This window comes from Phocoena phocoena, chromosome 4 (assembly GCF_963924675.1).
Source record: "Phocoena phocoena chromosome 4, mPhoPho1.1, whole genome shotgun sequence".
Classification (NCBI taxonomy): Eukaryota; Metazoa; Chordata; class Mammalia; order Artiodactyla; family Phocoenidae; genus Phocoena; species Phocoena phocoena.
Window position 1 is genome coordinate 137,150,086 of NC_089222.1, and position 72,089 is coordinate 137,222,174.

A 72,089-nucleotide genomic window follows, 5' to 3' on the forward strand; every position below is an offset into this window, starting at 1 on the left:
GGGAACGAAATGCACCCTTCTGTCTTGGACACCAGACCTGGGATGCTGACAAGAACGGGGCTTGCCTTGGGGGACTTTTAGGAACCTTCCTGCACCAGTCCTGCACCTTCTCTTGCTGGAGCTCTCCCCTCTGCTGGGGAGTAGCTAGCCATGCAGAGCAGCATCCAGGCCCTCTTGGGAGCCCTGCTCCCATGGACCAGGCAAGGAGCCCTGGTCAAACATGACGCTGCCTTTAGGACACAAGGAAGACTTGAATATCTCCCTGAACTTCTCTTGCCTGGTTTGTAGCCATGTTGGATCAGACCAGAAACTGTGACCTCCTGATACACAGTGTCTAGACAGTATGACATCCAAACCACATCAGCAGACCTCATCTCATCATAAAAAATGTCAACATTCTGGAATTGCACCATCCAGAATTGTAGCCACTAGCCACATAAAGCCATTTAACGTTAACTTTAAATTTATTAAAATTAAATAAAACTTAAAATACAGCTCCTCTTTTGCACAAGCCATAGTTCAAGTTGAGCCAGAGGTGTCTGGTGGCTGCCACCTCGGACAACACAGGTCTAGACAATTCCCACCATCACAGAAAGGCCCACGGGGCAGCACTGTTCCAGAACATACTGGTTCTAGCAGGGAGTCAACGGGCCCACTTCCCCCATTTCTAAGACAGTAAAACTTTGACGATCTGACTCGAAAAAAAAAAAAAAAACAGGGAAGAAGCTCAAATGTTGTTACCATTTAATTGATTAATTAAAATTTGCCTTCAGCCCCATCCATATAAAATAAACTCCTGGGCTTCCCTGGTGGCGCACTGGTTGAGAGTCTGCCTGCCGATGCAGGGGACACGGGTTCCTGCCCCGGTCCGGGAGGATCCCACATGCCGCGGAGCGGCTGGGCCCGTGAGCCACGGCCGCTGAGCCTGCGCGTCCGGAGCCTGTGCTCCGCAACGGGAGAGGCCCGCGTACCGCAAAAATAAAAAATAAGAAAAATAAATAAACTCCTGACTGTGGCCAGCGGTTACATGCAGACTTTGTCATTTTGCTTACTGACTACACATTTTCATTGATCAATTCTAAATTGGATTATTGTTAGTTTTAAAAGCGCCTGAGCAGCAGAAAGTGGCCACGTGGCGGGCAAAGGGGAGATTGATAGCAGAATAAACAGGGAAAGTGACAAGATTCGAGGCTGAATTGATCACTGTCAGCAGGTCCGTGGTCAGCTGTCTGCCCTTTAGCGCCCAAAGTAAACATCAGAATAATGTTTAGACAAACACATTTGATTTTTGAGGTAATGGGTATGTCAACTAAATGACAAACCTTAGAAAGGTCAAAGGGATAGCCATTTTTCAGACTCTTTCAACCATTAATCGTTGATTTTGGTAACAGAGCTCTGGTAGGCAGAGCGGGGAGAGAACGTCGGCTTGTGTGCGCCGTGTGATGCTCCAGACAGACCTCCCCAGGATTCACCTGGTCGTCAAAATAAAATGCTGTTGTAAGCGAAGAGTTCCTCCTTTAAAAATGGCACTCAGCATCTCAGTCGTCTAAAGACAATCCGAAAGGCAACAATCTTATTAATCCTTGGAAGGGACTCAGTCCATTAGTACCCACTAAAATCATATTTCTGTGGCCTGTTATCTACAATAAAACAAAGCACAGCAAATCCTTTCCTAATCATCCGTTAGCCTCTGAGAAATTTATAACATTGTTCCAAACACAGGAAATCACTGGTGAATCACAAGTACCCGAAATTATAGTTTGGTACAATTCACCACTTGCTGGGTCATTTTTAATGTGATTTTTTCCCCTTTGAAATATCATACGTTAACGACGACTTACAAGGCCAATCAGCACTGACGGTGACTATTGCGAGCGTCCCAGATTCACCTGGTTTATCCGATCACACAAAGCATCTTTTTTCTTCTGCCTAGAGGGGTGTGACCGATGAGACTGGATGGGAATGGAATGTAGGTAGAGATGTTCCTGCCTCCAGAAGGCGCTGAGCATGACCCTGCTTCTCACGGAAGAATGTCATGGTGTTCCTGTGTGCTGACAGTTGCTGCAAGCAAATCATAATTTATCCATCTGTTGAAATCATGTCACTTGCCAAAATGTTAGGACTCTCTAAACTCATCAAGCACATCCACGTACATAGGAAGTCAGAGAAACGTGAAGTGTGTATTTGAGTCCTACCTGTAAACACACGTGCCATGGCATGGAGTGCACATCCCTCAGATAAAATAGTGTAACGAGTAGGAAGCATAAACCATATAGAGGTCTACCGTTTTGCTGTGCAAAACTCCAGCAAACTCACTGTACAGCTTGGGTACTTAGGAAATAAGTCTTTGAATATATCTGCAGTGTGGGAGTGTCTTAGTCAGCTTCAGTGCCATAACAAAATACCTAGAGTGAGTGGCTTGAACAATAACACTTTATTTTCTCACAGCTCTCGAGTCTAGAAGTCCAAGGTCAAGGAGCCAGCATGGTCAGTTTCTGGTGGGAGCTCTCTTCCTGGATTGTAGACAGCTGCCTTCCTGCTGTGTCCTCACAGGGCAGGGAGAGAGAGAGGGAGAGAAGGAGAAAGGGAGAAAGCAAGCTCTTTAGAGTCTCTTTTAATAAGGTCACTAATCCTACCATAAAAGCCCCATCCTCATGACCTCATCTAAACCTAATGACCTCCCAAAGGCCCCACCTCTGAATACCATCACGTTGGAGGTTAGGGCTTCAACATATGATCAGTCCATAGCAGGAGGCATGAGGTTATCAGCTATGGAGGTGGATGTTACTGATGTTCACCAATTTCTAGCTCTTGTCTATTTCTAGTGACGTCTTCATTACACTTCTCCATACCCTTGGAATTGTTTGGCCATGTCATTAGTCATGGCTAATGAAATATGAGGCATGTCACTTCCAGGCTAAAACATGTCACTGCTGTTGCTCAGCTCTCCTGTCATCTCTTACACTATCAAGGTAAGTCCTGAGCCCCTTGTGATGGTGTCATAGGTGGTATTCTACTTACCATGCTGCAGAAGAGCTGAGCAGCTTATAAAAAGCATTGACTTACATTCATGGATGCTGTGGGTCAAGAATTCGAACAGGGTAAAAAGAGGATGACTTGTCAATGCTCCATTATATCTGAGGCTGGGAAGTCAATGGCTAATGTCTAGAATCATCTGAAGGCTTGTTCATTCACATATCTGGTGCTGGGGAAGATGATTCAAAGGCTAAGACTGCCACCCTGAGTGCCCACTGTAGACTCTCTAAGTGGTGGGGACTTGCTCACAAACGGCAACATCAAGGCAGTCAGATTTCATACATGGTGGCCCAGGGCTCCAGCAAAGAAGGCAGAAACTACATGGTCTTTTGAAGCCAGCTTGGAAGGCACACATATTACATCAGGTATACGCTATTAGCTGAAGTATCAATAAGCTGGCCCAGGTTCAAGGAGAGGGGACACAGATACCATCTCTCCACCAGAGGAGTGTCAAAGAACGTGTGTGCATTGCTGGAGTCGGTGGGGAGGGGACTTTTTAAGATCACTACTGAGGGTGTGGAATGCCTGTTTGGAGCAGAGCCCCACTGCCCTTCCACAAAGCCATGTGGAATAATAATAAACTCTTACTGTGTTAAGCCACTGAGGTTTTGGTGGCATCTGTCCATGCCCAACCCAAATAGAATATCTCCTTAAGTCCTCAAAGAGTTAATGAGCTTCCTCCATAAACATCAAATTAACCAAAACAGGAAAGGCTTCTACTTTAGAGGAGTATAGCTCCAGTACTAAACTCATGCTCCAAAAGCAATCAGGTTGGAGTGTATAACTGAGTTACTTTGTTGTACAACAGAGATTGGCACAGAACTGTAAATCAATTGTACTTCAATAAAAAAAAATTTATAAAAAGAAAAAAGCAGGGCTTCCCTGGTGGCGCAGTGGTTGAGAGTCCGCCTGCCGATGCAGGGGACACCGGTTCGTGCCCCAGTCCGGGAAGATCCCACGTGCTGCGGAGCGGCTGGGCCCGTGAGCCATGGCCGCTGAGCCTGCACGTCCAGAGCCTGTGCTCCGCAACAGGAGAGGCCACAGCGGTGAGAAGCCCGCATACAGCAAAAATAAATAAATAAATAAATAAAAATTAAAAAAAAAGAAAAAAGCAATCAGGTTACGTGACTTTAAACCAACATCCCCCAAACTGTGTTTGGAGGAACACAATATATATGTCCAATTTTTTTAGGAAGAAAACAGAGGTTCCCAATAAAGCCACAATAGCATGTACCTGCCCCAGGTATCTGCCCCCAACTGCCTGCTAAGTGGCCGTGTCAAACATCGCAGATCATCCTCAATACTAACCATCAAACAATCTTCTCCTGAGTCCCAAAAACTACTTTCTCTAAGATTCATTCTAGTATAGCTCCTCTCCAAACCCACATTATGTTTGTATCTTTGTGTATTTAAATTCCTGTCTTTGGTCTACTTTGGTACAGAGGAGAGAGTATGGGTTTGAATTCTACTATTTGACCAGTTATTTCCAATAAGTATGTCAAAGTATAATTCTATGTCTAAACTTGAACTAAAAGCTGGATTGGAGGGGGGAGAGTGAGGGATCTACTGAAGACTTGTTAGTGAAGGCTAAGATCTGAAGTAGCATTTCGTCTCCCTGGGGAGGCAAGATGGGCACACAAAACCATATTAGTCATCTGATCGTGTATGATAAGGACATTATCAGAGTCATGAGAAAGGAGATGAGAATTGGTTAAAGTAGAAGGAGACAGCTTTACAGAGGGAACTGGATTCAGCTTGTCTTTGCAAGGAAGACAGATTGGACTGTAAGGGGAGGAGAAAGAATGCCCAGAATGTGTAGAGGGAAGAATGCTCAGGGGAGGACCTAGTGCAAGGAAGAAACCAGACAGCTGGACTCTGTACAGTGTCCTCATAAAGCATCAAGTTATCAAAGTTATTGATAGTTCCAAAGTCATTGTGATCCACTGGAGAACCTGACTCAGCCCACTTCCCAAGGGCTTCAGACCAGATGGAAAACTAGGTTCCTCTTATTTTATTCTATGACCTGGAGCAGCTTGAAAAAAGCAAGAAAAGTCAAGAGCCTGGGAGGAGGTGGGCTGTGAAACAGAAGGTCCTGGGCACAAATCCAACTGTGCTTCTCAATCGCAGATGAGGACTTAACTCATCCACACCTCAGCTTCCCCTTTTGCCACATGAGTATGAAATTCTCATTAACATGACTTCTCTGTGGATTAGTTTGACACTGTGTGTAAAGTTCCCAGCACTGTGATGGTTACATGGTAGATGCTCAAAAGAAGGTGTGTATCCTCATCACCATCATCATCATTATCATCACCATCACCTCATTAACAAAATGAAAGATCCCAAGGATAAATTCCAAGCTATGCTTTGGAAAGAAATAGACTAGAAAGATAGAGGTTTGTAGAGAACACAGGGCTCATGAGTCCTGAGTCAGCAATAAAATGTGCTTCAACTAAAAAGTTAATTTAAGAATATTTTCCATCCGCGGTTTGTTGAATCTGCAGGTGCGGAACCCGCGGGTATGGAGGCCGTGTCAAACACCGTAGTAATGAAACTGTAGTAATGAAACAAGGAAAGAGCAGCATTATAAAATCCCAATGCCAGTTAGTGTTGACTTCTCAGGAGGAGGGGGGAGGACAGATGTCAATGAACATTATTGGCAGTATTCTAGTTCTTGGATTGTGTGGAGGATTGATGCCTGTAACGTATCATTAATAAACGAATAAGTAAAATGGGAGAGGGCCATGCACGAACCGATGATGATAGCTCAAATATCAAGTAAAATCAAATACTGCCCAGTGCTGTACTTGGTCATGTGAATGATGAGAAAATGTCCTCACGTAGGAGTCTTCCATCCTCTGAACACTGAAGCAATATAATTATACTCATTAAAGAAAAAAAAGTTAATTTAAGAATATCATTTTAGGGCTTCCCTGGTGGCGCAGTGGTTGAGAGTCCGCCTGCCGATGCAGGGGACGCGGGTTCGTGCCCCGGTCCGGGAAGATCCCACATGCCGCGGAGCGGCTGGGCCCGTGAGCCATGGCCGCTGAGCCTGCGCGTCCGGAGCCTGTTGCTCCGCAACGGGACAGGCCGCAACAGTGAGAGGCCCGCGTACCGCAAAAAAATAAAATAAAATAAAATAAAAAGAATATCATTTTAAAAAAAGGAAGTACTAATGTCTGCTGCAACGTGGATGAACACTGGAAACACTATGCTAAGTCAAAGAAACCAGATGCAAAGGCCATATTGTAAACTAGAGGTGATCATACTAAAGTAAGTCATAGAGAGAGAGACAAATAGCATATGACATCATTTACATGTGGACTCTAAGATATGACACAAATGAACTTACCTATGAAACAGACTCACAGACACAGAGAACAGACTTGTAGTTGCCAAGGGGGAGGGGTGTGGAGGGAGGGATGGAGTGGGAGTCCAGGGTTGGTAGATGCAAACTATCAATGTTATATATAGAATGGATAAACAACAAGTCCCTACTGCGTAGCACAGGGAACTATATTCAATATCCTGGGATAAACCGTAAGGGAAAAGAATGGGAAAAAGAATGTATATATGTGTATAACTGAGTGACCTTGCTGTATGGCAGAATTTAGCACAACATTGTAAATCAACTATACTTCAATTAAAAAAAATTAGAAAAAGACCATATTGTATGAGTCCATTGATATGAAATGTCCAGAACAGACAAATCCATAAAGACAGAGAACAGATTAGGGTTTTCCAGGGGTTCTGGAGAAGAGGCAATGGGAGTAACTGCTTAAGGGGTTCGAGTTTTCCATTCGGGGTGATGAAAAGTTCTGTAACGAGACAGTAATGATGGTTGCAAAACATCATGAACGTACCTAATGCCATTGAACTGTACACTTTACAGTGGTTAAAATGGTAAATTTTAAATTATGTGTATTTTAACACAATAAAAAAGTGGCATCCAAATATATTAGCAGAAAAGTAACATTAAAAGTCAGGGAACTAGAGGGAAGCAGCCACATAGCACAGGGAGATCAGCTTGGTGCTTTGTGACCACCTGGAGGGGTGGGATAGGGAGGGTGGGAGGGAGACACAAGAAGGAGGAGATATGGGGATATATGTATACGTATAGCTGACTCACTTTGTTATAAAGCAGAAACTAACACACCATTGTAAAGCAATTATACTCCAATAAAGATGTTTAAAAAAAAAAAGAAAAAAGCAGGGAACTAACTCTCTCCTAACACTCAGAATTTAAGATCCTAGTGAGATGACAGTACAGCATGGAGGCATGACGTTAAAAATGACTGACAGAGAAACTGAAGAGCAATAAAAATAATAAAAAGCATAGAAAAGAGTGTACCAAAAAGCGGTCAGAGATGGAATGACTAAAACAGAGGACACAGCAATAACGTGTAGAAATAGGAGAGGTTATCTGAGATTATCTGAGTGTCCATGTGCGCTCTATTAAAATAACAAGATTGTCCTTGCATAATTCCCCACTCTAATTCATTTCAACAAAAGTCCCACCCCAGAACCACTGGGGCACTGAATGCCAACTATAAATAAACTGTGTACAGCGAAACAATACTGTTTTGTAATCATTTTTCATATTTTCCCAAATCTCAATGCATAGAGAAACTCGAATCTTGGTGTAATATTTTCCCCACGAATAGGGAAAGCTGATACTTTCACCCTTTGGAAGATAGAGAGAGAAGGATGCTTTCTGGAGAAGGAGATAAAAGATGTTAAACTGAGTAGAAGCTGGACCATTGTCCACAACTCTCCCCTCACTACAGCTGGTCATCTGCTGGAACCAGCGAGCAGAGTGGCACTTGCAGTCTGAGAGGGAAGTGGCTGAAATAGGGAAGCCCTTTATTTGGAGGAAAGCTTTGTTAGCAAGGACAGCTAAGGGGCTGCGGTCAGAATGCCCAGCTGAGGCTACCCCAGGAGTTCTGTAAGACAAAGGCCTGAGCTCGTGCTGTCAGGCTCAGCTCTGAGTCAGCAAACAAACATACAGTTTTTGAGTTAAAGTTTCATGTAGTGCTGTAATAATTAATCTTGCTTCGATGTTTATAAGGTCATCATTTTGGAATCTGTAGACTAACAGACAGTAATAATTCCACGGATCAGCCTGCCTGAATCCAATTACAAATATCTCATCTATAGTGGCAGCAACTTGGAGTGAGGTGAAACTTGGAAGAAAGGCTGGAAGGGTTCCATCAGGACCGCTAGCCTGAAAAAATTCTGATAAACATGAAACTTATCAACAATTCTGACATTTCTTTCCCAGATAGAAACATTTCATGCTATGAGCTTTTTGAGGACTCTTTTTCAGAGAAGCCTTACTGCACACCATGGGTTCAGAATGCAAATCACCACCTACAGTGGAAGAAAGAGATAAATTTAAAAAGCAGATTTTCAGAGAAAGACCCAAAGGAAGAGAGACAAATGGACAAATGGGGTGGGGGAGGTGAGATAAAGGGATGGAGTGAGATGAGGAGGGACAGAAATGAAAATAAGAAAGATTCCAAAATGGAGACTCACTTCATCTCTTCAAATTTCCTGGTGTCCTGATGGAGTAATGGGAGATTCCAACATAGATGGGAGGATCTAAGTAAAGGATCAGGGGACATCAGCTGGCTTTCTATTTGTTCCCAGACCCGAGGGTTGTCCACCTCTCAGCTGACACCTCTCTCACCCACGGGTGGCCCCTGATCTGCTCCAGCTAAGTTTGTTTCCTTGTTGACCAACACGCCAACACATCACAACAAGAAGTTGGCACGGAAAATGACTTAAAACATGCATCATGCCCATAGGAAGAGAGTCAGTCTTCTTATCTGCCCCTGCAAAATATAAATTGGACAAAAGGACACTTTGTCATCATGAAAGAACGGTGGGCAGCCATGCTGACCCGTATACCTAGGGCTTGGAGAACAAGGAGGCCAGTCAAGGCTCTATCTCCCCTGACACCAGGGTGCAGGGTCACACTCCCGTCTACTCACTTAGTGAATGCCAGAAGTTCTGCAATCCTCTCTAGACTTTAGAACCATGAGGATTACAGTGTCCCATCTCAAGAAGAAAGGAAGTGCCTTTTGGGGGGATTAGGTTTGGTTTGTTGTTTGTTTTGCTCTGTTTCCACTGGCTCTCAGGTCAGCTACCCACTCTTCAGAACGGAGCCAGACTTCCTCTGCACCATGAACAGGACCCTGGCTTTTTCCCAGGCCTCCTGCAGAACTTCTAGCACCTTCCTCACACAGATTGCAGGTAGGAGATTAGAAGCACAGAGCTCTGGAATTGTAAGGATGGAAAAGAAGATGTCAATAAAGGTCCACCTTTCAATCTCCTGGGCCTCCAGTTCAAATTTAAGTGCTCAAAACAGTGACTCTCTCCTAGAGAAAGGGAGCTGTTGCACCACAGTGCAACAGGCTGTTTCCCGGCTGGTTGCAGCCCATCTCTGGGCTGAAGCCAGAGTGCCCACTGCATGAGCTGTGAGCACACATGGTCCAGCAGAAACCCCTTCGTTTTCCACATCTGTCCCTTTAAAACGTCAGTACGGTCCACTTTCTCCCTGCACTGCATCTGTTTCCCTGGCATCCCACGTTTCTGTTACAGAGAGCTAAATCCTCGATTTATTGCTTTCTCTTTTTCAAAGTAAGAAAATGTAGATTCAAGACATTTAGCAAAGGTCTCCAGCTAAGCCCCAAATTTAAAGATGAGGAAGGATTTGGAATTCCCTATACTATGCTCCTGTGACCAGGTTGTATGTTGTTTGTTTCCGGGGCATGTTGTGATACGAGGCTCTTTGACTACATATTAAGATGTCTTAATTGGTCTCAGTGATTTCCAGCTTGCAAGACATCACCTAGAGCTAGACTGGTGCACAGTTTTTAAATTTTTAATTAGCATTTTAAAAATAAACCTTAGAGTTAGACCAGTCCATATTCAAATGCTCTGGGCATCAGTCCCAGCTACTCACCAGCTGGTGACTTGAGACCAGTTACCTAACTTCCCCATGCCTCAGTTTCCCGCATCTACAAAACTCTGATGAGAATTCCTGCCCTACCTACTTGGCAATACTAAAATGGGAAAATGCCATGAATTATAAAGCATTCAAAGGTGCTGTCTTATGACTGAGAATACCAACTTGTTCATAATAATTACTGGGGGACTTGCAGGTTATGCTCAAGTCATTGGAGAGTAAGACACAAGTAACTTCCTACGAAACTACTGAACTACAGGGCTTCTTCCAGAACCCATCCATGTGAGTGCTAGTAGCTACCTTTCCATCTATGGTACGGAACACCTGTTTTTACAGAATGATCATCTGAGTGCAGCTGTTTCCAAATCTAAAAATAAATCAAGGTATAAGCAATCTTTTAATGTTTAAATTATATGGTAAAGTCAACCTTTTCCCCGTTGGTGTACAGGTCTACCAATTTTCATACGTACAGCCTGGCCTAACCACCACCCCAATCCGCGTACTGTCCAGTTCTATCACCTAAAACATTCCCTTAATGGACACATTCTTTCTCCCTCTCCCCACCTCACAGCACCTGCAAGCGTGGACCTGTTCTCCAGGTCTATTCTGACCTTCTTGGAAAACGTCCCCTCAATTTTCACTCAGCCTAGCATCTTTGAGAATCATCATCAAAGTTATTGTCTGTTTCTTTTCATTACTAAATAGTATTCCCCGGTACTGATGTACCACAGTTGGTTTAACCATTCACCTGGTAAAGGACATCTGGTTTATTTCCGCATCTTAGCAATTATGAATAGAGCGGCATAAACATTCACGTGTAAGTTGTTGCGTGAATCTAAGTTTTCATCTCTCTAGGGTAAACACCTAGGAGTGGGATTGCTGGGTCATCCAAGTCATTCTTTTATAGTGACAGGTAAATTTCAACATCACATTAAATCTCCAGATTTTTTTTTCAAGTCAACCTCTTAAAGTAAGAGACTAAAAACACTATTAAACAACACTATAAAAACTCATGTACTCTACCCTCTCTCAGATTTTGAGGTTTTGATATTTTTGTGCTATTTTTGAGTGTTTTCCATAGATATTTAAAATGTCATTTTAGCACATTGTAAATAATTTTCAGTGATTCTATCAAGAGTTATTTTTATCAGCTAAGAAACATCCATTTGACTTTCTGAAATAAAGACAAAATAAAGCTAAGTAGAAAGGGGGTTCAACATCAGAGTTTGAGTTAACACAGACCGGATCTAGCATAATTTTGAAGCCACTAAGGCTGAACATTATGAAGAAGACTCCTTCAACACTACTTATCAAGTAACCCTTGGGGTGTTGGAAGATACTTTTTAGGAGCGCCCCCAAAGGCCTGGATTTAGCATTTGTTAAGTAGTCCTGGAGGAAGCCACAGTCACTGGAGTTTTGTGAGCCAGTCTCTACGTGGTATCTCTTGCCCTGAGCCTCATGGGTCCCATGGGCCCCAGAACAATCTTCATTCCCATGGTTGAAGATGACAGCATAATGTCAGTGTACTTAAAATTCAATTTCATTCTTCCTAATCTATGCTCCATTATGCAGGCCTTTGAAACAGTCTCCAAAGAAGGTAAGCCTTCTATTGATTCCCATTCTCCTACATAGCAACTGGTGTGTAGCAACCCATCGTATATTATGAGGGGGAGAAAATATTGATTCTAGGAAACTTAATATTATTAAAAGACAGTTGTATTAAATCTCTTTCCTGGACTTAGCTGAGCGCTTTTTTTTTTTCTTTCCCATTTTCAGAAAATCAATGAAGCTAATACCCTTGTTAGTTTTAGAGTTTCTACGAAAGCAGTTTCATGTCATCATAGAACCATCGGAAGGTTTGTAGGCTCAGCGCTCAAAGCTTGCAGCCCTTGACTGACTGATGATAATAACATTCCTCTCTTTCGTTTTTTCTCTTTAGTTATTCCGCCACTCAGAGGGGGCAAGTTGTATTCGAATTACATTTTCCATGTTATCCGTTTTCTCCGGTGTGTAAAAGTCTCAAGATAATGATAAAGTTCACTTCACAAATGCAATTTGCAGTTTGAGAGAAGTTTAAAGAAATAAAACCAACGGGAATCAACACGGCGGGGGTGTGGGTGTTGCTTGATGGAGAACACCTGCCAACTGAAAACCCCAGAATCTGCTATTTAAGACTGTAAGTCACATTGGTTTTTCTGTGGACCATCCAAACATGAGCTTTCCTTTTTATAAGAAGCAGCTGCTTCTGATTTGCGACAAGATTAAAGCATGTTGGAATCTCTTGCCAGCATCCAAGTTCTGATAGAATGTCTGCTATGTCATTATCAAATATAACAAGACTGTAATATGGCTCCAGAGTCAATGAACCAAAGACTGGAGTCTTCTTCTAATTATATAATATGAAACTTCTTGTAATTCTGATGCCATGAATTTGGAATTTGTGATTAATATGAGTTAGACTGCTAAGCAAGCATTTTCATCATAGATACTGCAAACAGTATTTTAAAAATAAGATGGCAAGAATAATGCTGAAACTATGTGAAAAACAAACTGTCTTCAAACCCCCTCAAAGACTTTAGAAGCCACAATTAGCATGCAAATATTTGTGGTGCTTTTTATAGTTATTTTATATCCCTTTCCTCTGGCTTCCCTTGAGAGTGGTATTCTCAGCTTCCAACTGACCAAGTCCACCTGGACATTTCAGACACCATGAATTGATTTGCCCCAAACTGTATTGGATATTTGTCTTTCTTGCTCACTGTCTCTCTTCCTGTTTTCCCACTTTCCATGAAAGGGCTCATCTCTACCGTCACCTAAAAGAGAAATCTGAAAAGGAACCAAGGACCGTTGATTGACGTTGACACTGTTTAACTTGTCTAACTTGACTCCTCTCCCTTAGAATTCATCCTGTTGCTGCTTCTTCCCCACTCACCAGACCCCTGAAAGGCCTCTTACCTACCAGCATGTCTGGTCCCAGAGATGAAAAAAGCAAAGCATCAGATCATATTGAAAACTGCCCTTGGCTTCATATCGCCCATCAGATAACATGCCGAGTCACCAGCCCCCTGTGCTGGGAAGGCTCTGGACTCAAAGATGACGCACAAGAGCTTGAGCAGATACCAGAGCAGAAATGCCTGTGTCCTCTTTGGGTGAAGGTAGGAGACCCAAATGGCTCAAACAGGAGTTTTTGTTAGTGATATTTATACAAAATGGGTCATAGAGGTGAAGGGGGTCCAGACCAGTGGAGACTTGAAAATCAGCCTGAGACTTTTTGACTGTATCCCTCTATCCATGGGGAATCATGGTATGTCATGAGCAGGAGAGGCAGAGAGAAGCAATGTCCAACTGGAAGCACCAATCCCCCTCCCCTACTGCCACACAAACAACTAAATGACGTCATTAGGCTACTAGCTATTTTTGCTAGTGACTACTTCATTTGTCTTTCATGGGAAACAAGGAGAGAGAGAGAGATTTATTGACAAGTAACTCTTTAGGAGCTTCCCTTTAATACACTTCGAATTTTTAAGTAATACTTGGTACTGGCTCTACAGACATAAATGCTGTTTCAGAGATTTACAATGTATTAGTAGTAGTATATAGCTTAACTGTGATGGTCCTTTCTCCAGAGGATAAAAAAATAGAAATATAGTACATCATCAGATAAGGTACTAACATATTAATGAGGGGACTTCATTTCTTTGAACCAAAGAAAACAAAAAAAATATGATGAAGAATGCATTAATGAGGGTTTCAGACTTAAGTGCCTGGTCCTTTTAGTCCAAAGCCATTTTATCAGATAATCTCATTCAAAGTAAGACACAGTGGTCCTATGTGTTATAGCCTCCCTTTGAGAAGATCATTTAAAAATCATTTAAAAGGGAGTTGGTATGTGTACACCACCATTTGTTTATCCAGCCATCCACTGATGAACATTTGGGTTCAGTCATTTAAAAAAACGAAGTACTGACACATGCTATAACATGGATGGACCTTGAAGCATTATGCTAAGTGAAAAAAGCCAGACACAAAAGACATGTTGTATGATTTCATTTATAGGAAATGCCCAGAACAGGCTAATCCATAGACACAGAAAGCAGACTTGTGGTTGCCAGGGGCTGGAGGGAGAATGAGGAATGACTGCTTAGTGGGTACAGGATTTCCTTTTGGGGTGATGAAGTTGTTTTGGAACTAGATAGAGGTGGTGGTTATACAGTGCTGTGGGTCTACTTAATGCCACTGAATTCTTCACTTTAAAATGGTTAATTTGGGGCTTCCCTGCTGGCGCAGTGGTTGAGAGTCCGCCAGCCGATGCAGGGGACACGGGTTCGTGCCCCGGTCCGGGAGGATCCCACATGCTGCGGAGCGGCTGGGCCCGTGACCCATGGCCGCTGAGCCTGCGCGTCCTGAGCCTGTGCTCCGCAACGGGAGAGGCCACAACAGTGAGAGGCCCGCATACCGCAAAAAAAAAAAAAGGTTAATTTTGTGTTATGTGAATTTCACCACAATTTTAAAAGGGGGGAGGCGGTCTGTAGATGGCCATCCAGGAGGCTGTTACAGTGAAATTTCAGACATTGTGGCAATAGGGTAGAGGTTTCCTAGTAAGGAGCTTTCTCAGGGTCCCTAAATCACAGGAATGAGTTTGCCTTTGTCCAGGACTGAACTTGCCTCGGATAAAAAGTCCTCACTGTGGCTTGTCTGGGAAGCCAAGGTTAGCTCGCAAAAAAGGAAGGAGAGTTGGCCTCAGCCTTCCACTGGCATGGATCCATCCTCTGTGCAAAAAAAGAAATAATAAGTAACTAATGCTGACTGGAATTAATTTTATTATTATCCTTATGCTATGCTGACCTTTTCTTTTCTGTGGCCTAAAATTAGATCTTGTGTTGTTTATCCAAATTTTGCCTGGGATTCTTTTTTAAGTTGTATTGATTCCCTACTGCTGTGGCAGCAGAACGAAGCCAAGGCGAGACCTGGTGGTTACACACAGTTTACTTTATGGCTTCACCCTCGGACACAGGCCGAGGCAGCGACATTTGTTTTCTGGTTACTGATGACACATGCGTTTCATCTTTCTTTCTCATGCCCCAGGCTAACCTGGGAAGCCTACCCAGGGCCTTATGCAAGGGAGCCCCTGGTTGCTGAGGCTGCGGACTATAGCGTCTAGAAGTCTGAGACTTGAAGAACCACCCACCCGATTCCCATTGGGTAAGAATGCCAGCCTTTCTCAGGGCAGGAAATCAACATGATAAGGGCAGAGGACAAAGAAGAGACTAGATGGAAGTGAGCTTTGAGTAGGCTGTCCTGCTTTTTGATGTGAGTGGATGTACATTCAACTTTGCCTTTCTATGAAAAAATTCACCAGGAGGAGGGCACAGCTGTCAGGGTTCATTCAAAGGACAGAAATCACTCTAGCTATTTTAACAAGGAAGATGTAATGCAAAGAAATGTTAACTATAAAAGATGCCTAACTATTTTATTTTTAAAAAGGGAACCTAGGGCTTCCCTGGTGGCGCAGTGGTTGAGAGTCCGCCTGCCGATGCAGGGGACACGGGTTCGTGCCTCGGTCCGGGAGGATCCCACGTGCTGTGGAGCGGCTGGGCCCGTGATCCATGGCCGCTGAGCCTGCGCGTCCGGAGCCTGTGCTCCGCAACGGGAGAGGCCGCGACAGTGAGAGCTCCGCGTACCGCAAAAAAAAAAAGGGACACTAAAGAAGTAGCATTACCTTTAGGATGAGGAAGAGAGATAAAAGGACAAAGAATTAGGAGAGAAGCCCCCTCTTGCCATCCACAAGGTTGAGACTCAGAGCTCATCAGAGGGGACTTAGCTACCACAAGAACTTACAACCTGCTTGTGGTCAAGAGACATCCTGGAAGGCAAAGGCCAGAGATGGTCTGGAGAAGCAGCCTGTCATTGTAGTGGTGTGTGTGGGAAGAGCTCCTGGGAAGTGGCCAACAGCAGAGAGAGCATGGCCGGAGCTCAGCTACATAGGCCACTGGGCCACTGCAGAGGAGGGTAATGCTGAAGATACAGAACTCAGGAGCAAAGAGTCTCCACCTTGCATTTGCCATTCTAAACCCTCCTGTGATGAAGTTAACATGTGGCCAGTGGGCAAAGGAGAAATGTTTACAGGGTCCACAGCTCCAGTATCACAAATCAGGGTAGAGAAGAGTCAATCTGGAGCTGGGAGACAATACATTGACACCTTGCACAGATGGGGACCCCCATTCTAGATCTGGTCTCACTTCCAGGGAGGGCGGGCCCTTCACGTCAGTGAACTGCTATCATGGTATCTCCGTCCCTGGGAGGAGCACAGAAAACATTCTTCATCAACTCCATTTGCCAGTACTCGGTGATATATCCAGGTGAGTCAAGGGACATCATTAAACTTTCAAAAACAGCGGGTGATAAATATTTTCACAGCATCTCAGGTGGAGGAGAAAGGTAAAGAGGAGGACTTTCGTAAACTTAGATGTGGCCCCAAATGGCTGTATTTTCACCAAAATCAGTTTCCTTTTCCTCCTGAGCATCCAGCTAGACTCTGTTCCCAGCTTCCTTTTACAGTTAGGCAGAGGCCACATAACTGATTCTAGCCAATGCGATGTAAGCAAAAGTAATATATCCCACTCCCAGGCCTGGCCCTTAGAACAGCCCGGCCCTTATGTCCTCTCTCTTCCATGACCCACTAGCTGCTTGCAGAAGAGGGGGTCTGTGGTCTTAGGGAATGGCAGAGCTTCTAAGGAAGGAGCCTAGGGCCCCGAGTTACCTTTTGGAGGAGAGTATCCCTGAAGAGTTGCCCAGCCAGATACACCCACATTGGACTGTGATGACAGGAAAGAATAAGCCCTTGGTGTACTGGTTTCCAGACCAGCAGCGTCAGCATCACTTGCAAACTTGTTAAAAATGCAAATTCCCGGCTTTGACCAAGGCACACTCAATTAGAAACCCTGCGAGAGGGTTTCTAAAAGCCCTGTATTTTATTAAGGAGATTTAGACACTCTAAAGTTTGAGAACATCACCCTTATTGTGTAAGGACACTGAGATTTGGAGGGGTTTTGTTAAGTCACTTAGATAACTATCTACAGGGAGTCCCAACATAAAAACCATAAACTGAGTCCTTGGTAACCAATTAAAATTTGACTGCTGCTTTACTAGAGACCTTTGTCACAGCTCCATTAATTCCAAGCCTGGGCCAAGCTGATTAGGTCTTCATAAGGTTGAAGACTTACTAACCTCGGGTATCACCTGTGCCATTTGACCGGGAACCGGAAAACCAGGACTGGGTTTATTAATTGAATTTTTTTTAGACAAGTCACTTAACCTGCTCATTTTATTGCCTCTGCAAAAAGCAGATCAATTCCAACCCATTTAGTAGTTACCCGGAGGAAAAATCCTCAGACAAACAAGAGCCAATAGATTGCACGTCCATGTTTAGAGAAATTCCATATGATTGTGTTTATATCCATCGAACTTTAGAAAACAGAAGACAAAACCCAGCAGCCCTTCAACTCCACACACCAGCTGCAAACAGGGGACTGCGCAGAAACAAACGATCTAGGTTAACTCCTTTTCAATTTAGAACTTTCCAAATGTGAAGTTTTCTGTTTCAACTGTTGGCCAAAATGTAATGCCATCTCTAAAAAAATTGGGGTTAATTTCCCAAATATAAAGTCCAAACTTTAGGGTTTTTGAAATCACATTTCCCAGGGGAAAAATATCATCATTTCAGGGAAATGGGAAGCTTGGAAAGAGCTCTAATATCAAAGCAATGTGTTTAATTAGCCACGTGGGTAAACAAGGGCAGCCAGGAATGCAGCCGCTCAGAGGAGAGTCATGGCATTTAGCTCCAGCTCCGTGCAAAGCCACATCTTCAGCACTCAGTTCAGAAGTAATTACCATCTCGCTGGCCCTCGGGTAGAGGGAGAAAAGAAATAACTATATTCATCTTGTGATTAAATGGCAATTAGCAGCTAAGTGCCCTGCAATAATGTGGCACTTACCACCTCATCACAGTATCAGCAGCTTCCCTGGCCAATCCCACCAGCCCGCTGGGTATCAGAGCCCAGTGCTGCGTGGCTAGGACCCTAGGGAGGACCCAGGCACCAGCCAACACAGGTCAGAGTGAGGCACAAGTTAGTGGTTAAACGGGGACCCTACAGCCAAGCTGCCTCGGTTCCAAATACAACCCCACCACTTATCAACCTGCCAACTTGGCCGAGTTACTTACCTCTTTCTCAGCAACAGTGTCCTCATCTGAAAATTGGGGGAAAGAGTTGTTTCTAACACATAGCATGGTGAGTGTGAGGCTTAAGTGAGTTAATAGATACAAAAGCATTCAGGAGAGCTCCCAGAACACGGAATATTCTCAGTCAAAGATGGTTAATGTTTCCCCATGCTTCTCCTTCATGGGGCTGGGACAGATGAACTCTTTCCAGCCATTCATGATTTAATGCTAAAAATAATTTTAAATGTATTGTACTGCCAGAAACAGAAACACACCCAAACAAAATACCCTCTCTTATACCAGCCTGTCCCTTTGGTTCTGTATGAATTCCGATTTATCCTGTACCTGAGGGACCACCCTCAACTGTTACAGATTGTGAAACACACAGAAGCAACATCCAGGAAGGCCTGAACGGAAATTTTTTATTTCCCAAAAAGAGCAACGCTATGGATTCAGACAAGAAACTGGGAAGTCCAACGTCTCAAGACAAAAATGAATGAGGATGGACCTAAGTAAGGCCAAAGGGACGACGGGTGTGGCCAGCTCTTGATTATCTACATTTATAGCCACCGGTTGCGTCTCAGGCTGCCGTCTCCTCTCACCACAGGTATTGTGAACTTGGTGCACAAATGATTTCTGAAATTAGTTTGAAAACATAATAAATGATACATCTGTTGCAAGACCATAGAACTTTTTTAAGGTTACCCATTTTGGGCAGCAGGGGTCATTTGTTCTTAGATGTTTTCCTAACCCCTGCCCTACTCTGCTCTGCACAGCTGGGACCTGCATCTCCCATGCTCCTTGCCGATTAGCTTTGTCCAACACGAGACAACGGTAAGACTGGAGAGTCTTACTCTACCTGTAACAGAGATTCCAACAGTGCCTGCACCTCCTATCAGATAGCCCTCCACTCTTGGTTCCCAGCTCCAGCCAGGATATCCCCACTCTGGGGCTCCAGTTCAATATCACATCCTTGCCATGTCCTTCTCCAGCCCAAGAGGTGGCAGTGGAATGTTCTGATTGCTAATCACTGATTGACTAATGGTTCTCCGGTGGTTTCTTAGCTGTAACATCACTTATGTAAACAATTCTCTTTATTAAATTCCCTCTGTTTGAGATACCTAGACTGAATTTTATTCCCTGAAGAAACACTGACTGATAAACCAGCGCTTCATCTATGTTACTTTCTCCCTCTTTCAATATCTCAGTGAGAAAAGCACTGGACTAGGAATCAGGAGCACTGAGTTCTGGTCCCAGTTCTGCCACTAACTGACTGTGTTACCATGGGCATTCTTCTCTGTGCCTCAGTTTCCTAATAAATAAGATGACTGGACTTGAGGATCTCAAATAACACTTTCAGCTATAAAGTTCCGGGACTAGATATTCTGACCAGTGTCGCCTGGCACTTCAGAATGTGGGAACCCATGGCATTGACTTACTCCCTGAGTTGGCTCGCACACATTCACTAGTGTGTCATTTTACATCAGCAGCTGAGTTACAGCAAGGTGGTCTCGTCTGTTTTGTAGGTGAGGCGAGGGTCTGCATGTGTGGAGGGGTGGCCACACATATACATGTATGTACTTGCGATTCCCTAAGAAACATTCATAGGGGCATTATTCTCTCTCTATTCATGATTTAAACTTATAAAGAACTGAGCATATTAACATTGCAAGATGAGGATTGGTGAGGATGATACTATCCAAATTAACATTTCAGCCAAATTAATATAAAGATACTAAATAATAAGCATGAATCCATGATACATTTGCAGCCTCAGCAAGTAGATTTCTATTTTCTTTCTCTTCTCCGAACTAGCAGTTCTCGTTTTCTCCTCACAAGACAGCATGATCAGTTATGGGTCACACACGGGTATAGCCATGGAAAACTTCCAGTGTGCTATATGTAACCTGACCCCTTCTGCTTTTTCTCAACATTATGTAAAAATTCTTATTGCTTTCTAATGCCTTCAATACTTATAGAGTTAGCTTTTAATTCATTTTAGGCTAGAGTTACAATCAAATACATATTTAAGTCAGTTATCAATTCATGTCCTTTACTGATAGAACTTTTTTTTTTAATTTTTATTTTTGGCTGCATTTGGTCTTTGTTGCTGCACGCGGTCTTTCTCTAGTGGGGGCTACTGCAGTGCACAGACTTCTCATTGTGGTGGCTTCTCTGGTTGCAGAGCATGGGCGCTAGTCATGCGGGCTTCAGTAGTTGCAGCATGCGAGTTCAGTAGTTGTGGCTCGCGGGCTTAGTTGCTCTGCGGCATATGGGATCTTCCCAGACCAGGGATCGAACCTGTGTCCCTTGCATTGTCAGGTGGGTTCTTAACCGCTGCACCACCAGGGAAGTCCCCAGAACTTTTAAATATAAGTTTATATGCATGCATGTGTGTTTACATACATCTCACACACATACACTCACAAAACTCAACCTTGAAGATATTTCTACAGTGAAAAGTCTCATAAAATTTTTCTTCTCATCAACATAGTCTTAAACTTCACCCAGAAGTAATCCATTTTCTTTTAACTCCTCAGTGCTTCATAAAAAGACTGATATTCTCTTTTTATCAGAAACCAGTACTGAAATATTCATCTATAACTGCAACGTCCAATATGGTAATCACTAAACACATGTGGCTATTGAGTACTTGAGATGTGGCCGGTTCAAATCAATTTATGGCATAAATGTAAAAACACACCAGATTTTGAAGTCTCAATATGAGAAAAATAAACATAACATAATATTAATATTTTTATATTGACTGCATGTTGAAATTATAATATTTTGGACACCTTGTGGTGAAAAAATACGGTTAAATTTAATTCCATATGTCTCTTTTCATTAGAAAATTTTAAAATACATCACATCCTATTTCTCCTGGGCAACACAGATTCTAGAAGTTAAAGGATATGAAAAGATGCTTCTTCCGTCTTTTCTTTCCTTACAGAAGAACCTTGATGAGAAGCAGCAGTATGGACCACAGTTGATGGGGGTGGGGGCAGGGAAGGGCTGAATCTATAGGAAAGATGGTTGTTAGGGTTTCAACCTGCTGACACCCAAATCAAGCTTCACTCTATACAGAAAATAGCAAAGACCCAATTAACGGTGCTGTACACTGGAAACAGCATCATTGTGTTAATAGCTTGTGCTTTCTTCGTAAGTCCAAGAGAGAAGGGCTTAAGGCACTTTTTCTTATTGACTGAAAGCTGAAGAAAGTTAGGATCTCTGAGTTAAAGTTTCAGGGGCTTGAATTCCCATATGGCCACCCACTTCATTCTCATTCAAAAGCACATCAAAGGAACAACTTAAGCATGTCAGTTACTGAAAGCTGGACTCACTCATGCTGTTTAAGACAATGAAGCAAAGACGCAGCTCCAGAAATTCAGAAACACAGTTGCAGAAATTACCAAGTACATGCCACAGCCATTAGAAAGATGAGAAACGGAATCAACCTTTCTCGAACGCCATGTTGTTGTTCTATTAGCTAATGAGGATCTCGGTCTTTCTGCTAGGTTGTGTAATAACCATCTTGGTAGTTCTTTAATAGGAGAAAGAAGCCGGGGCTCTTTGCCATCTCAGTCTGTACTGGTTTGCATTATTTTTGTCCAAGCCTTTTACACTTACAAAAAAATCTATATAAACTTTGCATTCTTTTTCCTTTGGATGGATCATGTGGGCACTAGGGTGGACCTCAGGGGCTTCTGGGTGGATAAGACCAATAACACGAATTGCTAATGTGGTTTCTATTGAATATGATGGATTCATTAGGTAAAATCATTTGATAAATCAAGAGTACTACATGTTTACTCCATTCATCTTTGTCTTTTGGATTCCAGGGCGACATTGCTGACACAAAGTACCACTTTGAGCTAAATGAGCAGCCTTGCTTGAAGAAGCTGGTTTAAGGGATAAACACTGCTGTTCGTTGATTCTCACAAGCCCCTGCATTTGCCTTGAAGTCACGCTGAAGCTATACTACACAGAAGAGCCCTCATTCTCCCCAGTGAGTTTTAACGATAAGCCCCAAACCTTGGGGAATTTCTTCTTCTCCCTTTCACATAGTAGTAAGTCTGGATGCAACCAGCATGGTCCTTAAAAATCTCAGTTGTATTATTTTTAACAATCAAATGGAATTTGTTAATATATAATACATATATATAAAACGTTGTACCCCACAACCAAGTGGAATTTTTTTTAACATCTTTATTGGAGTATAATTGCTATACAACAGTGTGTTCGTTTCTGCTGTATAACAAAGTGAATCAGCTATACGTATACATATAGCCCCATATCCCCTCCCTCTTGGGTCTCCCTCCCACCCTCCCTATCCCACCCCTCTAGGTGGTCACAAAGCACCGAGCTGATCTCCCTGTGCTATGCAGCTGCTTCCCACTAGCTATTTTACACTTGGTAGTATATATAAGTCCATGTCATACCAAGTGGCATTTATTCCAAGGATGCAAGGCTGGTTCAATAGGCAAAACTCAGTGTAATACAGCGTATCAAGAAGCTATAGAAGAAAAATCGGATATGCACATCAATGGATGGAGGTAAAGCACTGGACAAAATCCAACACTCATTCATGATAAGAAAAATCTCAGCAAATCAGGAACAGAGGGAAACTTTCTAGACTTGATATGAGAACTTTATGGAAAATAAACTTGCAGCTAACATTGTACTTGATGAAAAACTGAACATTTCCCCCCTAATATCAGGAACCTGTCAAGGAGGTCCTTTCTTACTACTCCTATGGGTTGAATAATGTCCCCCCCATCCAAAGATATGTCTAAGTCCTAAGCTCCCAGAACCTGTGAATGTGATCTTATTTGGAAAAAGGGTCTTTGCGGTAATTAAGTAATAAGTTAAGGATCTCAAGATGAGATCATCCTGGACTTAGGGTGAGCCTGCCTAAATCCAATGGCAGGTGTCAGAAGAGAAAGGCACAAGGAGTTAACAACAGAAACACAGGGAAGAAGGCGTGTGAGATGGAGGCAGAGATTGGAGAGATGCATCTACCAGCCAAGGAATGCCAAAGGTTCCCAGCAGCCACCAGAAGCTAGGAGAAAGACATGGAATAGATCCTCCCTCCAAGCTTCCAGAAGGAACCAACCTTGTTGACACCTTGATTTTGAACTTCTAGCCCTCAAAACTGTCAGAGAATAAATTTCAGTTGTTTTAAGCCACTCAAATTGTGACAGTTTGTTACAGCAGCTCCAGGAAATGAATACATCAGGTGACAGAGCTCAGCAGAACCCAGGGACCAAATGAATCTGATGGTTTGTACAGAGAGGCTGGGAGTAAGCTTACCTTTGCCAAGTCCGTGAAGAGCAGAAGTCCTGCTCAGCAATTTCGTTCTCTATGAGACTACAGTTTCTTAAATCCCCTCAAAGTCGCCACTGTATCCGAAATACACTATTCAGATTTATTCATGACATCACTCTCTCCGTCTGCACCCATGCACCTCTCAGGAGTTCACTCCCTCCTGCAAAGGCATCCACCCCTGGGCTCCCCTGTGAGCCTCTGGAGAGAAGGAATTGTGCTCTTAAGCTCCTTATGGCCCCAGCACCCAGGGCCATGCCCAGCACATACAGGGGCCTAATAAATGTCTTCTGAGTGGACAGATGGAACGAATGTGTGATTAAAAGTGTCCTCCTTAGAGCATAAATGTATCTCCCAATACCACCTGTGTCTCCATTCTAGGTCTTTCCCTAAATACCTCCACCATGTGTGCTTTTTCAGGGCCAATATGGCGTCCATGCAACAGGCCCACTCCCCTGACCTGTTGAGGCTTCATCACATAAGCCCTTAGCCTGCCGAGCAGAGGCCCTGAGCACACCATGCTCTTCACACATTTTCACATTCAGTGCTGTTCCTTTGTCCAAATTCCTATTCCTTCAAGTCTCAACTCAAACGCAATGACCTCTAGGAAGCCTTTCTGAATTTCCTTAAACAGCTTTGACCTTCCTCTTCCATCACACTTGGAAACACTTAGCACTGACAGCTAGCTGTGTGCTTTTTGTTGGTGGTGGAGAAGCTGGTGGTATCAATATGACTGAGCCTCTGCTGGGTGTCCTTCCCTTCATTATACCAATTATCCGGTTTTACTGTAATTTCTTGCTCGTCTGCCCACTACGTTAGAAGCTCCAGAGGACAGAAGTCTTTCCCCCTTGAAATCTGGCTTGTAATTTCACTGTGGCTTCAATTTCTTATCTGATGACCTCATCTCAGCTTACCCAGAAATTCTCCCAAGGGCTCAGGAACCGTTTGGACCACAGATCCAGCCCAGACGGCCCTGATGTAACAAATGCCAACCACACTCCAAAAGGACGCAGTTTCTTGTTTTTAAAGTATTTGTGGGCTTCCCTGGTGGTGCAGTGGTTAAGAATCCACCTGTCAATGCAGGGGACACAGGTTCGAGCCCTGGCCTGGGAAGATCCCACATGCCGCGGAGCAACTAAGCCCGTGTGCCACAACTACTGAGCCGGCGTGCCTAGAGCCTGTGCTCCGCAACAAGAGAAGCCACCACAATGAGAAGCCCGCGCACCTGAAGGAAGAGTAGCCCTCGCTCGCTGCAACTAGAGAAAAGCCCACACGCAGCAACGAAGACCCAACGCAACCAAAAAAAAAATTAAATTAAATAAAAAAAAAAAGTATTTGCTAGTATCTCTCAGATTTTAAACATTTCCCCAAAAGCCATTATAAGTGGAGTCTATGATTTTTAAAATATTATTACTTCAGAGGAAGGAAGATTCACGTCAGTTGCCCGCGCATCCAAGCTGGCACAAAAACCCCTGGTGAAAAGTAAGTCTCAAACAGAAACCAGTAACCGGGCTGAGCTGGTACAAGTAGCTCCCCCTTATCCGCGGGGGGATACGTTCCAAGACCCCCAGTGGATGCCTGAAACCAGACTGAACCATATTTATGCTGTTTTTTCTATACATACATACCAAAAATTTTAATTTATAAATTAGGCGCAGTAAGAAATTAACAATAACTAATAATAAAATAGGACAATTATAACAATATACTATAATAAAAGTTCTGTGAATGTGGTCTCTCTCTTTCTCGCAAAATATCTTATTGTACGAATTTAATGCCTTTTCCATCCTAAGTGCTTACTGTGCACCGTGGCCATAATTCTTGCACTTTGAAGTGTGAGAGCAAAACTAGCACACATTTCTTTTTCTTTCTTCACAGTTTCACAGATAAAAGATTCCTCATTACCGTAGGTCTTAGCAACCTCAGCACAGGATTTTACTTCTTTCCTTAAGTCGAGAACTTTCATCTCTTCACTTAAAGGGAGCACTATACAGCTTCTCTTTGGTGTATCCAAATTGTGAGCATCACTGCCTTTGTGCTTTGGGGCCATTATTAAGTAAAATAAGGGTCACTTGAACACAAACCCTGTGAGTGGTCTGATGACCAATACGGCTACTGAGTGACTAAGGGGCAGGGCACACTGGACACAAGGATGATTCACGTCCCGGGTGCGATGGTGCAGATGGCATGAGATCTCATCACATTACTCAGAACAACTTAAAACTTAATGAGTTGTTTATTTCTGGAATTTTCCATGTAATATTTTCAGACCATGGTTGACTGCAGGTAACTGAAACTGCAGGAAGCAAAACCATGGATGAGGGGGGTGGGGTTACTGTATAGGAAACATGTCTGCAGCACAAGGAAGGGAACGCAGCCCTGCACAGATGCACTGGAAGTCTGCCCACAGTGTGATGTGCATGTGTGTTCACACTGAGTGTAACTAAATACCCCCGGTTGGTCTAAACTGTGTTCTAGGGTCGGGGGGATTTCATTCTTCTGCACTGGAGTAAAGTTGGTTTCCACGAGCCCTTTCAACTTGCCTATCTTTGTGTTTTTATTACTTCGTTGTTGCCCATTTTTATAAGTAAAACTTTTCTCTGACAATGACTGCATCTCCCTAAAAGCTTCTTCTGAGTTCTTATTTTCAAAGCAGTTGGATCCATCTTAATATTTTCCTGCCATAAATTGTCTCAAGCCAATTTCTTTTAAAGGAATTAAAAATGCAAATCTAATATTCTAATTGCATAATAGGATCATCTTGGCAGCTCGATCAATACTATCTCCCACTGTCAATACTATGGCCAGGCTGCGTGGATGTCAGAGCTCACTGATCTCACTTTATCACTGGCCCCATGGCCCATCCACATCTATAAGATGTGACATTTTATTGGTGGCCTTCCATCAATCAGCTCTAATTTGTGCATCCCAGAGATGCACGTTGTCATCTCAGCATCCGCGTTGCCCTGGGCACCAGACAGCACAGAGTTGAAGCCTTCATGTTTCCCGGGACTAAGTTAAATGGCAAGAAAGAGGCTGGTTGACAGCCACACACAGGAATTTTTTTCCAGGTCACTATCCAATGGAATTAGAAGCAGAGGACCTATGACAGGTCACCCCAAAGATCCTAAACCTGTCAGTACAGCTACAGATCATTACAAATGACACAGGTCTGGAGTCAGGAGACCCTGGCTGACAGATCCAGCTCAGCCATTCCCCAGGGGTCACCTTGAGCAAGTCACATAGCCTCTAGGTGTCTCAGTTTCCCCTCTTACAAAATAACGGTGTTTCACCTAGGTTGAATGCTAAGGTCCCTAGCAACCTACAACTTATTTTACTTCTAGAAGAGTAAAGATCATACTCTAAGTAGCAAGGATGAAGGATATTGTCAGTTGATTGAGATAAGAAACACGGTTACTACTTCTGGGCTATTTGCCAATTAACAGTAGAAACATCATAATTAGCACGTATCATGCAAATTCTACTTCCGTTAAGAAGTGTTTTTCCAATAGTTGTGTTGGGGGAAAAAAAGAGAATGTTTTCCCACACTCTCTCTCCAGCAGAATGGTTTTTTTTTTTTAGGTTTCAAATTCCGTACTATTTGATCCAAAACACAATCATTCAATTTACCCACCTAAACCAGCAAAAAGCTATAAAAACTATGCCAACGGTCATAAATTTCCTTAAATAGAACTAAGCAATTGGAGTGTAGCAAAATTTAAGGTTCTTATTAAATCTGATTTTAGGGTAAGCTGATTTTGAATAGACAATCAGGTCAAAGTCTTTTAGATTCTCTGAAGAACACCTTTCTAAAATTATGACAGCACACACTAAGTCTCAAAATGTAATTTATTTGGCTTTGGAGAAAACACTCTGTGTGTATATGTGGGTATCTTACATGTAACTATAATAAAATTTCTTATTTATGTGGTTCTTTGTAGATTATTCAGTTAACAATTATCCATTATATGCTGGGCATTGTGTAAGGAGCTTTCATAGACATTTCTTTATTGGGTTCTCAGGGTGACCTCAGGGGTCAGATGAGAGTTGCCTTGTTGTTTCCAGAGGAAGAAACTGAGGCTGGAGGACAGTAAGAGGCATCCCCAGGAATTATCAGGAGACATGAAAGTGACAGAAGACTCAAGGATTGTTCAAGAAAACAAGAAGCAAAGGAAAGATTCTGAAGAGTTGAGTCAGCAAAGGGTTCAATTTTCAGAAGGGTGGAGGGAGGGCTTGGAGATAAGGAGGGAGAGAGAGAGGAAGGGATATTCTGTGAAATACAGATCAGTGGGCTTAATATTGATCCCTGGCAGAAAGCGAGAACTAATCATTACGGGTTGATCTGTGAGCTCAGGGACAAGAAAACAGCGACTGCCAAGAGGCTGCCGTCTCCTAAACAAGCCACCCCAATCTAATCTCGTTTCCTCTCTTGATAGGTTATTAGGCTGGTTGATCAGTGGATCTGATCTGTGGGTTTCAGCAAGGCACTTGACAGAGTCGCTCAGGATATTCTTGTGGACAAGAAGGAGAAATGGGGGTGGGACTAGAGGACAGTTAAGTGAATTTGTAACTGGTTGAACAAGCGTGTCCAAAGCGTTGATTAATAGAGTGATGTCAGCCTACAAGGAGGAAGCCATGTGCCCTGGGGCTCTGTGTTTTGCTCTGTTCTGTTCAATCAGCTCATCAGTGTCTTGAATGATGTTGTAATGCTTGTTAGAACACGGAAGGACATAACTATGGGGTCACTAACAGGTTAAAAGAATCAGGATCCAAAACGTGCTCATCCTGCTAGTCCACTGGCCCCAAAACCTTAAAGAAGAAATGTAAAAGGAATGAGTTGTATAGTCGTTTGACTGATTCCCAAATCAACAGCACAATAGAGAATCTCGGCTTAGGAGCAGTTCAAGGAGAGAAGACTTGGTCCCAGGCAAAATATGCCCCCGTAAACTGTTGTAGCCAGTAGCAAAATCTAAGGGGTCTTGGATATCATTAGTAGATTTCCAGGGCCCCCGCTAAAAGCGGTTATGGTCTTCCTACCTGGTGGGTTGGCAGGGATACAGGTTCAGGTCAGGCACTGCATTTTAAGGCAGGTAAGAGACAATTCATAGGAGGGGAACAATACAAGTGAGAGATATGGCTACTACTCTAGGTGAAGAATGGTTGACATGGTTGGTGATATTTACACGAAGAGAAGCAAGGTGGCAGTCTTCTAATATCTGGAGAGCTGACATAGGAAGAATGAGAAAACACAATTTTCACTGCTCCATAAAGATGGAGGGAGTTACAGAAGATCAGAGACAGAGTTTCAGGGCAACCAAAGCACAGACGTTGCCACATGAAGGACTGAGTTCTCAACTCTTAGTTCCCAGTATTGAGTTTATAGGCTGGGCTGTTGAGGGAACTATTTTTTTCTGGAGTGAGAATTGCCCTGTATGATTCTACAAGGCAAAATATTTGATGTATGTAGATGTGTGGACAGGAGAATTGCCATAGAGCCTGCTGATAAAATCCAGCACACAAGCACTAGCAAAGTATTACTTCAAGGTACTTTGTGTACATAGAGAAAGTGTGATGGAAAACTAAAAACAACCATGATACATTGCTTTTCCTGGAGGAGCTTAAAATCTAAAGACACATAAGTAAGTATGTAATTGGCTTTAAATAAAAGGCAGAATAAAATAGATTGTAATAGAGGTTCAAAAAATAGATCAACAAGATAAGGAGAGGGTCACATTTAACTTTAAGTTGGGTTTGGAGGCCCATCAAAGACGGCTTCAAGGAATAGGTAGCGTTTGACTCAATGCGAGTTGGATTTCCAGCCCAGACCTCCAGGCAGCTCCACCACAGCCCTGCTGACATTCCAGAGGTCCCCATCCCTGCATCTTCTTCCAGATTTACCATTTTGAAACTTCTTCTCGTCTGTGCCGTTTCTTTGACCAGATTTTGTTCTCTGTCCACACCTGCCACCTGGCAGCTTAAGATGTCCTTTGCTTCCCTACTTCCCCAACACCCTCACTGCTACCCGGAACTTGCCTCCATTCTCTGTGCCCCAGCCCTGCCCACTTTCACATCTGACAGAGTCCTGGAACAGGGTGTCACTTCATCACCTTTGCCATGTTCTGTGTTTAGACGCAAGTCAGAGGTCCCACCCACATTCAAGAAGAAAGGATTATAGCAGGTATGAATATGAGGCCACCTGAAAGTCTGTCTGCCACAGGTACCGAACAGGAGTCATTTAGACACCCGGAGCAAGGAGAGGAAAGATGGGACAAGGGCACGGATGGCTGACAGTTGAGTGCAGGGTGCGGGTGCATGGAGGTGTTGGGCTGGCCCTGGGGGAAGCCTTTAGAAGTGGCTTTGTCTTCCTCTCGGCTCTTGCCCAGACAAATGGCTTGTCATCCTATGAGTATAACAAGGGGACAATTTAGGCACCAAGTAGTCACCTCTGAAGACTTGTTTAGTTATCAGTAACTAACTAAAAAGGCAGTAAACACTTTTAGGCATGGGCAGGTGCCCATCACAGGCAGCACGCAGCCTTGAGTTCTTCCCCTTCACAGTTCTGGAAGGCTTGCACCCTCGAGGGCACTAATCCACCCAGCTGTGGCGGCTGACATTGTTGGGATTTACACGTCTTGGCCATCATACAGGCTCCCAGACTGTGGTTAAGTTAACATTATCCCCCCAGCCACGTGTTTACATATGGGAATTCCTGTACATTGCCAGCTGCTTAGACATAACATTTTATTGCCAGCGGTTTGAACTCCACATCGCACTCAGAGCTTGTTGCTGGAGCCTCTCCCTCAGCTTTCTCACAATGCAAGGTGTTGTCTCCCTTGAGAACCGACCGTTTAAAAATTAATCACCATGATGTTTCATTCCACAATGAAGTTCCTGTTCTATTTATTTCCTCTTCTTAAGACCTGCCCCTGGAGTTCTCAGGGGAAGACTATGTGTTTTGTTATTTTCTCCTGTAAAGTGGTCTGAAAACTGCAGAGAAGATAATCAGGAGATACTTCTAATCCCAGCCATTTCCTCTCTCCAAATACGGCGCCCTCTTTGGGGAAACGGTGTTTCCAACAGCGAGTAAGTGCCATAAGTCTGCTGCTCTTTGGGGCATTGACTAATCATAAGAGTAGCTCTGAGATAGGTTGCAAAATGGCCACAGTCCTTCGGTTCTCCATATAATCACACCCTTAGCAATGTGACTTTGTGACTCTTCTCATCAAGAAATGGAGTCTACCTCTCCCTACCTTGAATCTGCGTTGTTGTTATAACTTACTTCAGGCAAAAGAATAAAGCGGACATGACAGGGTGCCAATCTGGGGCCCAGGCATCAAGAGGTCCTGCATACTTCCACCCCTTGGAATCCTGCAAAGATCAAGCCCAGGCTAGCCTGCAACGGAGACTTGCCATCCCATCTGTTGGCATCTTAGACTAGCCAGGACCCAGCCAACTCAGAAGCTGATGGCCGACACATGAATAAACTTGGATGAAATAAGAAAAACTGCCCAGCTGAGCCCAGCCCGAACTGCCAACCCACAGACATGTGAGAGAAGAAAATGGCTATTGTTTTTGCCTACTCCGTTTTGGGGTAGTTTGTTATGCCATAAGAGCTAACTGATACAGGTGCCATAGTTTATCAACATAAACTCAGGGTTCCCAGTTTGAAAGAATAATGAGGCAAAGACACCTACTAATGATGTCCCAACCGGGCTCATTCTCGAACACTCAGCAGTGTTCCCCATTCTTTTTTTCGCTAAGTCTTTTGAACCCATTTTCGTGAGCCACCAGAACCTCACACTGAAAATGGAAGGAAAGGACCTCCAGGGGGTGGGTTGGGCTGCTATATCTTTTCCTTTCACAAAAACCTTGCAAAACATACTCCTTTTATTTCATCCTTGGATGATTGCCTTCAATTCTTTGTTTCATAAGCTTCCGTTCTTCTGAAGAGCCATGACAGCATTGATTTCAACCTATGATTGCTGGTGAAATATTAAACCTCATTGATTCGAAATTAAGGATCAGTGGCAAGTTGGATGCTCTGCGTATTTTGAAGATGCACAATTTTATTTCTTCTAGTTGAAAAGTAATTGCATGCCCACAATATGATTCTTTTCTTTTAGGATGGAGCCCTTCAAATCAGCTTTCTCATTTTGCCTTGCCAAAATTGTCAAGTACATTATGTTGACTAGCCAATTTATTCTTCCACACGAAGCATTCACATTTCTTACGTATAAGTGCGCTGGTGTGAAAACACATGTTCTTTTCATTAACTACACATTATGATGCCTCTGCCTCCCCCAAACAACAACAAAAACCTCATTGGCTAGAAGTAAAGATATTCTGAGTAAGAATTCAGTAGATTTTTTTTTTTGTCAAATCAGCAGATTTTATCCTTAATTTGATGTTTCACTGAGAGCATGCCACTGTTCCCTGAGACTCATAAATTTAAAGCTCACCTCAGTACATGGCTACGATGGAAGTTCTTTCTTCTAAAATTCTCTCATAAAATAGAACACCGCGCCACTGAAATAAAATCTCTCAGGATGACTCAAGTCTTGGGATCGGCATTGCGCTGTCTAAAACCAAAGTTCACCTGAAGATGCAAAGACATGAAGATACGCATGCAATAGGATACTTATTTCCCAGTTCCTAATTCATAGCCGCATTGCTCTTAAGCATCCACAGATATATACTCCTCTCCAGAACGCAGTTGTTAAACAGTTTTTTTCCTTTGAAGCAATCTGAATGGCAACATTTTTTTTATTGAAGTATAATTGATTTACAATGTTGTATTAGTTTCAGGTGTACAGCAAAGCGATTCAGTTATACAACTGTATATGTATTATTTTTCAGATTCTTTTCCATTATAGGTTATTACAAAATATTGAATATAGTTCCCTGTGCTATACAGTAGGTCCTTGTTGTTTATCTATTTTATACATGGTAGTGTGTATCTGTTAATCCCAAGCTCCTAATTTATCCCTCCTCCCCCCTTTCCCCTTTGGTAACCATAAGTTTGTTTTCTACGTCTGTGAGTCTATTTCTGTTTTATAAATAAGTTCATTTATATCATTTTTTAGAGTCCAAATGTAAGTGATATCATGTGATATTTGTCTTTTCTCTGTCTGACACACTTCACTTAGTATGATAATCTCTCGGTCTATCCATGTTTCTGCAAATGGCATTATTTCATTCTTTTCATGGATGAGTAGTAGTCCATTGTATGTGTGTGTGTGTGTGTGTGTGTATATATATATATATATATATATATACATATATATACACCATATCTTCTTTATCCATTCATCTGTCAATGGACATTTAGGTTGCTTCCATATTAAACATTTTAAGGGACGTATATAAACAAGCTAAACACCTTTCCTTAATATATACATCTCTATATCATAGCTGTATTCGACCTAAAAAACGGTTGCCCTGGTGTGTTCCACGTAGACAACACAAACACAGAATCTCTCTCCCTTTCCCCGTCGGCAGTCACTGCTTAGAATTCTCCACCCCTTTCCCCTCCCAGAGCTCCTCCCCCAAGCACTGACCCTTACTTCTCATCTCTAACTGGCATTCACGTGGGATGAGGGAACCTCAGCCCCCCAAGCCCCACGTCTTCCACAGAATAGTATAGTCACTCTACTGTCTTGCCGTCCTCCACACCAGAACCGTGATGCTGACTCCTGAGGTAAAGTGTCTAGAAAGGGGGGTTGGAGGGTCCTTTTGAAATGTAGGTGAGATGTCTTCCATCCTTATTCTCAGTCTTTATTCTCAATTTATTCTTTGATCCATTCCTGAATTCCTCAGCTGGCACTCACTGGGATCATCTGACAACTGCAAGGTAGACAGAGAAACAAGCCCAAGTTCTTGGTCTCAAAGCACTAAGAGTCTTCAGGGAAAACACCAATGATCCTGTCCCTTTCCTAACAGGCTTGCAGTTGAAAATGAGAAGATGAAGACCAGACGAGTCCATTCACTGCTGTTCGTGTCCCTATCACATGAGTAAATACATAAATACAGCAAAAACTCTTGAGGCTGTAACCGGTTTATTAAGGAGTCTCCGAACATGGGGTTACAAACGCAAAATGGTTTTGTTTCTTCTACACATTGCCCTTCTCACGTTGCTCTGTGGAATCATCCTTTGAACACCCCTTAACAGTATCTTGGGCAGAATCCATACCTTCCCAGTCACTGGTGCATTCCAAAGCTTCAATCTCAATCTTGATGTAAATCCCATGTCCTCCTTCCCTCTATGCAGACTTGAGCTGGGACCTTAAATGCTGAAGGGTGGATGAGATCTGCTTCTACAATGCCCACACCCTGTTGCCTGAGCTCTCTCAGTTGATGGGGCAGCAAGGAGGCACCAGAAAGGGACACAGGCCTATTCACTTAAGTGGTCGCTACTGGCATCCTCTCTTGGGTGGTTCTTGAAGCTCTGCTGGCCAGCTGGCTTATGTTTCCTCTGAATGGCAGCGTCCAAATGCTGGCTGTCTTGTGGGGTGCATGTATGAGCTCTGAGGGCTCTGTCAGCTCCCTTCTCTGCCCCCACCTACCGCACAATTCCCTGACATTCAGAACCTGGTGCTTGGTTGACCTCTTTCAACCCTGCCCCACTGTTCCCTACATCAGGGGAAAATCCCAAAGCCTCTTACTGCTAGGATTCCTGTACCTGACGGACACTCTTCTTAGCTGGGTACCAGCAAGATGGTTCAAGCTCAGCTTTCTTTCTGGGATGTCCACTGACCCACAAGAAACTCAGCCTGCTTCACGCCCACCCTCTGTCCAGGCTGCCTCCCCTCCCATGTCTCTCAGAGAGGCAAATCGGCAAGTCCGCTTCTTAAGCCAATGGCCAGTGGGGGAAGGCAAGTCTCCCTTTCTTTCGGGCACCTCCAATCTTTTAGTATTTCCCTGGGTTGTCTCACTTGTCTTCATGTTGAGAGGGACGTCTCTTACTCCAATGTCCTCCTTCTCCCCTCCCAGCTTTATTAGAAACACTGGGTAGTGGCTGGGTGGGCAACTGAAAAGCCCCACTAAAACTTCCTGGTGTTTGTTTCCAGGGGCTTCCATAGCAGATAACCAAAAATGGAGGGCCTTAAATGACAGAAACTTATTCTTTCATAGTTCTGGATGCTGGAAGTCCAAAATCAAGATGTTAGGAGGGCCACACTCCCTGTGAAAGCTCTAGAAAAGAATCCTTCCTTTCCTCTTGCAGCTTCTGGTGGCTTTAGATACTCCTCAACTTATAGCAGCATCACTCCAATCTCTGCCTCATCGTCACATGGCCTTCTTCACTCTGTCTCTGCAGGTGTCTCTTCTCTTCTTATAAGGACACCAGTCATTGAATCTAAGGGCCACCCTACTCCAGTATCACCTCTTCTTAACTAATTTTATCTGCAAAGACCCCATTTCCAAATAAGGTCACACCTGGAGGTTCCAGGTAGTCATGAATTTTGGAGAAACACTATTCAGTACAATCTTGTCACAGAAAACTTCCAGGTCATTTCCTTGAGAAGCAGAAGAATCAGAGAGAAGCTTTGAGATGTGTCTTGTTCTACAGAGGGCTTCAAGGGAGAGAAACTTTAGTGAAGGCGATGGTACAGGATTCATGCAGACCCATCACTGGGATCTACAAAAAAAGCCAAAAAAAAAAAAAAGGTGGCGGGGAGATAGACAATAATAGGTCATGAAGATTACTGGCTAAAGAGATATCCCTAGACCCTTTAACTACCCTGGACCTAGGAATGACCAGCTTCTCACTCGCCAGCCCCCAATCCCCTTCCTTCCACTCCTTTCAGCCACCACCCTGTAGGTGACCATGACGGCCACCGCAACCCCCATAGCCAGCCCCTGGCAGGGAAGGGGAGAAGCTACATCACGCCTCTGAAAGGAGGTATGTGCCCAGCACATGTTAATACTCTTGATACACATGCCCGTGGAGTGAATGTAGCTGCGGTGTTTCTTCTAGTCCAGTTTGGATGATATGACACAGCTCAGGTGGGCTTTAGTCACCTGTCTCGGGATCCTGCCGTTCTTTGTATGAGGAAGAACATTCTAATCCCCAAAACTAACTTCTAAATCTGCCCTTCCATAAGGCATGGATTCCCTAGAGCACCACTATTGGGGAAAGATTGTTTATATAACAATGAGATAAACCTTGAAATGTCCAACTTAATACATCAAGCCAGAGGAACATGTTAAAGATTGAGGATGTAATCTAGGAGAACTCTATTCTTACTCATTTTCTCATTAGAAGTATGTTTAAAATTTAGTTTATATCCTTCCCCCCAAAACAGTGATAAATACTTCCTTATATGTGTCACTAGCTATTAAAATGGATTATTCAAAATAAATAATGCATCATATTCAGGATTAAAAATGGAAATTGTATTTAATATTTTTGATAGCTTGAGGAAAATATTACTGAAGCTCAGTTTCACTTAAACTAGATAATTTGTTACAAATGACATATCATTTTTAATAAATATTAAAATATGATTCTTCCCTTTTAATAAACAGACATGAGCACAGACTTTGGGCAGAAGCTGGGGCTCTATTCCAGCTATTTTTCTAACTGTGTTAACTTGGCAAAATAATGGCCCTTATAAGCCTCAGTATTTTCACCTGGAAAATGGGTTTAATGATACAATCTACCTCAAAGTGTTATGATGAGATTAAACGAGTTAAGGCACGTAGAGTGCACAGAACAGAGTCTGAAACACAGCAAGCACTACACAAGTTCTACTGTTGTAGTTTTTTGGTAGGCCTTTCTGCCTTGTCTTTTCTTCCTCTCCACTTTAAGTTTCCAAAGTACAGAGGAAAAAATACCAGCAATTATCTCTCCCCAAGCCCTCAGCATGATGCTCAGCAGAAGCTGGGTGCTTCTAGCACTGTGGTTGAAGTTGTGGAATCATTTACTTTCCTGTGGCATTCTGATACAGTTCAGAATTGGTTTCTGGGAACAATATGGTTACATATTAGACATTTTCAGACAAAATTTTGTCTTCTCCTAGAAAGATAAGGTGAAGTGTCACAGCCTCCTTGTCTTGACACAGAGAAATGATCAGTTGGGAGTCAGGAGCCCTGGCCTCAGTTCCATCTCTGCTGGCTACTAGTTATGGTATCCTTAAAAAAAAATCACTTTTCCCACACAGACCTGGGCTCTCCCATTTGACAGTGAGAAAAGTTCTTCCTGTGTGATTATGTAATTAATAATAATGACAGTGACAGCCGCATCACCTCTAACGTAGACCAGGCATGAGTCAGAGTTCTTTAGAATTACCAACTCCTTCAGTCCTCAAGATACGGTTCCCACACCAGGACTTTAGAGTCCCATTCTACAGCTGGGGAAACTGAGGCACAGAGGCCCCACTGCTGGTAAGCAGTAGGACCAGAGTCTGGTTCCAGAGGCTGACTTTTTAGTCATTACCCAGTACTGCCACCTCCAAGTTCATCAGCGTCTGCAAGACAAACAAATACTTAATGTGCTTCCCCTAAAGCTCAGCATATGTTGGACCCCGTGCCCTCAGGCCTCTGTGACATCACTAGAATAATCCCTCAGCTCAGCCTTCAAGAGGCAATTCAACGTCCACTCTCCTGAAGCTTGCCTGAGTCTCAGTGCCAACAGACATCACTCCTACTTGGACACACATTCCAACCCTGAGGCTGGTATGGCCACTGCAGTGTCCTAAGTTGGTGGCCATTGTTTTATATGAATTGTCCCATCTCCCTGCACACATGATTATGCTCTGATGTCAGAGGCTGTGTCATCCTCTATTGGTATCTCCCTGCTGGAGCACAGAGAAGGCTCAGTAAACATCGTCACAAGTCAGCATCACCGACGTGTGGTGCATCCTGGTCTGACGTCATCTATTGATTAAGCTGATAGGATGTGGGATGGGGGTGGGGAGAAGCCTGGGACTCCTAAATTCATGGTGCAGGAACGGAGGGGAGGCAGTATGGTGAACCAAGACTGGTACTGGAGGAGGACTGCAGTTATTCAGGGAAGACAAGGAGTTAGGACACACCAGGCTTATTTCTACAACAGGGTGTAAGAACGCGGCACCAGACAGACACCGAGTTGCCACAGGAGCTTCCAGAAGGACCCTTCACTCAGTCCACAAGAGTTACCCTGGAGGAGCAATGCATCACTCGTAATGCCATTTCCATGTTTACCTTTCTGAAATATTAATGGCCTTGGCTGGCCTTTGTTCTGCTGACCACGGACAAAGGACCTGTCCCTAGAGGAGGCGGACTCAGAGCCCAGGATTGAAATTCCATCAAGCCTTTTGGTCAGTAGAAATCCTTTAAGCTATGACAATAACTCAGGTCCACTCCTTCCTTCATTTAATTCCAGAGACTCGGAGGAAGTTTCATCCCTGAGACAGAATTCCATTTCATTTCTAACACCACACACTGTGGCTTAGAGACAGAAGGCTCACCAGCAGGGTCGAGGGTCTACAGTGTCCAGGCCGTTCACCACAGGCGGCTAATGCTGCAAGTGTCATGTACTGGGCGCAATGGTTCTCAACCCCACAGCCTGGGAGGAAAGTTCATTTTAGGATTTATACCAGGAGTACACACATGAGAAGAGGGTTATACTTTCTGTGTATCTGCTTTGAAGCTCTGTGCACCAGATTGTTAATATCAGAAGACCATATGAACTTCTGTGGATGTGTCTCTACATCAGTGCTGTCTGGAAATGGCTGTTGGATCCACACCAAAACAAAGCTCTCGAGAAGAGAGAGAGGACATTGGATGTTTCTGGTAGAAGCTACAGAAGGCTGGTGTTTCAGGAATGAAAACCAAGCTGCAAAGACAGAGCTGGAAAGTGGGATGTTGCTGCTCAAGGGGCCACCAAAATGCCTGGAAACCCCAGAAAGAAAGGACAGTCTCAGTGAGAGGGTTCCAAGTGGTGACAGCAAATGTGCATCCAACTCTCAAGCATTTGGTGGTTTACCTGCATCCCATATACAGACCAACTATCGTCTATTGTCTCAGACTCTGCGTGATTAAAGGCCCTCTGGTGCAGTCCCCATCTAAAGGTCACATACATAACCTCACACACACACACACACACTAGCAGACACCACAGGTGCCCTGTCCATATCCCTTTGGCCCTTCCCTTTCCAGTGTACTCTGGCCCAAAGTCCAACTTCCAGCACCTGCGATTTTTTGCCTAAAGGCTTTCTCTGGCCACCAGAACCTGATCTGCTCATAGACATTTCAGGTTGGAATTGACAGGAATTAATGCTACTGGGAGCAGCCAGTGACTGATGGGAGTCAGTGGGTACATACACCTCAAAGTGGGAAAATTCTGTAGTTCAAGTTCAACAGCATTTTCCAGAGCTTGGATATATATCACACACACACACACACACTCCTCTACTATTCAGAGAAGGTTTAAATTGTACGACACTCGTATCTTCACATCAATTTTATTATTGTTCTTATCATTTCACTTTAGAAATGAAGAAACTGAGTCTCAGAGAGTTAATAGATACCAAAGTCATATAGTGCACTCAAGACCACTTCTAGGTGCTTCCAATGCCTTCAGTTTTTCCACTGTGCCAGTGCTGCCTCAATGGAAGCGACAATCAAGGACACACTTCCAAAGAGCTCATTTATTGTCACTGTGTCTCTTGGTGAAAGGCACAATAGATATAAGGGCAGAACAAACATTACTCTAACCTCAGTGGTGAATCAGTTCTTACCTATTCCCCACCATCTACTGGCACACACTACAAACAATAGTAGATGCTTAAGAAATACATGGTGGATGAATGGATAGATGGAAGCATGGATGCATGGATGCATGGATGCATGGATGATGGATGGATGAGTGGATGGACAGATGGATGGTGGATGGATGGATGGTGGATGGAAGATGAGTGGATGAATGTATAGCCATTATCAGTCCTCAGTGAATATCTATGTCTACTGCATCCTCAGCAAGAACAAGGGTGGAGTTACAACTTATTAAATATGATTTGCATAGAACCTATTGCCTATTTTACGTCCCAGCACCAAAGACATCTGAGAGGGTGTGTGTGAGAATGTCACCTATTGGGGTTGGCAGAGCAGAAAATGTTTGAGAAAAACAAGTCTCAAACAGTCACCAGAGGCTAGGTTGAAATCCGGTAGCAGTTCTTATGCCTAAGTGCACATAAAAACCATTTGCGAAACTTGTTAGAAATGCTGATTTCCTGCCATAAGTCTAAGGTTCTAATTTAATAGGAACCCAGGAATCATGCAGTATCCTCAGGTAATTCTGAAGACACCACAAGGGCTGTGATGCTCTGAACAGGGATGAAGGGATTCCCTTCACAGAGACCTTTTCTTCTCTCCCTCAGTTTATTGTCAGGATTTGCCTTATTGTGTCAGCATCACAAATACACATGAGGCTTGAAGAGGGAGTCATAAGTGGGATATAAAAGGCATCACTCCCACCCTGGGTACTCACTGAAAGTGTCAGGGAAAACACAGCATCAAAGCCTTAGGTGTAGACAGGGTAGATAAGGAGATTAGGGGCCAGAAAATTCAACCCCCGACCCAGTGCATCAATCCCTTATAAAGCTGCCAAAAGAAAGTCGTCTCACTTTTGCTTGAACACTTTCTGCAATAAGAAGTTCTCTACTTCCTGAAACTGTCATTGTTGAACAATTTGGTTACATAGTTCTTAGTGGTTCCAGTTCCGTTTACTGAGGCCACAAAGATGAGGTCCAATTGTCCATGCACCATACAACTCATGGAATATTTAGGGACAAATGGCATGTCTCAACCCCTCCCCCTTATTCCTATAAGTATTCATGAGATAGAGATTGACAACTATTAACATCTAAGTGATGCCCTCTGGACCTACCTTTGAATTTAGCCTCCCAGCTGTGGTCAGATAAGAATAAGTAGAGAGGGTCTATCACACTATCATACCCTTTTATGGACACTCTACCTCCATTATTGCCTTCTAAAATCACATTAGCTGATCTAGTGGTCAAATCCTATTGAGCCAAACCTCAATTAAAACCCCAAAGTCTTTTTCACAAAACCTCTGTGTGTGTGGCCATTGATTCGGTTCTCAGCACTCGTTGAGTAAAGGCATTCACCCATGTTGTGACTCATCTAACTACTTGGCCTGCATTTTGGCATCTCTCCATCTGCTCCACGTAGGAAGAGGCTCACTGCTTCTTCAGCCTTCCTCTGTTCACTAAATCTGGGTAGAGCTATCAAAATCAACTCTCCTACCCCTGCCCCCTGGAAATAACACCATCATTACGTTAGTGGAGACTCTTGATCTGGGATCTGATCATATCTGCAGAAAGACATGACAGATAAGACTTCATTTCTTATGAAGATAAGAGTGAAATGAAGGGTTCTTGTCATGAAAAATTACTTCCTCCCATGCTGACACTGGAGAATAGGGCAACCAGGGTGCTGTCAGAGTATCCAATGAATGAGGGAACTTTTTTCCCGTCTCACTGATGGTTTAATAAAAGTTTAATCTATTTATATTTATTTTGGTCTATTTTAGCTTTCACTTCCCTTGCTTTTTTTTTCTTTCTTCCTTCTTCCCTGCCTTCAGCTCTGTTTTTGTTTCTTTTTTCTTTTGAAATTATATAGTCACATTTCTCCACTTTTATTATTATAGTATTAAGCATACACAACTATCTTTTTTTCAGATTTTGATGCTAACCAATAACTCTACTCTCCCACCAGATAAGAATCTTTAATTCCACCCTAAATATTGCCTTTCTATCACCCATGACATCGTGGTCTAGAATTTTAATTCCTTCTCATTTCAAATATCCCCTCAAATATTATTATTGCTATTCTTATAGTAGATTTGCAAAATGTTTTTACCCGTTTCACAACTTTCCTGCTTTTTGATGCCCACTGATTCCTTATAGCTTCCATTTTCTTCTTTCAGTATTGCATTATTTTATTTGCTCTTTCAGGTAGTAAGTCTCTTAGTCTTTGTATGTCTGTAAATATATTTATTTTACCTTTACTCATATCAGGGAGTGAAACAATTATATTGAGAGAGTTCTGAGGGTAATGAAAACAAGGGAAATGATGATGATAACACTTGACAGCAGCCCTGCCAGCATCCCAGGCTCAGAGCTGCTGGAAAAGGCTTCCCTCGTTTTGAATCATCATTTAACTGAGTATAGATATGAAGTTGATAGTTACTTTCTCTTACCATTTAGAAAATAGTATTTGATCATCTTCTGACATGTCTTGTTGCCAATCAAAAGTCTGCTGTCAGTTTGATTGCAGCTCCTTTCCAGGTACACGTTTTATTTAATTTAATTTTAATTAATTAATTAATTAATTATTTGGCTGTGCTGGGTCTTAGTTGTGGCATGCGGGATCTAGTTCCATGACCAGGGATCGAACCCGAGCCCTCTGCATTGGGAGGGCAGAGTCTTAACCACTGGACCACCAGGGAAGGCCCAGGTACATGTTTTAAAGATTTTTATATCATCTTACATATTCTATAATTTAATTCCAAGGAGTTAGGTTTGGACCATGTTATGTATCCTCTTCAAGATTTAGGGTTCTACTGCAAACTGGTTAATGATTTTTCATTATGGAAAATTTTTCACCAGTATGTCTTTGACTATTATCTCTACTTCATTCTATCTCTAATTTCTTTCTGGAACTCAGCTATATTTTGGAGCTTCCTGTTTTGTGTTCATTGTCTCAATTTCTGTTTCATATTTGTACCATCTCTTTGTCTCTTTGAGCTGTATTTTGAGCATTTTATTTTTTCAGCCTTAACTTCAAAATGATTTCTTTCTTCACTTGCATTAGCAATCTTTGTTTCTTTCTCAAACCCAACTGCTTTTCATCTTGCATTACAAAATCTATTTGTGCTTTTCACCTTGATCATCTAAATCATGCCCATTTTCAAATTCTTTGGACATTACTCTTATCTGAAGTTCTTAGTGAATTCTACCATTTGTTGCATCTGTTGACCCTCTCTCAAGGGGTGAATGTCACTGTGGGTTTTGTAATTTTTTAGTTACTTGTGGGAAATGAGTACATACAAGCTTGCATGGTGTGTGAGATGTAAGCTTGGCTCTGGTATATGAGGCCCTTGTGAGAATTCCACCTGTGTGCCCTGGGTTATGGAGGTCACCTTAGGGGGACAGGCTAACTTTGGCTCCTGCAGACTCTATGGAGTCCCAGGCTGGTTTTTACATTCATGTTGTGCTAGACTTGTTTTCAGTGGTATTTTTTGGCTTGAGATATGGCTGTGTACATTTAGTCTCACACTTATACTGTGCAAGCCTGTGCTTTCTGATTTCCCTCAAGTAACTCTTGCTACCCAAGGTCCAGAGCATAAAGCCCACATCTGGGGCTGGTGGGTGGAGTTTTAACCCCTATTTCATTGATGGGCAGTCCTTATCACTGGGAGTTCAGCCTCTCCTCCTGCATCCAGGGATCTTGACACCTGAACTCCCTGCCAGTGCATTGTTACAACCCAGACCCCTGGGAGACACTCCATCCACAGCCCCCGGCCCTCCTTCTCCTCCAACTCTGGCTCCTTGTTTCTGGCATCTGGAGATCTCCCTTCCCAGCTTTTGAGCTCACCTCTGGATTTTGTCTTTGTTATTTTTGGAATAGAAGGGGAAATTTCCCAATTATCTCGGTCAACCATCTTGATCAGAAGTTTAAAGGGTCTTTGAAACGGTAGAGGATTTAATTCATGGGCAATGCTTTCCCCTTAGCCTTTAATCGGATGTCTTTATAGCCACCCACCTCTGCATCCGAGTCCTGTAAGGGCAAGCAAGTACCTTTATAGCAAGACAAAAATATCACACACATTCACGGCGGCAAAAGCCTCACCTCACGGGAACCGCTCTGAAAGGGAAAAGCACCACGTGAAGAAACAAGTTCTGATATGTTCAGTGAACACTAGTCTTGGTATCTTCTGTGTCCTCATCCAATAAAAGATGGTGAAATGAAAGGGAAGTTTCTCTACCTCTGTGTTCCTGGCCTGGAAGTGAAAGGACTTAACATTATAAGAAGTACCATTTATCTTGGAAATATAATTTTGAAAATAAGACTCTTTCTTTGCAGGTCCTCTTCACCCCAGCCCTGGTCAGAAACTCTGAGCAGCTGCAGGGGTATGCAGAGCTGAATGTACCTGAGGTTCAGTCGTTCAATAAGATACAACAGAAATGTTAACAGCAGTATTGATTTTTTATTATGTTTGTATTGCCTGTTTCATTTTATTTTCCTTGCAGGAAATTTTTTAATCAAAAATCCAGTTATTGAAACGCCCCATAAGCCAAATGATTCTAGGGAGGCTAGAGGAACACAGGCATTAAATCCCTCCCGGCTTTCTCTCTTCCACCTTTGCCCACCCCCAGTCCAAGACTGAAAGCTCCTCCATTTCCAGCTGAGAGTAAATGCATGTGACCTTCAGTTCCACAGAGGTTAACCTAGTCTGATTAACTTTTCCATGTTATCCCATTAAATAAAAACAGTTTTGACACCCAGAGACTAAAGCATCCTAGAGATAATACAATAACCCTATGCAATCATTGCAAATTGGATTGTAATAATTCATTTAGGTGACCATACATATTTGTTATATGTAATATGAAACATCGCAAAATGAAATCAATAGAAATGTTTCTTGTTAATGAAGATATACTGGGCTGTTATGTGTGGGTTGCGGACTCAATACCACAGAAATCTTATTTGTATTATAAATTTCAGGGTATCCTGAGTGTTACAAATGAAGATAGCATTTCTTAAAGAAGCGATGGCTGGTCTTTTAGAAAATTATATCATAAATTTTATGTCATTTCTTGGTCTTTCAAGATCTTTGCACAGCAACATAGTCTTATAATTCAAGTAAAAATTCTGGCTGAGTGATTGCGTTCAACAATTTGCAGACAAACTTTTACCCAAACTTCCATTTTAAAATTACAGAGTTCAAAATAATTTAGCTTCGGTAGTTCTGAAGATGTTACCTCAGAAGATTTTAATATACTTTTTAGGGTATTTCCTTCCTCCTAACATAAAAACTGCAGATGTAGAGGTACAAATTGATAGGTATAGGTACAGATACGTAACCGTACACACATCAAGCACTGTGACTGTAATGAACTTCACTATCAGAATACTACCCTCACCTTCACAAGTGAAATACAATATAACATAGCATTACATAGTATACTATAGTACGATAATATAACGTATATGTTTATTTACAGGTATAGATAAATAAAATAAGATTGTTTTAACTGTGTGTTAACTAAACCCACACGGTATTTTAAAAGGCCCATTTTCATAGTAAGCTCTGCATTTTGAACAATATTATGGTGACATTTCAGATGGACAGTTGGCAAATATTGGCAATAGGTGCAAAGAATTAGTGAAGTCATAAGTTATGACGCCATTTACACTCCTCTTGTCAAAGGGCTTATGCTTTCCTTCTACTGAGACCTGACACGTTGAGTAAGGCCCGTAAGAATGGCATCCATCGCCCTCGTGAGAAAGGAGGATTACAAAACGCAGGTAGGGTTATTGGCAATAATTAAATGGTTATCCGGGATAGTATAAGTTTAAAACAGACCCATAACAGGTAATTGTAATGATGTGTCTCCACCTGTTATCTTTTTGATTAATGCTACTCTCTCCCGTTTCTACAGCACCCTCTGAAACCCTCAACTTTAGGTAAACACAGACTAAAACCTGCTTTAACTGACTCAACAACTCTCAGGTGAAATCTGCTTCTACCTGCACCCCTTGTGAGCCTCTTGGACTTGGCTGGTGCCCACTTCCACACCCACTGAAGGGTTGTCTGAACGGACAGGAGCTGGGGCTGGCTTTGCCTTTGCCTCCTGCTGTCAGTCTTTTATTAAAAATTTTGAGTCTGGGCTCTTCAGACTACACTGCCCTCTAACTTTCCTCTGCACTGTTTTCTACCTTCCCCTCATTTACCCCCTACACTCACCGGAGACTTGGGTTCCTATGTTGGGGTCATAGGTGTCCATCCATGAGCTTCTCCAGGCTCTTTCCCCTGAGACTTTCATCACTGGGACCAGCTCTGCCTCTGAAGTGGGAAACTGGGATTCTGTCTTTACACCTTCTACTCCTCTGACTCTCACCTCTGCTTCCAATCTGATGTCTCCACCTCCTCTAGAGCTTCTCCTGTGTATCATCACAAGTGTCTGGAACCTCCCCCTTCCTCCTGACTCTGCCTTCATCCTGATAACTTGTTCTAGCTCTGCCTGCCTTAAAAAAAGAGAGAGGCAATTCTCTGAATCTGGACCCCAAGATCCTCTCTAGCCACTTCTCTCTTGCCTTCCCTTCCCAGTGCAATTTCTTGAAGGAATAGCTTATGCTTCTCTCTTCTTCTCCCCTCCTTACATGCCACCACCAGCTACCCCTGAAACTGCTTTGGCTGAGTTGCCAATGCCCTGTTAATTTCCAGATCCAATGGAAACTTGTCTGTCTGTCTTTTTCTCTATCTCCTGTGGCCAGGAATTCCCATTCCTGCAGCATTCTGATTTCATGAACTCATGAACTCCCCGATCTGTGGTTACTGCATCTTTATCCATGAAAGATCTCTCTTCCTCCATCTGTTCTTTTTTCTTAATTTGAATTTTTTTTAAATGATGAGTTATTTCAAACATTCATAAAAGTACAGGGAATAGTAGGTTCATCTCTGATTCTCTTATTTTCTCATCCTCTGCAGTTGTTCCTAGTGGCCTCTTCCCCCTGCTAGTGTTAACTACTAAATCCTTTCCATCTCTTGCTCCTGACCTGCAGGTCTGTGTCCTCCCACATCCAGACACCCCCATTGGACGCCCTACAGGCTGCTCCACCAAACTGACCTCTTCTCCACACACAAGCCTGCTCTCCTCTTTCATCATTTGTATTGGTGATTATCTGTGTTGCCAACCAAGTTGGATAACAGAACGCTTCTGGCAAAGTTCTGTTATCACATCTCAGAAACCTCTTCATACTCTATCTCTCCTCCCATGCCCCAACCATGGCTTTAGTTCAGACTTTTATCATTTCTTGCTGGATTTGATGTAACAGCGTAACAGATGTAACAGTCTCCCCGTTAGCCTAGTTCTAAAAGTTCTTCAGTCTTGCCCCAGCACCTTCCAACCCAGCCTCCGTCCACCTCTACACACTTCTACACGGATTTTTTTCTTCATACAATTAAAATCCTACCATGCCTCTTCCCTCCTTGGAAGGCATTGGGATCCCTCCTTGAACTCATGATAAGGTCCAGACTATAACATTGGTACCAGATCCAACTGATCAGTCCCCCCACCCCACTCACAAACCCTCTGCTCTTCCAAGCTGGTTACCCTCTCCATCCAAGAATGCCACTCCCCTGGGTTCCCCCCAACCGCAACCATGGAGCTAACTCTAAGTCTTCCTTTAAGACTTAGAATCTTGAAGTGTTTCCTCCTCTGCATCATCTTGCTAGGTCTCCAGTTAGGAATGATGCCTCTCCTCTCTGGATGCCCCTATCACTGCTCTTACCTCGCTGCTACCACCATTTGCATGTTGGTCTCCCTGGCCCATCTGTGTAAGTCCAGAAAACGGACTATTCTGACCTCTGCGTAACCAGGATTTAGCACACTTCCTAGCGTTAAGTCCTCAATAAGTACCCAACATCTCCTGACTCAAGAACTTGTTCATATGCACAGAGATGGTGTGCTGGGCCTTAATACAAAATCAATAAAATTGCAGGGGATTGTAAAAACTCCACTAAGGGCACAGTGTTCAGTATAAATTAAACAAACATTTAAATTCAAGAGCCACGATTTCTACTGCTTTAAAACAAGTCAAGGGAAGTTAGCATTATATATTACTCCCATGTCCTTGAATGCTATTACTTAGGAAGGATACGCAGATAATCAAATGCTCGCTTTAGAGGCTGAACCCTTGTCTTATCATAGAAAACTGAGTAGTTATTAATGAGGTGATCCACTGGTGATAAACCTCTATCCCGGGGCATAACTCTGAAATTGTTCATGCTGTGCTGCTCTGTGGCTCCGGGCAGGAACCGGGGGCTTGGTTATTTAGGTGACGGGTGGGAGAAGAGAAAAGAGGACAGGATTTAAGTCAAGGAGCCCCTGCCCCAAGTGGCTGAGAATTAAGGTCATCTTAGCCCCAGGGAGGCTAAGGGTCCTCTTCCCCATATCACAGGTTATGTACTGGCATCCCTCTACTGCTTTGCTGAATAGAATACCTGCATCACCCAAAGATAACCTATTCTCTTTTCTTCAGTTAATAAGATCGAGCTTATGATTTATTGAAAGTGAATAGGTTATTATGAGTTCTGCAGAGATAGATTCCCATGCGACCTTATTATTTTCTTTTTGTCCACCGCCATGTCCCATTCTCTGGGCTTCTCTTTTTTGTTCAGTGTCCCAGGGGGCTGGGCCTATGAACTTTTCTAGTGAGCTTCCCTACCTTGTGGCTTCTGGTAGGGTTCTGACAATGGGAGCCTTGGCAGAAGACTGGGGTTGGAGGAGGGAAAGACCAGGCACTTATTTCTTCTACACCCTCTCTGCCAACCCTCAGTTTTGCCAATGGCTGCATTTCTCTGCCCATGGCCCCAACCTGCATCGGGGAGGCAACTCCCATAGATCTCAATTCCTACCTCTGCTCTGTTTCAGCCAAAGGGAACTAACAGATTCCCACTGATGCTCACCCTTGGGTGTACCACCTTGCTGATTCCTTTACCCCTTGACCTCTGACATTGTCTCTTCAACGAACCCCTGTAGTACACAATCTATTTCCTGCCAGGAGTCTGATGAGGAAAACCTCCTTGATTCCATCCCTCATCCTAAGCCTGACTGCAGTAGCCACACCATCCTCAGGACAGTTATGCTTGGCACTGTGGTCACTGGACAGACAGATCTCTCTGATGGTTGGCCTCGATCCCCGAATCCCTCCCCTCCTTGAATCAGTCATATTTCTCCAGAGAAACAGAACGAATAGGGTATTTAAGGAATTGGGCTTTTACGATTATAAAAACTAGGAAGTCAATTGGGAGATTGGAAATGACATATAGACACTACTATATATAAAATAGATAACTAATAAGGACCGACTGTATAACACAGGGAACTCTACTCAATACTCTGTAATGGCCTATATGGGAAAAGATTCTAAAAAAAAAAAAAAAAGAGTGGATATTTGAATATGCATAACTGATTCACTTTGCCGTCCACCTGAAACTAATACAACATTAGTAAATCAACTAGACTCCAATAAAAAACTTTTTTAATTAAAATAAAATAAAGACTAGGAAGTCCAAAATCCATAGGGCAAGCTGGCAGACTGGAGATCAGTTAGGAATTTATGCTGTAGTCTTGAGTCTGACAGATGGAAACTCAGGCAGAATTTCTACATTGCCCTAGAGGCAGAATTGCTTCTCCTTTGGGGAACCTCAGTCTTTGCTCTTAAAGCTTTCAAATGATTGAGTGAAGCCCATCCACACTATGGAAGATAATATGGTTTATTAAAATCAACTGATTGTAGATGTTAATCATATCTAAAAAATGCATTCACAGAAACATCTAGATTAGGGTTTAACCAAACCACTGGTCACCACGGTCTAGCCAGTTGACACATAAAATTAATCATCCCCTAGCCCCCATCCACCACATACATTCAGTTTCTTCTGGGTAAGGAGGTACCTCTTTACCTCAAAAGCTAACAAGGACTTAGAACAATTTGTACTCACTTATATCCTCTTAGGAGGTAAGGATAAGAAATACCTAGTGAAATAACAAAAACAAACACCTTCATGGTATCAGAGAGACCATCCAAAATCCATCAGGCTCTGCACAAAGTATAACCCTGTTACATTTTTTTATTGACACTGATTGGCTTGTGCTTGAAACTGCCCAAGAAATTTAGAAATATGGAAAATAGGATTAGAAGGAGTTTGAACTATGACCCAAGAGATCAAACCCTGACAACTTGGTATGCTAAACTATATTAAAATGTATGACTTTGAAGGAAGAGATCAATATTTTTTTTTCTGTTTGTGAAGAGACTGCACTAAATGATAGTGAGATATAAGCAGCCTGAGAATGTAAACATCTCCTAAGGCTTTCCATGGCTTGTAGTTGTCCAAGGCAGCCATCTATAGAAAGGGAAAATGTGACGAGCTTCTAGAAAGAATAGCTGAGACATTTGCTTGTTTGTTTATTTTAAAACCAAGAACAGATTTATAAATTACATATGTCTTAAAAACCACGTGACTACCACTATGGACCTGACCCAAGACACTCTTTTTTAAGTATAGCAAAATACAACTGAAAACGCAGCTTTCTCTTAGCCTGAGTGCCACGGAGGTTTCTGTGCAGGGTATTTATTCCTTCTGTGCCGCCATACTGCAATGGCGGCACTCCTCTACCTGTAGCCACGACCCCTTCGGGAGTCTCTCTCCCCCACGTACACCTTTCCTTCCCTATCCCTTCAGGCCCAAGGGAGGTGCCAACTTCCTGCTAAATGCCTCACCAATCCTTCCTGCAACCAACAGAATCTTGGAGAAACAACAGGCCAAGAATGGAAAATCTTAAGTCCTAAGAGAAGTACCAGTCCAGCCAATCCCAGAAATCCTTCAGTCTTTAGCCAACATGTGTTCTTTTTCTAAAACAAGCTCACAAAGGAGCTGGTCACTCTCTAAGTGTCCCTCTCTGAACCGCCAGATTTCCCTTCCCTTCACATTTGTTCCTGTCCCTACCTACATCATCTTCTCCTTCTTCTCTCACTCTCACTCTCCTTTCCTCTCTCACTCTCCCTCTCTCCCTCTATCTCTCTCCTTCTCTCTCTCTCTCTTTCTGTCTCTCCCTCTCTCCCTCTCCTTCCCTCTATCTCTCTCTCTCTTTCCCCTTCTCCTCCTCTACAGACAGACAAGCTTTCTTAATGCAAAGGGCTACCTGAATGCTGAAGAACCTCTTCACCATCTGCCTCTATTACAGTATCACCAACCGAGCTACGCCAATTACAACAAAAGGAATTCAACCAACTCTTATTCTCTTAGCGGAGGTGGTCCTCCAGCAATCACACACATTGAGTCCAAGACCCAGATTTTCTCATCCGTGCACCATAACAAAGGACTTTTTATATGCGAAACAAACATGAATGGGCTGCCAGACCAATTAAATGTAAGTGATTTGCTTTATGCTGTGATTTCTTAGCCAAATATATCTCAAAACTTCCTTCTGGAATATTGACGCTTTCCTTTCTCTGTGTGATTTTTGTCTTTGATTATCAAGGCTGCTTTGTCTAGCTCTGGCTTATATTTTTATGGTCTCACACTACCAAGCAAAGCGAGGACTGCCTATACCTAGACCCTCCGACCTGCCGTGAGAACGAGATGGAGCTTTCTTTTCCCCCTTTATGAAATCTTTGCAACTGCGTAGCAAATAAGAGCCAAAAGAGGCCAGATGTTGGGAAAAGAGGCAAAAAAAAATCGCCTTTAAACAAATATTTTCCTTTCTCTTGATACAGAGATGCCATCCATCCTATATCGCCAGATAATGGTCTTCTGGAAAACGCTCTCACTGATAGACGGGAGGGGAGAGCACACTTGCTGCATGTGACCAGCAGGAGCCAGAGTTTATCACCTTTCCTTCTCAGGAGGGAAGGGAGAGACTCGATGAGGGATTTCCCCAGCGGTGCCCAGCTGGTGGGGTCACTGGGACTCACACTCCTCCACAAAACGTGGAACCCCCTTGCCCCCCACCCACCCCAGTGTGAGTTGGGGACCCTTGCCCATGCTCCTGATCTTGGTCATCTTGGGTCAAATCTTACCTTATGAGGTGGTTGCTTTAAGCCAAGCGAAGTCAGAGAATCTTCCTTTCTCCTGGGAACCCTCAGGTCCGGCCCAGTGCCTGCCTCACCCAAGGGAAAGTAAACTCTTAGTCCAGGAGTGAGTCATCCCCCCACCCTGTGTTGAGTCCAGGCCTCTGTCTAACACTGAATCAGTGACCTTTACTGCCTATGGTTTTGAACATTGGTAAACGTACCTAATTTTGATAATCTGCTTTTGAAAAGAATCTTTCGTTTCTCAGCCTGGGAGACACCAGAGTCCTCTAACTGGGAAATTTTCCTAATGCAGCCCCAGTGACATGCTGACCCCAGGACTGTAAGAAGCCCATTCATTTCCTCCCCTCATGGCTCGATAACGGGGCTGAGAAGAAATGCCTCTGTGAGTCAAGGCTACTGTGGACCCCTCTGTCCTTTGTGCCCTGAGGACCCATCTCTGTGAAGATTATCTTCTTTTTTGTTGGTCTGTTTATTTTATTTTTCCAAATAAACTTTTTTTTAACTATATGGAGTATAGTTGATTAACAGTGTTGTGTTAGTTTCAGGTGTACATCAAAGTGATTCAGTTATATATATACATGTATCTATTCTTTTTCAGATTCTTAAGATTATCTTTTTTTCTAAGTCCCTACAGTTTGCTCTTGCCTACATGATTACACATTGGGCATCCCTTATATTTTCAGCAGCTCATCTCATAGCTGCCTCCCACCCCTCAGAGGGTGAGGTTCAGCCTCTGCCACAGACCGATGTGAGGAAGGTTCGATTCCATCAGAGCACATTCCTGGTACTCAAGCATCCCTGATGGATGTATTCTCTTGGCCCTTCGTCATCAGCCTCTGACCCCACTCTGTCCCTTGCTCTTGCTCTTGTAGAGCTGGGGATGCACAACAGTCTTGAAATTCCTTCATCTCCTCCTTCCCCTTCCACCCAGCTTCAGGTCTATAACCACGTGCTTTGCATGTATGGCCCCACAAATGCCAGTCAAGGACACCCTAAGCGCAGAGTTCCATCCCAGGGTTCCCCAAGTCCCCGTTTCTTTAATTACTTCCCCTCCTGACACATGTTTCAATAGCACTATTTACGTCTATCTATTCCTCTCGAACTGTAAAAGGTTTTCATTTCTTTCCATATCACTTAACTCTGCTTGCTGTGTTTAATAGCATTCTTTATTGAGCATCTTTTTTCCAAAGTGGTTTCCAGAATTTCTTCCCTCAGTGTCTCCAGAGATCAGCCTTGTCTTCATTGGCTTACAGCTGGGTAAACTCCTGAATGGAGACCTTATCTGACTTGCCAGCAGTCACTCAGCCATTCAGTAACACTCAAACATAAAGATCCGACATTAAAATTACTGGTCTCTCAACTATGGGTAACCTCTCTGGTCCCAAGGAAACAGGAACAGGCTTGATAGAAAAAACAGTGTTCACTTTAAATAGCAGTGGCAATGCTTAAAATGATCATCTTTGGGGTTAGACTGACCTAGCTTCTGTCCAGTTCATCCAAGCTTCAGCTGGGTGACTTTGTGCAAATTACCTAACCTCTCTGAGCCTTCGTTTACTTATCTGTTGCACGGGAATGGTAATACCACCTCGCAAAGTTGGGAAGATCAAATGACAAAAATGCTTAGCCCAGTGTCCAGTATAAATGAAGTGGCCAAATAATAGTAGTGATCATTAATTTAAAGAAAATAATGATATAGCTGAACTTAATTTTTTTTTAAGTATATGAAGAGATGCTCAAACTCATAGAAATCAAATAAATGTAAATTACAACAGTGAGGTGCTACTTTACACCATCACATCAGAATGGCAAAAATAAAAAATGGCTAATATCATGTGTTGGTAAAGATGGAACATTTCTACATCACTGGTACCACCATTTTGGAGAATAATCTAGCTGTATTTATTGAATTTAAATATATATACCTTATAAAAAATAAAATATAAAGATAGAAATTAGATGGTAGGTGTGCTGAAAGTTATGTCTTCTCTGTGGTCACTCCATGAGCCCCTCTTCTCCCCTCCTCTGCTCCTCCCGTTGACATGGCATCCTCTAAGAATTGCACCTGGATCCTCTACGGCTTCGCCAGATTTTCCTTCTCGGGGAGCTCAAGTACTTCAATACCTCAACTCTTTTTGTTGTTGTTGATTAAACTGCTCATATAGGATCTCCATCTTCTCCCTAGTTGCCAGGATCTCCTCATCTATGGCAGTGTTTCCCAACCTTGCCTGATCATAAAACTTACAGGAAGTGGGAGTGGGGGGACTTTAAAAAATCTCTAAACCCAAATCTGCAATGGGTGTGGGGATATGCAAGTTTAACAGGCCCCCTAAGGTAAGTCTGTGATCAGGCAAATTTGGGATAAAACAGCCTATTCAGCACAGCCACCATGGTCTCCTAACCCAGGTCTCATGACTTATGAAGGAATTTGCACCACTATCTCCTGCAACTAACAATCAGAGGGAAAGAAAAATTGGAATCAAAACCCTGGGGATGTTGTGATATTTCTATAGCTTATAAAGACAAGAGCTGGCACACTTAATATTGAGAATCTTTTGAAATATTGAAATAAATATGGCCACCATATCTGCAGGACACTTCTGTATGAGAATCCCAACTTTTAAAACTAAATGTGCCAACAGAGATCAGCCAAGATAGTGAAGTAGAAAGACCACAAGCTCACCTCCTCTCACAGGTACACCAAAATCACAACTACTTATAAAACAACCATTGGTGAAAAAGACTCGAGCCCACTAGAAAAGATCTTCTACAACTAAAGATATAAAGAAAGAACCACAACAAGACAGGGAGGAGGGGCAGAGTCACAGTATAGTCAAATCCCATACTCCCAGGTGGGTAACCCACAAACAGGAGAATAATTACATTGCAGAGGTTCCCCCAAAAGAAGTGAAGGGTCTGAGCCCCATATCGGGCTCCCCAGAACATTTGGCTTTGAAGGCCAGCGGGGCTTGCTTTCAGGAGTCCCAGAGGGCTGCGGGAAATGGAGACTCCTCTCTTAAAGGGCACACACAAAACCTCACACTCCAGGATCCAGGGCAGAAGCAGTAATTTGAAAGGAGCCTGGGTCAGACCCATCTGCTGATCTCAGAGAGTCTCCCAGAGAGGCAAGAGGCAACTGGAGCTCACCCTGTGGACACAGACACAGGCAGCAGCAGTTCTGGGGAGCTCTTTCTGCCACGTGGATACTGCTGCTGGCAAGCATCATTTTGGAATCCTCCCTCTAGCTTGTTAGCCTCAGAACCCAGCCCCATCCCTGCCCAACAGCCTGTGAGACCTGTGACACCTCAGGCCAAGTAACTAACTGGGCAGGGACACGGCCCCACCCACCAGAAGAGAGAACTCACAGACATCCCTGGACACAGCCCTGCCCATTAGAGGGCCCAGAACCTGGCCCCACACCCCAGTGCATAAGCACTAGACCCGGGACCTCCAGTGCCCTGCATCCAGACACCCCAGGACCCAGCTCCACCCACTAGTGGGCGGGCACCAGACCCCAATCCTTGGCCCCTCCCACCAGGGAGCTTGCTCTAGCCTCAGGACAAACCTCACCCACCAGCCGGCAGACAACACTGGTGTTCCCTCTATGCCCACTTTCTAGAGATTTTTTTATCATAAATGGACGTTGAATTTTGTCAAAAACTTTTTTCCGCATCTATTGAGATGACCATATAATTTTTATTCTTCAGTTTATTAATATGATGCATCACATTGATTTCTAGATATTTGCTGCATCTTTTTTTTTAATCGGGGAGCAAAATTGTCCCTAGAATCACTTGCCCTTGTGCTTTCTTGGGCAGAACTGAAGAACAGACCCACCCCTAAACTTCTCACTAGCAAAAGGAAATGGAATTATTAAGTTTGCCTTGAACCAATCATGGTCTATTCCTGAAACTCACCTTCCCTGAGAGTATTTCTAGAATACATTTAGGAAGAAGAAAGGAATGGCTCATAGATAGGTAACCAATGGAGTCTTGAAAAATGCACAAGATCATAAGATCACAAAATAAACTTTCTTTTTCATTGCTTGATTTGCAGAGTGTTCATGCCAACAGATTTTAACCACACACAATTTCACTTCCAAACAAATGCCTAAGTCCTTCAAAGCAAATTTATAGTTTCATTTGTATTAGATTGCTAGGTTGCATCTGGACTCTTAATTACAAACAAACTAAACTCCTACTAATATTACAAAGAGCATATGCTGGCCTCAGGGAGGTAGAATGGAAGGAGAAAGGTCTAGTCCAAGCTTCTCTCACCCAAGTGTGGGTTCTCAGTTGATGGACAGAAGGTCTAACTAAGGTCATGACCACCGTTCTGTTTAGACAAAGATATTATTAGAGGGTCCATCTTTAGATCTTGGTGGCTGGGGGTCAATATATATTTTTATTCCAAAACTAAAAAAGCTTTTATCTTTAAAATAAAAAGTTATTAGGTATATCATAAGAACCCTCTCTATATTTAATTATTGAATAAATGTTGATATTTGTTAATTTATATTCTCTCCCTTTCTACAAATGATTTGGAGAAGCTTATAAAAAAAAAAAAGAGCCAATCTGAATAAGGCTAGTGGATTGCACCAATGTCAATTTCCTGCCTGTAATATTTTACAATAGTTGAAGAAGATGTTCTCACTGGGGGAAACTGGGTAAAGAGTAGCCTGGATCTCTCTGTATTCTTTCTTACAACTGCATGTGCATCTACACTTATCTCAGAATAACAAGTTTAATTTAAAAATAAATAAATATAATCAAAAAGGGTAAAATATAAAGAACTGAGCATATCATTGGCAGCAAAAATGGTACATCTGAAAGCAAGAAAAAGCAGAGACATGCAAACCAGCAGTCCTCTGCAGTTGTTAGCAGGGGTCTGAAATTTTGGTCTAAGCTTCCTAGTGGCCAAAGGAAATAGGGAATTACTTACAAGGATCACAGTGCCCTAAAATTTTATTAAAAGTGGGGAGGAGAGACTGCATTTCTGATACTGCAACCTGAGAGGAATTTGTTCCCTTTACAGATATGTTGTGTTGTACCCAACAACAATCCTACAAGAGAAAAAACAGAAAAATTCATAGGACTTTTTTTTTTTTTTTTGGGGTCCTTGAACCTGCAGAGACAGTGGAACTCCATGGTACATTTCAGAAAAAAATAAAATTCTGAGGGGCCAATAAGTTTCACCCATGGGTAATGAAAGGAGGCACAGTGACGTCATTTGATCACCTTTCTGCCATAATTACTCACAATTATTGAATTACGTTTTCACCCTGACACTGTGAAATACATGTTCTTCAGAAGCGACAGGCAAAGGTGACTCTTCAATACATTTTCCAGAGTCTTCCTTTTGAGCAAAAGTCAATGGCTTGCCAGCCATCTCCTGTCCTCCTGGCTCTTCCCTGGCCCCAGCGCCATCCCCAGCATCATTTCTGGGCTGCATGGCTCCAGGGGAACTCGCTGCAACACTGGGGAATCTCTCCAGGTCCCTGGACAAAGGAGCCATGGCAAAGAGCACACAAGGGAGCCGCTGAAGTTTCCTCTCCCTTGTGAACAAAAGCAGAATTGGGCATTTTTTTAAACAGTCCCTGGGTAAATGCTTCTGGGCTAGGTGTTACTTTGCCTCGGACAGGCACAAATCCAGCATGCCCTCTCAAGCACACACTGGAGAAGTCAAGGTTGAAGACACATCTTAAATGACGCTGTTAAGTTCAGACATTACTGATTGGTGGGGATCAAAAGGCAAAGGATTCAACTCATGGTCTCTAACCCGCTGAAGTTGATTATCTGTTCAATGCCAAGTATAGATAAGGTCCTGGAGAAGCCACACAGAACTGAATCAGAGGAGAATCCAAGTGTTGTAAACTCAAGATGTCAGTGCTAGGTTTGAAGGAGCAATCTGAGAAATGAAACCAGAGAGTGAGTCTTAAATGAGGTCTTGGAAAGAGAGAGGAATTACACAGATTGCCCGTGAGGAAAGGGTATCCCTCACGGGAGGTACAGCAGAGAGAAAAACATGAAGGTGGGATTCACAAATTCATCCTCGGGGGACATTACACAGATTGATTTGGTTGGCCAAACAAGGCCATGGTGGAGGGTAATGGAAGAGAAAGCTGGAGAGATAAGACCAACTAAGGCAAGTCTTTGAATACGACACTATGGCATTGAGAGGATTCACAAAGAAAGACAGCAGCACGTACATGCCAGCCTAATAAAAAAGTAGAGACAATGGACTGTCTCGTGCATCAGAGGTACTCTGCCTAAATTATTTTTGACCTATTGGCACATCTTTTATGATCTACTAAAAAATTAAATTTTTCATTCATCTATTGTATTCAACAAGCGCAAGTCACGAGCCCAGATTATTAATGATGTCAGATCCTGTATTACTAAAACAAATGCATGAAGGTTCCATTTCTGATGACAAAAACAGAGTCATTTGTTTCAATCATGGAAGACAATCTTATTAAACATTGCCAACTTACTGCCAAGCTGGCTGGTCACCAAGGCACAGCTACAGAACAAATGGAATCGAGAGGACTGTCAATCTTCTGACAGTGTCACAGTCCCCAAAATAATAAACTTAGGGAGAGATAAATCTGTTATGACTTGGACACTTTTACTTCTTAATTCTGGAGTCTTTCAAGTTCACCATTTTCATAATCCTTTCATGTAACCACTAAGCTGTTTGGCAAATGCTAGCGAGGATGGGTAAAATGGTCCTATCTGCATGGAAACCTTATACATATTCAGATAAACTGACTTAACCTTTCAGGAAAGTAAGTTAGTAAAATAGATAAAAGGCCTTAACAATGTTTATACCCTTTGACCCAATAATTTTACTTCTCAGTCTAAGGAAATAATCTGGAATGCAGAAAAGGCATTGTGATCAAGAATGTCCATCACTCTGTAGCTCTTAATGGCCAAAAACAATGGAGCCAACTGATTTTCTAACAGGAGGGGCATGATTTAATAAAGTACCTTCTAGCCGTGGAAAAAATGCTTATGGCACATTACATATATGCTATGTCATATATACTACACTTTCAAGTATACAAATAAGGTTCCCAGAAAGTATATAAATAAGGTTCTCAGAATGAAGACTAAAAGACAACTGCCCCTAAATTTTGACAATGGTCTTTCAGACGTTGAGATACTATGTATCTGTTTATTTTCTTCTTGTTCTTTACTATAGTACTTTCAAACTTGTCTCAGTACTCATGTATTACCTTTAAATGCAAATAGAACTCTTGCAACATTCCTGAACAGGTTCATTCTAGAAGGTCCTCTAGCTGGGGGGCACCAGGAAGAGTAAAAGACAAAGAGCGCAAAAAAACCAAGAAGGATGGTAGCTCCTATTACACCTGAAAGATAAACGTGCTTGTTCCAGATTTGCCAAGAGAAGCTTGGAGGGATTCCCAGGGAACGAGGCCAGAGTTAAGGTGCTGCCCAGATCCCAAATAAGCCCAGCCCCTACCCAAATGGCCTTGAGGTAGGAGAGATAAGATAATACAAATGCCAGTTAGTTTTAGGGGAACCCCAAAAAAGAGAGTTTCATGCTTCAATTCCTATTTGGAATTCTGGGAGAAGACCACTTTGTGGGATGCCCAAAGGCAACATGAGGTAGTCTCACTAGAACAGAAATGGCAGAGTGGGGTCTGGAGCCTCTGAAGTAGTTCTCACCCCAGATCTCCATGGCCTAAGCAGCAAGGCACAGAAAGATCCAGAAGTTCCCATGAGACTCCATGGTGAACAGGCCAACGAGCTGAAGTGGCCTAGAGTTGTGACGAAGAGCAGCCAGGTGATGACGCTAGTGACCAGACTGCCCCAGCATTAGTGGCAGATGCAGGCGCACACCCGAGGCCAGGAAAAATTCACTATTTTTTTCTTTAGTTTACCCCTTGGAGCTTCAGATGCACAGAACTAACTTCATCATACTCCTAGGTAATGGCATGGCATCATTTAGTGGCACACTCTGATCGTCAGTTTGTGATGAAGTATGATTGATTGACTGATTGCCTTTCATTCCCATTCTCATGACCATCTTTCTCTCCCACCATGGGCAGTCACCCCATTGTATTTGACTAGTATTCTTGAGTCTGTATGTACCCTTGAGAATTACAAAGTTTCCATTTATATAAATGGTAATGTGCTAAAGTTGACATTGCGTTTTTACTTTCTTTACTCGGCACTAAGTTTTTAAAGTCTATTCATTCTGATGTGTTTATGCGTAGTTTGGCATCTGGATAATATTCCTTGATTTATTTACACATTTCCCAAGTGACAAACACTTCAGATGTGTTCAACTCCAGCACAGACACTGTTGCAATGGATATTCTTTTGCATGTCCACTCATAGACCCTTAGGAGAATTTCTCTGATGTGTATCACCATAAGTGGAATTTCTGGAATAGAAGAAACACACCTACTTAACCTAATGACTGACTACTGCTTTTAAAAGTGGCCTCATAAGTCTTCAGTATGAAAAATAGTTGAAGAGTTACAGTACAAACACACACAGACACTCACACACACACACACACACACACACACCATGCCTATGACAGATGCAGAGCTGTGCGGCTCAGATCCCTCTTCAAGGATGGAGGGAGTGTGGTCCACAGTCAGCCTCCAGCTGTCAGCTCCCACAGGGTCCATCTCCGTTGTGGAACATGTGGTCTCTAGCCTCTTGGGGTTGATTATATGACCAAGGCCACATATAGATAAAGACTTGGCTGCAGTTCTTACCTTCCCAGGCCAGCTATTTCAGCCAAATGTCAGCAACACTGAAGGGTAATTTCCGCTCCAGAGGCCCTGGCTGATCGGCCAAGGCTTTGCCCTGCGTGCATCACATCTCAACTTCTTCTGCCCAATACTGCATCCTCCCTCCTCCTGTCTCAGGTGCTGATCCCTGGTAAACTCTGTCTCACTGTCTGCTCCTGGAGCACCAACATGCAACTGCACCACTAGACTGCCCAATCTTGCCAGCTGGCTGTGTCTCTCATTGTTCTTTGAACTTTCATTTCTCTGCTTCCTAATGAATTGACATGTTTATTCATATACTTGTCAGCTGTTCAGTTCTCCCCTCCTCTGAACTGATTTATTATATCCATTATTCTTGGTTCCTTTGACTTTTTCATGCTAACATGTAGGAATTCCTTAATTATCCTGCATAAGCCTTCCAGTTTTAGACGCCGCAAATATCTTCTTCTAACCTGCCATCTGACTAATAACGATGTCTCTATGAGATTCTACAATGAACTGGATTCTTAAGTTTGATGTAATAAAATCTACTAAGTTTTTACATTTGGTTGTGATGTGGAGGTCTGGATTAAGAAGTCTTCTCCTACCCCTAAGTCAGATAGTCTCCTGTATTTTCTTCTATTATTTTTATAGAATAGGTTGACGTTTAGGTTTCTAATTTATCTGGAGTCACCTTTATAAATGAGATAAGGTTGGGATTCAGTTTTATTTTCATTCATCTAAAGAGGAAGTTTCCGTAGTAGCAAGAGAGGAAAAAGTAGTAATATAGCTTTAATTGGACAGGGAGGAAAGGTGGGCAAGGGGGGATAACAACAAGTGGCATGGTGTATTATTTAGAGATATGGGCTTGACCATCAAAAGTAACCCAAAACAGAAGCAGTTAAAGGTAAAGCCCTCAGAGAGGGGGAGGGGCAGGATGGGGAGAGGGGGTGGGGGGGACACACCAGGATCTATTTCTTGTCACATAAGTCCTTTTGTTCTCTTTTATTACTTCAGTAACTTTTTACAATTACTATTCAAGTTAAACGTGAACTTCAAGTTAACCTTGAACTTCAAGTTAGACTGAAAAAAGTCACACTTGTTATGAATCCTTCCCAAGCAGACCCTGATGTCTTGAGTCACAGACCTATCCCAGCTCTCCTTACTCCCCATCAATGCATCACACTTCTTCATTGTGGAATGAGTCCCCAACAGGAACTCATCATCTAGGGTGATGTATCACCCTAGACACTCTTCAGGACACCACCCACAGGGGTGGGACATCTGCCTTCAGGGAGGGTGGGCACGTGATTGCCCTGGACATGAAGGAAGGGCAACGACCTCACCGTGAGGGGAGGAAGGCACAGGGGCTGCGGAGATGTGGGTTTACAGAGGGCCTGTGAGTATTACTTTCTGAATAGAGAAAGGAATATCCGGAAGGGACACCACAGTAATTTATCTGTCTGTGAATATACGATACTCTTTCTTCCCCAAAAATGAATTTTAAAAAAGCACTTCATACTGTCTAGCAAGTCCAAATTATTTAGAGCCGCCGTATATGGTTGTGAATGTTCTATGTGTGAATGCCCTGAAAAAATGCTCTTAAAAAATATATATATATATATATGTGTGTATATATATATATATATATATAGTTGTTTCTATATGATACATCATGGTGCTTTGAAAAGAGCTCTGGACTGAGAGTCAAGAAAGCTGAATTTTGGCCTGGCCACTGGCTATGTGATTTTGAGCCAGTCCTCCCCCTTCTAAACGCTTCAATTTCCTCTAAGAGAATGGGTTACTAGATAGTTTCTAACACTCTTCTCAATTTTAACAGCCTACTATACAAATATCTGATTAAATTCCTAGAGAATCCCACAGTATCAGAATATCTATAAAACACATTTTGAACCCAGAAAGTGAATTTCACTAAAATTTACTCCCAAGTGTAAAGTTTTATTTATAAATTTGATTGTCCTTTTAAAATATGTCCTTTAAATGCCATTAATTGATAAACAGCAGAAATGGTTCAAAATCTAATCCAACAAAGTTCCCGCGTGTTCTACTCAGAACAGATGAATCCTTAAATTTTTTAGGGTTATCAGACATGGATAATATTGCCAGTTCATTAGAGGGTTGTATACCATACTTCATTCGTCTATGGCTCAAAGTGTTGTTATCAGCTCAAAGTGTTGTTATCAGCTCAAAGTGTTGTTATCAACTCAAATATTTGACAGTCTTAAAGGTGAGCGCGCCTCTGTGGGTTAACCTTCCCTCTTGTGTGCACACAACATTTCATGAGGCCAACGTAAGACATCTTGCTTATTTGTTAATAGTGCAAGCCAGGTGTACCTTCCCCAATAGCTTCTAATCATTCGTCAGACCCATCTGGAAAAATCCCACACCTTGACGACTGAACTTTCCATCTCTGGTTGAGGAAACTCAGAAGATCCAGTCTTTTATTTCTCTAACACTGCAGTTTGTAGAAAAGAAGGATATGGCTTTTTCCACCCTGCCAGGTTCCCAGTTATGGGATGTGTCTGGTACCGCAGGGTACCTTTGAACAAACAACTGGCTATTTCCATGTATCCACATGTTATTGCTTTGCTACAAGGAAAATATTGTAACACTGGCCATTTAATATTAGAATACTGACCCTATCTTATTAAGTGATCTACCAGTTGTTGGGCATTTCATTACTATAAACAACCTCAGAATAAGAAAACCAAAAGCCAACTCAAGCACAATCACAGGGAAAATGCTTTCAGTGGAAAAGGATGAGCATTTTCTCGGCATCATCACGTATCACAAGATTTAGTTCTATAGCCAGAATGAAAAAATCGGGGAGGCACACAGCAAGCTGCCCCTCTGGCCTGTCCCTGGAGCTGTGCTCCAAAGAGCACCCATCTTCAGCCAACAGATCCGATGGCTCCTTCTCAGCATGGTCCTGTCAATCCCAGCACAGCATTTAACGCTGCGAAGCACACCTTCCTTCTGAAATGGCAGCCTCTTCTGGCTTTGGGGATAACTCTCCCTGACCACTCTTTTTTCTACCCATAACCAAATGCTGCTGTTCACCAAGGCTCTTTCACCAACTTTTTCTTCAAAGCTTTTCGGGGGAAAGTTCATCACCCATGTGATGATGGCTCTGACAGAACTCTCTACAAAGTTCCAATGCAAAAATTTCACTTTCCAATTGTACATTTTCCATCTTGCATTTTAAAATTTAAATCCATTTCTTCCCCACTGATTTCACCAAAAAAAAATCTGACCCCTTTTCCAAGTTCTCTCAGTTAATGTCACCATAACATACCCATTTATTTGGGTTTGAAATCTCACAACCATCTTTCACTCTCCTTTTTTTCCTATATCTAATCAGTCACCAGCTCCTGTCAGTTTTACGTCCTGAAAAAGGTCAAATCTTGATTATCTGAGGTTGAATTAACCACGGTGAAGACTGAGCAGTGACCAGGGATCCTTTACCTCTCCAGCTGAGTGAGAGAACTCATTGTTGCCTGACTGCTAAGCGGGCAAGAATGGACCCAAAACGCAGAAGAGCTGCCTTTGATGTCAGCAGGAAAGAGAGACCGAAACTCCATTTGGCCTACCTGGCTCAACCTCCTGCCTTCACCCCAGGACCTGACCAATCTCCAGGGCGGATACTCGGTAAACATCTGCCAACCACAAGCATGTCCTAGCTGTCTTCTGAGTCTTAGCCATAGTTGTTCCACCACTAGAAAGTCAAGAGTTGACAGTAGTTTCGACCTAACTGTAATTAGGAACTAATATATTCTTCTTCACCACCAATCTCTCCCACTTAATGGAATCTGGACTCTGATTCCAGATTCATTCCTCTCCTTTACTACTACCATAGTCCAAACTCAAATCTCCAGTATCTCTCCTCTAAATGACTGCATAAACAGTCTACTGGTCTTCCTTGCTTGGAGTCACTCTCCAATCCAATTCAGCCCCAACCTTGATTCCTTCTAATATACACCCTGGACCTTATCGCTTCTCTACTGAAAGCTTCAATGGTCAACTACAAAACATTGCTTAGATATCATTTACAATGCTAGTATTCCCGCTATAACAAGTTCTTGCTTATTCATAATCCATTTAGAGTAATACAAAATAAAAAAAAAACTGGCAATAACCTAAGTGTCCACCAACAAGAGAATGTTAAATAAATTCTAGCACATTCAAGATATGAAACATTAAGCAGTCCTGAAAGTCCTTTGAAAGAATGAGATGGTGGCAAACAAAGATATCTGCCATATATATGCCTTATTTTTATGTTTTACAGGCAAACAAAATTTGGGAGAACACATACCAAACAGGGAACCTCTAGACACCACTGGGGAGTGAGGTTGCAGGAGAGAAGGAGCTTTTATTCTTACTTTATAAGCTTCCATGTTATTGAAATGTGTTACAGCAAGCTGATATTATTTTTAAATACCCAAAGCTAATATAGGGTTTATAAATACATTTGTTATCTGAGGGCTTCACTTAGAAATTGTCCTCATTATATTTTGATTTGGGGTACATTAACATATCTATACATATAAACCTAAAATTTAACCATATAATGTCCTCACTAGACTGTGTTCTCATTGATCATTGAAGACAGAGTTTGATCCAGTTCATCTTTGTATTTTCCCAGAATTCTTTGCATGATGCCTGGCATATATTAGGAGATATACATACATATAATTTCACTACCAATTTCTCCCAGTTAATGGAACATGACGGAACATGGACTGTGATTCTAGAATCATTCTTCTATCGCTCTATATAAGTCATATATACAACTGTATTTTTGCATATTTGTATATGCAAATATATATGCAACCAAATGGGAGAATGATCGGCATTTTGTCAATTTGCCGACAAACCTGTCTTGCTCACTGCTATGAGATCTCCAAATCACCAAGTACTCCAGGAAGGACAAGAGCCATTCGCTAGGGAATGAATCCTTATGTTTGGAATGATGGGCACAGGCTGGCGTTAACTCACAGGTGAGTCAGGGCCATTTGGGGATCAAGCACACCAGCAGGAAGCCTCTTTCTGTGAGACTGTCATTGAGGAACTCAACCTTAGATTGAGGGAGAGGCCCTCAGAATCTTTGGAAGGGAAGGAAACAAATTCCTAACCCCAAACCTACTGGCCTGAAAAGGGAGTGGTCACTTTATACACACATGTCTCCAAAATCCTGCCCAGTGAGTAAAAAGCATTAGCTGGTGTTTAACTAAATATTTAAAATCTCATAGAGGCAAAAAGGATCACCATAGAAAGGAACAAAGAAAAGCAAGCTCAGCCTTTGCGCTATGGCAGTTGATTTCTCTCCCAAACCCCAGGTAGCTGCAAGGTGGAAAGTCTAGAAACAGAATCGAACATGTCTAATCTCTTTTACAACAATGTTCTTATTTTAGCCCATGTCATCAGGGGAAATGGCTGAAAATAGTGACAAATATAACATCAATAAACATAATAATAATTGATTTTCCAGAGATGAAATATTTGAAATTAGTGGACATTTCCCCCCAGAGTATTGGTTGATTAATTTAATGTTCATCTTAGTCTTTCAGAGATATCCTCTTAGTGCTCATCTGCCCTGCCACGCTTTGTGATGGGTTTTGTGGTTAGGACTCCATGGTTAAAGCATATTGCACAGTTCTGCAGTTTTTCAAAATTTATTTTATTCAAGTATTGTTGATTTACAATGTTCTATTAATTTCTGCTGTACTGCAAAGTGATTCACACACACACACATATATATATGTATATATAAATATATATAAACATTCGTTTTCATATTCTTTTCCATTATCATTTATCACAGGATAGTGCATGTAGTCCCCTGTGCTATACAGTGGGACCTTGTTGTTTATCCATCCCATATATAATAGTTTGTGCCAGCTAATCCCAAACTCCCAATACATCCCTCCCCCTTGGCAACCACATGTCTGTTCTCTATGTCTATAAGTCTGTTTCATAGATAAGTTCATTTGTGTCCCATTTTAGATTCCACATATAAGTGATATCATATGGTATTTGTCTTTCTCTTTCTGATTTACTTCACTTAGTATGATAATCTCTAGGTCCATCCGTGTTGCTGCAAATGGCATTATTTCATTCTTTTTTATGGCTACGTAATATGTCATTATATATATGTACTACATCTTCTTTATCCATTCATCTGTCAGTGGGCATTTAGGTTGTTTCCATGTCTTGGCTACAGCAAATAGTGCTGCTATGAACCCTGGGGTGCATGTATCTTTTTGAATTAGAGTTTTCTCCAGATATATGCCCAGGAGTGGGATTGCAGGAACATACGGCAACTCTGTTTTTAGTTTTTTTAGGAATCTCCATACTGTTTTCCATAGTGGCTGCACCAATTTACATTCCCACCGTGTAGAAGGGTTCCCTTTTCTTCACACCCTCTCCTGCTATTTGTAGACTTTTTAATAATGGCCATTCTGATCGGTGTGAGGTGGTACCTCATTGTAGTTTTGATTTTCATTTCTCTAATAACTAGCAATGTTGAGCATCTTTTCATGTGCCTGTTTGGCCATCTGTATGTCTTCTCTGGAGAAATGTCTATTTAAGTCTTCTGCCCATTTTTAGATTGGGTTGTTTGGTGTTTGTTTTTTGTGTGTGTTTGTTTGTTATTGAGTTGTGTGAGCTGTTTGTATATTTTGGAAATTAAGCCCTTGTCAGTCACATCATTTGCAAATATTTTCTCCCAGTCTGCACGCTGTCTTTTTGTTTTGTTTATGGTTTCCTTTGCTGTACAAAGGCTTGTACATTTGATTAGGTCCCATTTGTTTATTTTTGCTTTTATATATTGCCTTGGGAGACTGACCTAAGAAAGCATTGGTATGATTTATGTTCACAGTCCTGAAGCTTTAAAGAGAATCCTGATTGTTTAAGGATGGCTGCAGCCAACAGCAACAACAACTACAACAACAAAGGAGGTTAAGACACATAAAGTGATTAAGCTTCCAGAGGTTGGGATTTCAGGGTTTTCACACAAGATATAAATTTGGTGACTGTGCTTCTCAACATTTTTGTAACTTAAGTATTCAAGAAACAGATTTTTGAGAGCTTCTATTTGTACTCCCCCAGAGCACCCAACTTTCACTGAATTAATTCAGAAATCTCAACACAGAGCAAAGATGAGATTCAAGTGACTATTTTCCTTCCTTCCTCCCTCTCTCCCTCCCCACCTTCCTTCTCCTCTTTCTTCCTTTCCTCCTTCCCTTCCTTCCTTCATTTTTCCCTCCTTTCCTCCCTTTCCTTCCTTCTTTTCTTCCCCTTTGCTATTATCTGAATGTTTATGTTCCCCCAAATTCATATGTTGAAATCCTAACCCCCAAAATGATGGTATTAGGAGGTGGAGACTTTGGGAGGTTATTGGGTCATGAGGGTGGAGCCCTCATGAATGGGATTAGTGCCCTTATAAAAGAAACCCAGAGAGATCCCTGCCCTTTCCACCATGTGTGGCTGCAGAGAAAAGACAGCAGTCTAGGAAATGGGCCTCACCAGACACTGAGTCTGTTGGCACCTTAATTTTAGACTTCCCAGCCTCCAGAACTATGACAAATAAATCTTTGTTGTTTATAAGCCCCTCAGTTTAAAGCATTTTTGTTATAGCAGCCTGAATGGGCTAAAACACCCTTCCCCCTTCCTTCTTTCCTTTTCCTTCCCTAGCTCCCTCTTTTCCTCCTTCCTTTCTTCCTTCCCTCTGTAACTCTAAAACAATGTTTTAAAATCATCTTAGACTATTTCAAGGTTTTATATTCATATTTATGCTGGGAGATAAGTGGAGTGAATATTATTTTTTCATTTACTGTGAATAAGTAAAGTGAAACACAGAGAGGTTCGGTGACTTTTCCAAGACACTATGGTGAATGGATAAACAATCCAGAGTAACAGGTTGACCTCTAGAGTTCCAGTTGAACACTTTCCACGAGTTGTTAGCCCTTCCTGTCTGTCAGGGAGAATTCCAGTTGATCTCACTGACAATAGCTTGTCTTATAACTTGTAAGCACAGACTGACTCCTGTATGGAGCCACCCATCTGGTGGGTGAGGCAGAAAATCTGTGTCCACCCTCGCTTCTTGTCCCTTCCCAAACGTCACATCACTCAGAAATATGTACTTTATCATTCTAAACATGTAAAGATAAACTGGCTTCCCTGTTCTTAGGGGCTAGGAGTGGAAACTCCCCTTCTATCAGATCTCTTCACATCATAATGCACAAGTGAGTTTAAACCAGTGCTTTGGAAACATGAGCTATGGCTCCTGGCACTGGCTGCTTGCTCCCTTCCCTTCAGGCCACCATTACTATTTGTTGTAACTTGACTTCTCTTAACGACATTGCTCTGCAGTGTGATTTATCCTGTCTAGAACCCGGGGGCACCCGGCCCATGATCTTTGTCCCCTACAAACCGACCAGAGCTGCCTCTCTTTCCCAACTGCATACACTTTGTCTCCCTCTCATCTTTCCTTCTGCCCCATCCATAGTCCCCACAACTGTGCCCAGGAGACATAAGACACCTTCTGTGAAGACACATCTAGCCTCCTAACATCTCGCATTTACAATTTGGTTTTTCCCAGCACAATTACCCATCTATAGCCTTCATTAAGACAGTGTTATTCATCCCAGTGCATTTACCAAAGGAGATGAATTGGGAGTTTTCATGAATGGAAATGAACTTCCCTTTCGACACTTTGAACAGAATGACTCTCCCTAAATAAGGGTCAGAGTGAGATGGTAGCACTGTAAGCCACCGTCAGGTCAAGCTCCCTAGGTCAGGTCAGCATCAGGCATTAAAAAAAAAAAAGGCTCCATTAAGTAAATGAAATCATTTCACAGAAGGGAGGGGAACATCATCACTTGTAAGAATGCATTTTGTAAACTTCCTTTCATTAAGATGTCTTTCCAAAATGTTTCAGAAACAAAGAGAAGAAAACCTCTTCATTTCCTTTCCTTGGTTCTGCCTTTCAGAGCTGTTGAGGCTGAGCGATGCTGGGAATATGAGGAAGTCATACAAATGGGGGAGGGCAGAGCTGGGGGAATCTAGTTAGAGATACAACCTGTATCAGAGTCATGGTCCAAGCATCGGCCCCATTTATAACCTGTTCTTTAACTTTGTTTATCTTTGTAATCATTCACAGGACCATCTTATTTTCCAGAAGTTGGGGCCCTATAATCATTACCTGTCTTTGGAGAAAATAAGATTATGAACATTTAGTTCCTCTTCTCAGAAAGTCGACACTGTAATAGGCCACTCTTCCCTGACCTTCCACCTCCCACCTCCCACCCTGGTGGGGCTGCTGTATTTTCATGGTTTCCTCTTGGCCCTGGTGCTATAAGCACAACCAACAATGGTGGGATCTTTGATTCTTAACCTCAATCATAAACAGAAAGGGGACAAGAGGACCCACTTTCTCATTTAGGATTTGTGATTGAGACCCTCAGCATTTCTATGAATGAGCACAAGTTTCTGGAAGTGAATACATATGTTTGGCTATCTGGCTTATATTAGTTTGCTACAGCTGCCACAACAAGGTACCACAAAGCCTGAGTGGTTAAAACAACAAAAATGTATTGTCTCACAGTTCGGTAGGTGGGAAGTCTAAATTCAAGGGGTCAGAAGGTGGGGTCCTTCTGAGGGCCTGGAGGGAAGGATCTGCTTCAGGCTTCTCCTGTTGGCTTGTAGACGGTCATAGTCTCCTATGTCTTCATAGCTATGTATCTTCCCTCTGTCACTGTCTGTTACTATGTCCAAATTTCCCCTTTTAATCAGGACACCAGTCATACTGGATTAGGGCCCACCCAAATGATGTCACTTTAACATTGATGACCTCTGTAAAGACTCAATCTCCAAACAATGTCACATTCTGAGGTCCTAAAGGTTAGGACTTAACATATGAATTTTAGGGTACTCAATTCAACCTCTAACATCATAGCTCAAATAAGTTGCCTCAGATTCCAAAGAGAAGTTGGTTTTTGGTAAAAGGTGACCAGCAACCACACTGGATTTCTTGTCCCTCTCCTATATACAGCACAGTTTCCCACTCCAGCCCCATCTCTGCACCACAGAAGGTTTAGAGTTGCCAGCAGAAGTCCCCTCACTTGGTTGGAAGCTGTGCTTCAAGTTGACACCTTGAACCATAAGGACAAGCCTATGGGGACAGATGCTGGTTTCAGAAAAGGCTCCCTCATAATGGGCCCTGATCATGGCACCTGTGAACGCCAACGGCCCACCTATCAACCTTAATTCCTGGACCCAAATCATTTATCAGCCCTTTTTATGGGTGAATTCAGATTCCACCCATCCATCCCTTCATCAGTTTATTCATTTGACAAAGAATTCCTCAGCATCTGCCTTGTGCAGGCACTGTGGTAAAAGCTGGAAGCCTAAATGATGAAGACCCATCTCAAGGAGCCCATAGCGGGGTGTGGAAGTCAGAGACAGGAGGAAATCCAATACAAATGCAGTGGCAGAGGGGTCTTTGGGCACACAGAGCTGGGTCATTCTAGTTAGACTAGGGAAGGTCCAAGAAGACCCCTGGATTTACCAGGGAATGATGAACTTGGCCAAGTTCTGGCATGATGTCTCCTCCTGCAGGTGTGGCATGACATGAAGCCAAGGAGAAAAGGAGTGAGTAGAAAGAGAGAGTAGTCACCAGAGATGGATATCATCAGGATGGCAATGAAGACCAAGACTGAACTAGTCAGTGGGTCCAGCCTTTCATCTGGCTAGTGCCGTCCTCTTCGCCTTTGCTCCTCTCTCCTTCTCCCCAGACGAAGGCTTCTTCTTCTGGCCTACACACATTCACCATTCTTCCTCAGCCTCTGCCCCAAACTGTGTCTCAAAGTCGTAGTTTCCTATGGCTGCTATAACAGGTTACCACAAACTCAGTGACTTAAAACAACACAAATTTACTATCTTATAATTCTGGAAGCCAGAAGTCTAAAATGGGTCTCACCGGGCTAAAGTCGTGTTGTCAGCAGGGCTGCCTTCATTCTGGAGGCTCTAGGAGAGAATCTGTTTCCTTGCCTTCTCCAGCTCCAGTGACTGCCTGCAATCCTTGGCTTGTGGCCCCTTCCTCCATTTTCAAAGACAGCAGTACAGCATCTCCCAATCACTCTCTTTGACTCTGACCTCCTTCTTCCCATGTGATCATATTGGACCCACTCAGATAATCCAGGATTATCTCCCCAGCTCATGATCAGCTGATTAGTAACCTTAATTCCAACTGTGATCTTCATACCCTTTTGCCATGTAATATGACATATTCACAGGTTCTGGGATTAGGATGTGGATATCTATGGCAGGGGGAGGGCATAATTCTGCCAACTATACCAAGCAAAGACAAATTCCTTCCTATGAGAAATTCCAATGACAGTTGTTACGAAAATAGGGTTTTCATTTCAGTAGGGAATGAAAAGTGTCCACTGGGTTTTTGAACAGAAAGAGGACCTGAATAAGGGCAATGTCAGAGCTCAGTGGAATAATATGGAAGAGTCAAGAAATGAGAAAGTAAATACAGACAACACTGTAAGGATAGCATCTGTTTGTAGGGCCAGTAAACAAGTCATTAATATGAGTAGAGCAAGCACCAGGGATGGGGTAACAATATCAGGTTTAAAGTCTTAATTATAGACTTTTCATTCTCCAAATTCTAGGAATCAGATTCCTTGTTCCATAGATCCTCATCCCAGTCCATTTGCCAATCAATTTTCGGGAGAGATCTGGAACAGGAGGCGGTAGAACAGTGATGCACTGCCCAGATGTCCTTCTTAGCAAGTTTGCACACTATCCTGGAATCCTTGCCAGGGAGTTTGATCTTGGGAGAGTACTCCCAAATCTTTACACTCTCCCTTATCCAACCTTATATTCCAAGCTCCAAAACCCAGAACCCTCAGAACCAGACCCATGTATATTCC